The sequence below is a fragment of the Trichogramma pretiosum genome, unplaced genomic scaffold (assembly GCF_000599845.2).
Source record: "Trichogramma pretiosum strain Unisexual culture from Peru unplaced genomic scaffold, Tpre_2.0 scaffold83, whole genome shotgun sequence".
NCBI classification, from domain to species: Eukaryota; Metazoa; Arthropoda; class Insecta; order Hymenoptera; family Trichogrammatidae; genus Trichogramma; species Trichogramma pretiosum.
The window spans coordinates 332,337-403,746 of record NW_019641663.1 but is presented as its reverse complement, the minus strand read 5'-3'; the positions used below and the strand labels follow the sequence as shown (position 1 = coordinate 403,746).

At 39.5% G+C, this 71,410-nt stretch overlaps 8 protein-coding genes across 8 annotated transcripts; 2 read left to right on the top strand and 6 right to left on the bottom strand.

The window, feature by feature from the left end:
* Window positions 1-15,415: 15,415 nt before the first annotated feature.
* On the bottom strand, window positions 15,416-36,299 carry LOC106654850. The gene is made up of 6 exons (XM_014374927.2): window positions 36,018-36,299; window positions 19,648-19,853; window positions 18,817-18,952; window positions 18,590-18,723; window positions 18,262-18,493; window positions 15,416-16,415 (listed from the first exon to the last, which is right to left on the bottom strand). Exons 1-6 carry the CDS (start codon window positions 36,103-36,105, stop codon window positions 16,303-16,305), a joined length of 909 nt encoding a protein of 302 aa, XP_014230413.1. The 5' UTR covers window positions 36,106-36,299; the 3' UTR covers window positions 15,416-16,302.
* Window positions 22,969-25,525, bottom strand: LOC111693956 (ankyrin-1-like). The gene has a single exon (XM_023460230.1). It carries the CDS (start codon window positions 25,353-25,355, stop codon window positions 23,568-23,570), a length of 1,788 nt encoding a protein of 595 aa, XP_023315998.1. The 5' UTR covers window positions 25,356-25,525; the 3' UTR covers window positions 22,969-23,567.
* On the bottom strand, window positions 26,631-28,316 carry LOC111693957 (zinc finger protein 708-like). The gene has a single exon (XM_023460231.1). The coding sequence runs from the start codon at window positions 28,173-28,175 to the stop codon at window positions 27,270-27,272; it is 906 nt and encodes a 301-aa protein (XP_023315999.1). The 5' UTR covers window positions 28,176-28,316; the 3' UTR covers window positions 26,631-27,269.
* LOC106654852 (zinc finger protein 708-like) lies at window positions 28,807-30,488 on the bottom strand. The gene is made up of 2 exons (XM_023460232.1): window positions 29,849-30,488; window positions 28,807-29,766 (listed from the first exon to the last, which is right to left on the bottom strand). Exons 1-2 carry the CDS (start codon window positions 29,860-29,862, stop codon window positions 29,253-29,255), a joined length of 528 nt encoding a protein of 175 aa, XP_023316000.1. The 5' UTR covers window positions 29,863-30,488; the 3' UTR covers window positions 28,807-29,252.
* Window positions 36,300-39,599: 3,300 nt separating the features above from the next.
* LOC106654542 (ankyrin-1-like) lies at window positions 39,600-40,820 on the bottom strand. The gene has a single exon (XM_014374465.1). It carries the CDS (start codon window positions 40,818-40,820, stop codon window positions 39,600-39,602), a length of 1,221 nt encoding a protein of 406 aa, XP_014229951.1.
* Window positions 40,821-47,894: 7,074 nt separating this feature from the next.
* On the bottom strand, window positions 47,895-49,399 carry LOC106654851 (zinc finger protein 809-like). The gene is made up of 4 exons (XM_023460237.1): window positions 49,146-49,399; window positions 48,929-49,046; window positions 48,061-48,858; window positions 47,895-47,963 (listed from the first exon to the last, which is right to left on the bottom strand). Exons 1-4 carry the CDS (start codon window positions 49,169-49,171, stop codon window positions 47,895-47,897), a joined length of 1,011 nt encoding a protein of 336 aa, XP_023316005.1. The 5' UTR covers window positions 49,172-49,399.
* Window positions 49,400-60,272: 10,873 nt separating this feature from the next.
* LOC106654849 (zinc finger protein OZF-like) lies at window positions 60,273-62,376 on the top strand. The gene is made up of 3 exons (XM_014374926.2): window positions 60,273-60,583; window positions 60,656-60,752; window positions 60,831-62,376. Exons 1-3 carry the CDS (start codon window positions 60,549-60,551, stop codon window positions 62,004-62,006), a joined length of 1,308 nt encoding a protein of 435 aa, XP_014230412.2. The 5' UTR covers window positions 60,273-60,548; the 3' UTR covers window positions 62,007-62,376.
* Window positions 62,377-67,367: 4,991 nt separating this feature from the next.
* On the top strand, window positions 67,368-69,629 carry LOC106654724 (zinc finger protein 596-like). The gene is made up of 3 exons (XM_014374724.2): window positions 67,368-67,449; window positions 67,525-67,642; window positions 67,720-69,629. Exons 1-3 carry the CDS (start codon window positions 67,394-67,396, stop codon window positions 69,157-69,159), a joined length of 1,614 nt encoding a protein of 537 aa, XP_014230210.1. The 5' UTR covers window positions 67,368-67,393; the 3' UTR covers window positions 69,160-69,629.
* Window positions 69,630-71,410: the final 1,781 nt, after the last annotated feature.

Sequence of the window (71,410 nt, the reverse complement as noted above, 5' to 3'; positions counted from 1 at the left end):
CGATCGTAGCATTGACCCGTACTACTGAATTTCGCGGGCGCGCGAAACTATAATAATGCACATACTGCAGTCTGCACTGCCGCACGAGCTAATCGAATATTCAATCGACGCGAGCATATATCTCGCGCGTAATCACTGTATATCCGCGCGCGCGATTGATACGTATCGGCGCGAATGTAAATCGTCAAATTTTGATCGTCGCATCCGCGCGCGCGAACGCATCGTCAGCGCAATGAGGGGGCTATTTAAACTTCCACGAGATAAAAAAAAAAAAACAAGTTACAACCGTTTTGCTTCGTATTTTTTTCTCCTCTCCATGACCCGAGAAAAAAAGGGCAGTCGGCATAGAGAGAAATGTGTGTCAGTATGTGTATACTCCGCTGCACTTTTGAGGTTTAATATGTGTGCGTGTGTGAGTGTGTGTGTGTGTGTGTGTGTGTGCGTGTAGCCGTTAGCCTGAACCCAGGGACACGACAGCAAACTTCTCTCGTCGCTACATAAAGTAAGTATATAAGAAGCTTAAGGCTTTGTTGCTGCTGCACGCGGGCCATGATACGTATATAATAGTCGCAGACTTGCATTTTCTGTAAATGATTACGCTAATGCCTCGTGAAGAAAATATACATCTGTATGTGTGTCTCGAGATCCAGTAAAAATCCAACGATAATCTTTTCCCAATATTTTGAGCTATATACTTGCAGTGCCGGATTTCGTTATTATATATATTACATTTGAACCCGAGGCCGAGCGAGAGCGCGCAATATCATAAATATCATAAGTATAATCGTTCTTGTATAGTCGAGAGCTTCGAGGGAGAAAAAAAATCTCAATCGAGCGAGATATTTCCATTGCTCGATCGACGATCTGTTTTCTTTTTTTCTTTCTTTTATGCGCAAATGCCGAAAAAACCTTTGATTCTCTTGGCTCACGCGCAGATCGGCACAGCAGCAGTCGAGCTAAGGGCGTATACTCCCTCTTGGAAACGGTACTTTCGGTAAATGTGTATGTGCTCACGAGGAGTGGACCGTGGCTAAAAAAAAAAGAAGAAGAAACGAGAGAGAGAGAGAGAGAGAGAGAAAAGAAAAATAAAAGAAATAAGCGAATGCGCCAGTGATAGTAGCTGGTGCTGCAGCTGCTGATGCGCTGCTGCTTCAGCAGCTGGCTAGAGAGAAAGGAAAGGAGGTGGCGGCGGTGGTGAAAAGAGAGAAAGAGAGATGGGATGGAAGAGAGGGCGAAATTGCAGCGGCACAGAGACGCTTCGATCTATCGCTGAGCAAACGCTGGAATGAAATTAAAGGGGATAGATGTGATTAAAGGGTAAAGCTTTCGCCGCAAAAGCTCGGACGAGCGGGATATATCCGACGTGAATTAAAGGAAGGAAAAAAAGAAACAACAAAAACCATTGCAAGAAATCTTTACTTCAGCGATCTATGCGTTTCTGCCTAAGTGCGTGTGTGTGTTAGTGCATTCATTAAGCAATTTTTTTAAATGGGAATTTTCTACCTCATCGATATGTACGCGCGCGCGCCCGATGGGAAATATGAATTCGCGATGAGGTACAACTTTGCGCGGAAATGTTTACGCTTTTCATGGCTGTATTTACGTCGAGCGAGCGAGCAGAAAAATATTTTAAAATGAAAACGAACTGATGCCACTCGCCGTTGAGCACGGATCAAATAAGGAATTTAGGATGAGATGTTGTTTTCTTTTTAACCGATGCACTAGGAGCGCTTCCATCGTGAGTGAGACTGACGCCCACGAAAATACAGTGTACGTGTCCCAGAAAACAATATTGCTAAAAAAACTGGTTAATTTATTTCAAGTCCTGAACATTAAACAGTAGATGTCGCATGCGATTGATTAAGTTCCCGCGAGTGGCGCGAAAATTCCTATTATTTCTATATATACTTCCTGCTGAATGTGTCAACAAAAGAAATCGGATTCGTATCTATTGACGCTAGCGATCGTTACTCGTTCGTATTTGCCAGGCGCAATTTCGATTACTCATCTTTGCTACTTACTACTCGCATGTAGTAGAATTGCTTGGCCTTGACTTTAAGTCGAGTCATGTGTCGTGGCGTCGATCCCTTGGTTTCTGTACACATCCGACATGGTGGATACATTTTTCGATCTCGCTATTGGAGCTAAATACTGTATCCTCCATCTCAGATCTGTGAAGCTCCAGGAGATCGACGTGACCATACGAGACCCGCCTTCGAGCTAAATGTCCGCCAATTCTACTCTTCCGGTAAAAAGTAACAATAATTGGTATTTAAATTACCCCTGGTAAAACCGAACGAATGACAACTGAAGCGTCAATAGGTATTAACCCAATTTCTTTTTGTAATGTAACACTTCCATATCGATAACGACTTTTTTGCTCGGAAATCACAATCGCACTTGAAAAAAATGTGAAAGCAATCTCGTTTGTATCATGAAAAACGAGAGAATAAGCGAACACGAACGGTCGAAAATATTAAAAATTTAAAATCGACGAGAAAAACAAACTAGAACATCGACGATTGTCAAAACAGAGCAACAACGAGATACTTTACGTATTTAATTGAGGATACAAACTTATCCTTCGATCATGGACGATGCCCCAATCGTCCCTAATCTCTTCTTTTTGCCTCGGAACATGAGCTATCTATACACACACATACTCTTACTTACACGTTGGCAGCAGCCACGACTCGGGGGGAGGGGTGAGTATAGAAGAGGGCGCGCGGCGGCGAACGCGCGAGCCTGAAAAATGGCTTCGCGCAAAAGTCTTGACAGGCTTAAGTGGCAACATGTAATAACCTTTATATACACACTCTCGAGCTCCCTCGCGTACAAAGCGGGGGCCTGTCTCCGCGTAAGGTTAAAATGGAGAGCAAATCCGCCGGGCTACGTAACTCGAGTAGACTGACGCTAACTGGCTGTGTATGCACTTGCACACACACATACATACTTACTACACTTTTCAGCGCGAACAGCTCAAAAAACTTCTTTCCACTGCCATTCTTCCTTATCATAATCGCATTTGTGGATAATGGAGCGGGAATGACTTGTTATCGTCTCTCTCTCTTGTCATGAGCGCGCGGGAGAGGAAGCGGACAAAAAGTTTTTTCTTTAAATTATACAAGGTAAGACGCGCGCGCGCGCTTGGCGTGTGGGAGTGCCGAAAAATTACTTCTTCCGACTTCTTCTTCTTCTTCTCGCTCTCTTTCTTCCTGGCTGTGAATTGACAAAAATAGAAAGAAAAAGAAAATAATAATAATTTAGAAATAAACGTCATTTAAAAGAACGTTTTCTTCGTGTATACGTATAATAAAGTGTACAAAAAAATAACCGAAGCCAAACGAACCAACCGGACGACGATTTCTCCTCGTCGCGAACGACGTTATAAAGACGTCCTTTGAAGCTTTCCTTTCTCTCTCTCTCTCTTTTGCTTTTGTGCCAGTTCAGCAGCAGCAGCAGCAACAACAGAGATGAAACATCAGTGAAACATAGCAGTAGCTGCTGCAACGTTTATATTATAACATACAGCATCATCGTGTATACCTATATTTATGCATACGAACGAAATCATCATCTCTCGGTTAATTAATTAAAATCGCTGCTGCTGCTGCTGCTGCGCGTAGAAGTAGTAGTAGTACAACTCAAGCTGGCAAGATACATACGTTTATCGAGAAATTACACTGGAACGGCAAGCACGACTGACTGAATCTTTCTCCTCTCTCAGAGGGGCTGCTGCGGAGGAATGAGCTATACCTATACTACTACTGGGGAAGAAGAGAGGACTTGGAAGAGCGAATGTTTCTTCATGTAGAAAATAATTTTGTTTCACTTTTCAATTTATTAACTAGCTCACCTGCGCAAGCACCTCGAGTAGCAGCAGCAGCAGCACAAGGTCCGCAAGTAGTAGCAGCAGCAGCAGCAGCAGCAAGAGGGTCATGGAGGAGGGAGTCGGCGAAGAAACTTTTAAAATAACTTCTTAAGCGCACAAATATTCAAACAGTTAGCAAAGTTTCGGGTAGTTTACCCTGGAGAGAGAGGGAGGGAGTGAGAGAGAGAGAGAGAACCAGCTCGTTAACCTTCCGCGTATTTACAAAAGCTAGTTCAGACATGCTAACGAAGATTGTATCCTCCTTATGTGTAGAGAGAGAGAGAGAGAGACTTTGGCTGCAGAAGAATCGGGTGCACACACGACGTACATATATTTAAGGACCTCATCTTGAAGTTCGTGCGCGTAGAGATTAGTAAATAATTGAAAAGAAAAAGAAAAAAAAGAAAAAAAGAGAAAAAAAAGCTCGTCACGCAGCGTATAGTACAGAGGAGAATATATACACAATTTATACATAATCCCGAAACGATATGAGAAAACAGTTTGGCTTACGCTGGCTCGGCTATATAATACACGACGTCGATGTATAAGACAATAGCTGCGTGTTGTGTCCCGTATATATACTTGGCGCACGAAAAAAAAAAGACAGAGAGAGAGCATAAAGAAAAAGAGTCTATGGAAAAGTTGAGCAAGTGGAAGGAGTGTATACGTATATATAGAGACGAGTATATGTAGGAGTCGAGGAGAGAAAGAGAGAGAGAACGAAAGAGAATGGAAATCGATTGTCAACTCATTTCGCGATCCAGTGGGTTTTATCTTCATCCAATACAACCCCGAGCCGCCGCCGCCCGGGCGATGATTGACGCCGCAACGCGCGTGTACTGTGCGCCGCCGCTGCTGCACACTCCATCGGCTTTTCTATATAATACAAAACTCTCGGGCGCGCGACCGAGAGTGGCGCGGATATACGCTATTGAAAATATATATCATATATATATATAATACGCGCGCGCTATATATTATACGTTATATACCGCGGCAGCAGTGATTATTTTCCGATGGAATACGGCAGTTCTCGTGTGCGGATCACGTCGGGGCGGTTATTTTGTACTCCATGCAGTAGCAGCAGCAGTGGAGGAGGAACACAACACGATGATGAAACAAAGGACTACGACGACGACGACGACGTCTTTTGAGAAATCTGCTGCCGTTTCCTGCCTGCACCGCTGGCACTGCGCTGAGTGTCCGCAGTGCCTTCGACTATATATGTATATGCACGACGCGATGATAATTTTTGATGCGCCTCTCCGAGCACAAACGTCGCAGGATATTAAATTCATACTTTTTTTTTGCTTCTTTAAGCGAGAGTAGGACACGAAGAAGAAGAAGAAGAAGAGGGAAAAAAAATTCAGTAAGATATACCTAGACGAGGCAGTAGTAGCATGCCAAAACTGCGTATGATATACTTGAAAGTTTTGCCGGTGCCGCCCGCGCGCGCCGTGTAATTCAAAAAGTTTTTTGCGCGCTCTCCTGCGCGCGCCTCTCTAAACTCGCGAGCGAGCGAGCAAAGCGCGCGACAATAACAAGTTATCCCCGCTCCATTATCCGCGAGCGCGCGCGAGACGCGGTTATGATAAGGAAGAATGGCCCTAGCCTAGCTACGACTTTTGAGATGTCTTCGTAAGTATGTGGCAGAGCCAGTTAGCGTCACTGCGAGTTACATCGCTGTCTAAAAAGTGTGCCTGGATGGGGAGGGAGAGTGGGGGAAAAAACGCGATGCACCCGCGAAGACGCCGACTCGAGGCCGAGAGTACCATAGCATAATAAGATACGAGAAAAAGTCTCGCGGAGCGAAAGGATAGAGGATTATTATGCGATGCTCGTGACGCGCATTTACAAGTTTTTTAAATTATATGTAAGAGATATATACCTTTCGACTCGTATATAGGATTATGAATTTTTTAAAATAATAATATCGGCTCTTTTTCTCTATCTCTATATTTTCGCCCGAAAGTTATGTTTACGTACGCGCGGGCGGGAGAGGGCGATGCAATCGAACGGTACGTACACCGAGTTTTTTTCTCTCTCTCTCTCTCTCTTTCCGCACTCGAATGACTTGGATAAATATATACGTAGAGACGAGAGCCATATCTCGGAGTTCGGTAATTGAAATTAAAAAGTAAAATATTTTCCATACGTACACATCTAGCGATGTTTATTTATATATGTGCTTCGACGCAGCGAGAAATCAAAATTCTGCATCGGTATACGTATATAAAAGTTCGCTTCCACTGCAGCAGCTGCCTCTCGCTGGAGAGGGTTTATATATATACAGTGCGACGCGGCCGTGTGGCACACACACAGAGCTCTTACTTACTTTTGCAGTTAAGTTTCTTAAACTAACCCAAGAGACTGATTGAATAGCTCATTTTGCACAACACACGAGCTGCTGCTGCTGCTATATATATTCGCGTATACACGGCGTATACATACAGGACAAGCAAGTCCTCGTCGTCGTCGTCCTCGTCGTTGTCGTCCTCTTCTCTCGTTTGAAGCAAACAGATGATGAACGCGGTAGTTATAAACCAGAAACACACGTACACGTACTACACACTGAAATAGCGAAACTCGGCTTGCGCGCGTCGAAATGCTCCGAATCTAATTTAACCCAGAAGTTGTCGCTCGGCTGTGTAGAGATATATATACAGTGCTAAGACGTTGGCCCAAAAATGTGTACACGTGTGGATGCGCGTTATGTATACGCAATCTGGATTTCGATCCCGTTTTCGAGAGCTCTAATTAATTGTTTTTTTATTATTATTATTTTGTGTTGCGTGGGTTTGATAATATTATTAAGATTTACCTTTTTCATATTGTTAAATAAAACCGACAATTATTGAACGTTAAATCTGATATGAAAAATGACGTACCGATACTGCATTTTACTTCTTCTTCTTTTTTTTTCGATGGTCTTCGAATTTTATAATCAAATTTATGAATTTTGTTTGAAAATTAATGTCTTTTATTGACAATTTACTTCTTCGCGTTAATCGATCAAAAAATATCATGTGTATTCAATCATAATTGAATTGCCAGTCTCCACCGCCAGATGGCGAGTGACTGTATATCTGTAAATCTGCAAGTGGCAAAGTCAAAATAATTGTATAAGGTACGGTTTTGACAAAATTTACCTAAATCGATGAAATAGATCGAACACTAGATGGCGTGTACCTTTACCGACGAATACGCAAATGGCAAAATCAAAGTAATTGTATAAGTTGAAGCAAGGTTTAAAAAAAAGGCCGAAATCGTCTATTTTATCAAATTTCTATATTAAATAATCCTACGAAATGTCGCATTATCGAACGCGACGAACGAAATCCGTATGATACACGTAAACGTGTACGGTGCATCAAGTGCCAAGTGTTCAGCCACAAATCAACCTCCTGTAGCTACCTCTTCAGCGTTGCTATACATACCTACAGCGCGACGGGATGCAGCAGCAGCAGCAGCACTAGAAACTCGGCTTGGCATGCTAAACAATGGGCGAAAACCCAAGAGGGAGAGTGAGAGAATATATACACATTGTACTTGATGGCGGGATATCATTTCTATTTTCTCTGCTTCTGACGTTATCTTATTACTCCGAGGTTTGCCGTTCTGCTACTGTCGCGACCGCTTATCCTTCGAAAATATTCGAAGATGACGTACACAGGCGCTAGCAAAAAGTTTCACTAATATATATATATATATTATATAACACGAAAATTTTCCGAGTCTCTCTCCAGTATGCGTATACTACGTTGAGAAATATAAAGTATAAAATATTCGCGACGATGGTGTACGCGCGGAGCCCCGCGTTGTAGCCGTTGTGCGGCCGGTGCTGCTCTGCAGCCACGTTTATACGATCTCTGCAGAGAAGAGCTTGAATATGTATATAATATTCGGGCGGGGGGGTCTAGAGGCGTGCAGGGCGCACACGACTGTTTATTTCTCTCTGTGCTTGCCTGCCTGCCTGCCTGCCTGCGCGCATATATGACTCTCGCGTCGTGCGGCTTAAGTACCTAGCCCGGGCCATATTTCTCAGACACCGGTTGTTCCGAGCGAGTATCTGCATCTGTTGTTGGCCGCGCGCGCGGGTTGTTGAGAAACTTCTTTTTTTTTCGTCCAGCTGCTGACTGCTGCTGCGAGTCGACGAATGAAAAAAAAAATTGCACAGCGGAAAAAAAACTCCTCCCGAAATCTAATTTTACTTTTCAAGAAATTCGAATATCGACTTCTTTTAATGCGTGGCGCTCGCGAGTAGTGCTACATGCACAAGGGTCAGACTTTTTCTTCGCTTCGCGCGCGCGCGACCTTTCCAACCGGTACTCTCCACACCCTTCCTCCCTCGTGTGCATTTACCACCTGCCACGAGTGAGAGAGAGAGAGAGAGAGAGAAAAAAAACGACGAGAAGCTGTGAATGTGCTATTGATGTGAAAAGCCCGTTTTCTTCGGCTGTACTGAACCGTACGTACGCATGAAAGAAATATACAGCTCGCGAGCGAGTTTTTCCCTCACATATATGCTGCACGCAGCGCAACGCGTTTCATCTTAGCGCAAAAATGTAAAGAATATATACGCGTAGTCCGTGTGTTGGAGCGAGATTGACTGCTGGAAACATACATTGCATTTTCTTCGCTTCTCGAGCGCGTATATGGACGTGGGATCGATCGATCGAACGAAGCGCGAGAGAAGAGCCGAATAAAATGTACGATAATACATCTATGATTTCAGCGGGCAGAGTTGTGTATTATTGAAGGGCTGAGAGTCTGTGGTGTTTTAAAATTTTAGTATTTAAATTTTGAACAGCGTAAAGAGTAAAAGTACGAAAATAATGAGATCGAATTCGAGGGCGTGAGACACCGTGAACTCGAGCGATAAAAATTTCTTTTGTGGGGCCGTCCATCGTCGCTAGATGGCATACACCGCAAACTGTAGCTTCCATAAACGTATTAGTTGAGTGTATAGCTTTTAAAAAAAATTCGATGGCATCTGGAGTATTATTTCTTCCACCAGACATTCAAAAATGATTTAGAATAACGACTGTCTGCGGATTGACCAAACGCCGGCAAGTCCAAAGATTAATCTCATTCTTACAAAAATTTATATCTAATATGATTGAATTACCAGCGCCAAGTTTTGTATAGAAAGAAAAAATATTATTCAAAAACACTTTTCATGTAACTTTAGTTATACAGACTGTAATTATCGATACACTCAATCAATACGATCGTGTCTTTGGTACGAGATAAATATTCTTGCAAGCATAAATTTTTTCAATAAAATGAAAAAACGATTTAGATTCAAAGGAGCCTCTTTTATTTGTACATAAATAATAAATAATCTTTAAAGATATCATAAGCTTAAAAGTAACGATTTTCGATACGATTGAAAAAAAATAGCATCCTCTCAATCGTGCAAATAATATTGCTCTTTGATATTTTTCATTTAATCAAATAACACTCGGAAGACATATAAATACATAGAATTTTTAATACGCAGCGTATTATATTAACCATCGAATTTTTGCAGCAGCAGCAGTAGCAGCAGCAGCATCAACGCAACTGCACGAGGCCGTGAAAACACATAAAGCTCCGTCGGGGGGCTGCTGCTCGTCGACGCGGTAGAGCTCGCTCGAATCTAAATGAAATCAGCGTTGCGAAATAACGAGTTAGTTCGAACTAATTATCGTTATACACTCCACTCGGCAATGAGCTTTTGTGTTGAAAAAGCTCGACGTTATGAAAAAAAAAAAAGGAAAGAAAGAGAGAAAGAAAGAAAGGAGGGAGAGTAGAAAAAAAAGAACACAAAAAAAATACGCCTCCTCTCTTTCTCTCTGAAGCATTCGCCCCTCGCTCATTCATCGACGAATCGAGGTATACAGTATACACTCGAGGCTAGACACTCGCGAGGTAGGGAAATAAAAAGAGAGAGAGAGAGAGAGGAATTTAGAAGATTGTAAAGCCCGATGAATTATATGCATTCCGTGTAATTCCTTAACCGAGATGCGGTGCGCGGTACATCAAGAGTCGATATTGAGTTTTTTTTGTTCGGCAAGAAGCTTTCAGCTTATACATACCGCTATATTGTATGCAGCAAGATAAAAGAGAGTGAGAGAGAGATAGGGGGAGGGGATAGCGAAAAAAATGTCATATCTTTCGCCGAAATTGGTTTCCTGATAAAAAATTATTTCCAAATAAACGTAGATGGAAAGAAAGGAAATAGAAAAATTAAATATAGTTCGTTTTCCGGCGGAAAACAAAAAAAAAGCAGCAGCGGTAGAAGCAATAGCTACGACTAGCAGTAGAGAGCAGGCAGACAGGCAGGCAGCGGCAACACTTATATCTATACGTTATACATCCGCGAATAAAAGGTAGTGATCATTTTCTGGTCCCTTGAGCTGGAAAAAGCACTTCAGCCGTTTTGTTTTTCATCAAAATGAAAGAAAGAACGGAGGGGGGGGGAGAAAAAACGGCGAGCGAGGAGAAATTCGGGTAAATTTTGGAGCGACGCGATCGTCATCGATATATACGCGCCGTACCCTCGTGACTATACCTACAATCCGCCCAAGTATAAATTAAGTATCAACGATGAAATTTTTTTGAGCGTTTTTCTTCATTGAAACGAAAATTACATACGTGTACGAAAAACTCGGAATCACGCACAATCGCGATTAGCGTCGAGAAACGCGCGAGCGCACGAAAACTCGAGCTGAGACGTATAATAATAATAACATAACGTACAACGTGCACACCGTAGCTATGTAATCCACGGATTCTTGACGTTCATATATAATGACAGTTAATATACGCTGCAGCTGCAGTCCACGCGATAAAACTCAACGACCATCGAATTAGCGTCGTTCTTCATTTGCTGACTTTAGAAAAGAGCAAGAGAGAGAGAGAGAGAGGAGGTATTTCGCAAGCGCAATAGCTACTTTTCGCCGAAAGGCTTTCGTGACTTGGGTAGATTCCAGATTCTCTCTCCAGGCGCACTCCGCTCTCGAGTTATGAGGCTTTTTTGATACTTATCGAAGAGCAAATATCATTAAGCTATTATTACCTCGTATGCGACGTTGGAATTAAACTCAAGATTAATGCCGATGTAAAGTGAAGTCAGACATTGAAATGCGGGTAAACGGTACTGAGTTTTATTTAAGGTACTATTACACGAAATCTGCGTTGATAATTAATGCGTATGTACTGATTTGGTTTTTCTTGCATAAATTGTAGGAAAATGCAGTCATATATATAGTACGTTTGGTGCAAAGATTAATAAATAATATTCAATTCTATACTACAATTTAAACATTTTTTATTGAAAATGAATGATTTTATACTGATTTAGTTTTTGGGTTAGTTGTTCAATAACTGTATGAAATAATAATTAATGTCAGCATCTACCACTAGATGTCGAGTAACTTTATCTGTTAGTGAAACAGTCAAAATAATACGATAAATTGTGAATCGGGTTGAAATCATTTATAAAAAGAGGATTTAATTCTGCTTTGTAATTTATAAATTTTTATTGAAAAATGTTTTAATGTTTAAATGCTGACTTATTTTGTACATTACTTGCTCAAAACTTTGTAAAAATTTAATGACGCCGGTTTCCCCCAATAGATGGCGAGCAACTTTATCTGTAAATCTGCAAGTGGTAAAATCAAAATAATTGTATAAGTTGAAGTACGATTTTAGAAAAATCTTAATATCTCGCACATGTTTTTAAATCTAAAAAAACACATGGCTTCTACATCCGAGTCTTTACTTTCTATTTTGTACAAGACAGTACTTGTTACGACGCCACCGTTCATACGTTCGACAAGTCAGTACTCGTTGCGACGCCACAGAGTGAACAACTCAGTTAAAGATCGCTTCCGCTGCACCAAATGATTTTTAAAAGTAAAAAAGTATTTTTTGAATTAAAAGTGAGCGTGTGTTTTGTGTTAAGTCGGGCAATACGCCGCTGCACGAGGCTTCGAAATACCGCAACAGACGGGTCGCCGCGTTGCTGCTGATGAGAGGCGCGGATCCAAATGCAGCCAACGAGGAGGGATCGACTCCGCTGCATTTCCTTTGTCGGAGAAACGACGACGATGGCTTGGCGGAGACGTTGTTCGAGTTTTGCGACGAGCGACGGCTGAAGATTCGAGTCGACGCCCGGGACAAGTTGGGCAATGCACCGTTGCACTTGGCTCTGGCCGATCGTCATTATACGGTAGCCGAATTGCTGCTGAGAAGAAGCGTAGACATGAATTTAGCCAACAACCACGGGGAGACTCCTCTGCACCTTGTTGGCCGAAAAAAAGTCGACGTCGACTTTGCGAAACTATTCTTTGAGATCTGCGAGGAAAAACGTCAAACGTTGCGGATCGACGCTCGGGACAAGCTGGGACGTACGCCTCTCGAATGGGCCGTGGCGAACCTCTTGCCCAATACCTTCGACGTACTATTGGATAACGGCGCGGATCCGACCGGCTTCGTTTTCCCAACCAAGAGTCAATTCGACGCGAGCTTTGAGTGCAAGGGCGACGAAGATCACGATTCATTCCCGTCGCCGCTGGTTGAAAAAATGTTCAGGACTCGTTGGAGATTCAAACGAGCGGCCAACGCTCTGGCCGTCCTCGAGCGTCTCGAGAAAAGAGGAGGATACGAGCTGGACCGTAGCGACGCCCTGACGATCGTGAGATTCTTCGCCGAGCACGGATTATACCTCGAGAGTCGCTGCTCATGGTACCGAGACGAGAAGTTCGCGACGGAAGCGAAAAAGATAACGATCGATCCGAGCTGGTCGCTCTACGAGCTGATCGAGACGCCGATCGTGGAGGCGTCGAAACGGCTAGCTTACGAGGACTGCTTCAGACTAGCGCACGAAGATTTCAACTGGCCCGTTTCCATGGATCATTACGTGGCCGCTCACGATCATTTGCGCGCGAAATTGTTGAGAAAATTTTTACGGCGATGGACGCTGGATCCTTTCTGGAAGCTGATTCACTACCGGCTGCCGATTCTCTGCTGTGACATGATCGTGGACAATTTGAAGAACGAGGATTTGCATAATAATTGGCGGCTGAAGGACAAGGCTCGTGACGCCTTCGTTTGATTATCCTTCCAATATCATTGAAATAAATTAAAAAATAGCTGCTGTTGAATAAAATCATAATTATAAAAATGTGAGCTTTTGATTTATAAATTACTGTGGTAACAGTAATAACACTGTCTTTTTGGTAATGCTCCAATAGCTCTCTGGAGTATTTTCGTTAAACAATAAAAATAAATAAAAAAAAAATTAATTTGATAATTTGCCTGCATTTTAACTATCTACCAAAAACCATAAAGAATTTTGATATCGCTCTACATTTTTTAAATCAAAAATAATTGACACGCAGAAATAAACGAAGAAAATGTTTGAATGGCGGTGAATACACCGTTAAAAACATTTATTTTAAACCATTAGATCATAGACGTAAAAAAATAAACATTTTCTTCGTTTTTTTCCTGCGAGTCAATTATTTTTCTCGCTCCCGTCCGAATCCACGCAGGGTACGAAACAAAAAGTGAAACGTATCTCGCAGAAACGCGTTTCGTCTATGTGTGCACGCTTGTACACAGAACATCCGAATCAATGAACGCTATATATAACGGATCGAGAAAAAACAAAATATTTGTTTTTTCCGAACGCGATACGCTCTCGATGTAGAAAATTGCCAACAAAAAAAAGGTACAAAAATGTGCACGCCACGCGAGTTTCGCACGATATACCGCAATTAAAAAGAAAAATAAGAATAATGATAATTATCGTACGCAAAAAGGAACCTCCCCGCGTACGCCAGGCACGTAAAATCAAAGAATCGAGCGCGATGCAATATTCATGCGTAACTTTTAATCCATCATTCGAGCTTCGATTCGTACAATAGAAATCGTCGCGATTCGAGAATATTCCACTGCGTGGACACACGCATTATAACTGCGTATACGATATATATAATATGCGCACGCGAACCGCCACAATGGACGCGAGCAGCCTTTACGAACATTCTATAATATATCGGCTTTGAATCGAGAAATCTCGGTACGGTGGTGGCGGGTGGTTTTGCGGTGTAAATCGCGGAACGCAAACGAAATATCCCCATCGTATAAATACAGGTTGGAAAATGCGCCGCTCGAGAGCTTTTATAATACGACGTATAATACGCGCTGCTGCTTTCTGTTTAAAGCTCTCGTCACAAGTATATGAAAATTTTTCTTTTGATCTTTGCCGCGCGCACACAAGAGAGAGAGAGAGCTAGTGAGCTAATAATGATTGAAAAAGTCGTTGAAAATTGAAATTTATCCGACGTGCTGTTGCTGTCGTTGACTATATGATACATAAAAATATATAATAAAAAATATATGTACGGGGGAGAGCTTGTAAAACAACACGGTTTATGCGCGAGATATATAGCCGAGGTAGAGGTGGTGGCTTGGATGTCGTTACGCGGATAGTTTCGCTCGTCTTATTATACATAAAGTCGTTGTTGGCACTCCACGCCACACGGCTTGGCATTACTCGAATATAGACATCCTAGTTTGCTCGTACACACACACACACACCAAGAGCTCTTACTCGGCATATACATGTAACAGAATTCGTGTGACACGCGGCAATACCTTTTGGCTATCAATTTTATGTAAATATGCACTGCTGCTGCTGCTGCTGCTGTATGTACACCAGAGCATGTGCATATAATATTCGGGGGGAAATGACTTTTCTCCCGGGAGTTTATGTGGCGCAAGAAATGCCGGACGTTTCTGCTGACGCGTTTATCATTGCTCCGGAGTATTTATAAACTTTTTTACCGGCGCGTCCAACCCGGCGGGCGCGCGGGGGGGCGTTTATATTCGAATTTTATCACTGAAAAATTAAGGTATATTACCTTTTGTCGTAGAGAGAGAGACTGCGCGCAGAGTCCTTGGCAGTACCCCATCATCGACGAACAATGAGGCAATCTCGCGGCTGCTGCGGAGGAGGAGAAAACGTTATAACGAATAATGCATAATACCGCGAGCAGAAAAGCCCAAGGAGCGGCGCGGCTCTCTTTGAGCGCGAAAGCCGGAGAAGAAGTGTAAAAGCTTTTGAATGAAACTATATGTATAAGATCTTTTGCCCTCTCGAGGATGCAAATCGTCGCCGTCGCGATTGGATTTTATACACGTCCATAATACTCGTGCCGCTGCTGCTGCTGAGCTTTGAGTTGAGTAGCGCGCGGAGTGGCTGCTGCGGCAGGGCGCGAGACTTTTATTATCGGCTATTATCGAGGCGAGAATTTGCGTCCGATCGTGCGATCGCTCGTTATATAACGTATATATTATATACCAGCTGCTGTAAAAGAAAACAGAGGGAAAGAGGTAGAGCGGAATAAATTTTTACGCATGATGTATCTTCAACAAATTTTTTTTGTATTGTTTATATACCTCCGTATCGTCGATTTTAATAACAAAAATATATTTACAAATTCACATTTTCACGTATACGTAAATTATTTTTATCATTATCATTATTATTATTATTATTAATTATTATTCGTTCAATCGTTATATGCGTCACGAGGAGTACAGCGTTTTATTCAATTCTGCACGCCCGACGTACAATAATTCACATCCACACATCATGATGATTTCGCACTCGACGAAGCGAGAAAAAGGAAAGAAAATAACTCGTGATGAATTCGTGAAAAATAATTTACGCACATTTTTTATTGACTCGTTCGCGAGACGATTACGAAAAAATAAGAAACAAAAAACGTTCACATTATCTCGTGTAATTCGCAACATCAACATATAAATATTTATATATATATAGTAGATCGTCGGCTTATTACGTATCACACGATGTATTATCCTCCAGCGAAGTATATATATATCATATATCACGGATAACGTTGCAGTTTAGTTTGTGTTTATCTTTTTTATTTTATTTTTATCATTTTTTTTTCCCCCCGTATATCTTTATATATAATTAGCGACGCGCGAGTAGTCGAACTTTGAATTACTCTTTACTTATGATTCAACAATTATTAAACTATCTAATAACCTAAGCTCACTGTACAAATATATATATATCGCGTATCCGTATTCCGGAAGGAAATTCTCGACTCTCAACTTTTCGCCGCGTGTGGAAGCTCTCCGTAATCGACGTATTATAAATGTCGCATTAAGCTCTCGCTCACTCGCTATAGCGCTAACACACGTATACACATATAGACACACACACGTTGAGGCAGTATAGTTTTTGGACGATGTTAGAGGAGACGTGATTCGGAGCGAGCGAGCGAGACAGAGATCGAAACTCGATGTTTGCGCAGCATAATTTCCCAAGGAATCGTCGACGTCGGCTGGTGATGTGTATAGATATAGGATAGTCCTTCTTCGGCACATGTTCAGTTTCGTAATCACCTTGTCGGCGTCATTAGCGAAGAAGCCAAGACCAGCGCCGTGGCGGCAATAGCAGCTTCACGAGGCCACGGGGATGTCGCGATAACGATCGAACTGCTCCCACTGGATTCTGCGGACACATGTTCAAAAGACAAAAACCTTTTAATATATCGTGTCGTGCGTAAGCAATATCGATATTTGCATATAATTCTTACCGAATCGAGCAAAAAAATAAAGGATCGAGGAAAAATTTATAATTCCGAGGAAGAGAAGAAGCTTGGCTGACGGGGAGAAAAAAAGCTGTATAATGCAGGCGAAGAATTTCAAGCGCAGGGTGCAGCTCCCGTTAATATTCATATATACACGGTTATGGTGCTGGTGGTGGAGGATGGGAGGGACGATAAAATTTTACGATGCCTTCTGCGGTAGAAAGCTGATTAATGTGAATTAGCGCTATATCTCCGGGGGCTGCTGCGCCGCGTGTGCACTTAAGTGAGATATCTCTGACGAAATTAATGAAGATATATATTTTGAGAAACACGCCTAACCCGACGCCGCCGCAACGGTTTTGCGCACTCGCGCGCGCACGCGAACTTGAGCGAGAAGCGGAGTAAAAATAATAAAATAAAAAATAGCGAGGGAGAGAGAGTGAAGAAGAAGAAGGAGAAAAAAATTCAAGAAAACAGGTGCGAGCTCGTTACACACGTAGACGTTCCTACCATATACAGCGAATTGCCTGGGAGCTTATTTTTGAAAAAGACGCGAGACTGCTACACTATGGACGCGAGAAAGCGTATACGGAGTAAGTGAAACTCGGAGGGGGGTTAAGGATCATTAAATTTAGTTTCCATGTTGCACGTGGCCGGCGCCGATGTATACGTATTATTGCGTAAGTGTAGCGAGTGTTCGCCGCTGTGTATACGAGCCGAAACGCGCTTGCTTTTCAAGAAAAACGTAAATTTAATGCAGATTTAATGTGAAATCGGATATCAAAAAGCAAAGTGAACGATAACGAATTTTCTATTTTACAATTATATGAAATCTTTGTTAAGAGCCAATGTATGATACTGATTTATTCATTTACTTTTTATATTATCTGCACAAAAAGAATCGCAGAGATTTTTAGTCAAACTGCAACAATTTTATTTATTATTGAAGAGGAATTTTTAAAACTGATCTATTTTCTGTGTCAATTGCAAAAAAAGGCATGAAAACTCATTCTAAATTAAATCCAGAGTCCATCGCTAGATGGCGAGATACTTTTATTTGTAAATCTGCAAGTGGCAAAGTCGAAATAATTGTATAAATTGTATAAATTTAAAACTAAAACGATCAGAAAATTTTTCTCCATAGTATGTCTTATTGCTTTAATTGAAAAAAAATTTATAAAAACTCATTCAAAATTAAAGCCAACGTCCATCGGTAGATGCCGAGTATGGCTTTATCTGTAAATCTGCTAGTGTCAAAGACAAAACAATTGTATAAGTCTTAAACTAAAAAGATCGAATTCTAGATAAGACTCAATAATGAATCTAAGAAGATTTAATTCTTGGCAAGACTCATTATAAAAGACTTGTTTCCGTCAATTGTATTGCGTTTATTGTAAAAATACGCATGAAAACTCAATTATAATTTAAGTCAGTCTCTACCGCTAGATGGCGAGTGCCTTTATCTATAAAAAATCTGCAAGTGTCAAAGTCAATATAGTTCTATATAAGCTCTAAGCATAACTCACTCATTCATAATTATGGATGATTGATATTTTCAATTGTATATAGATCACGTAATACGGATTTCTCAGTAACGCGAATCAGTGTTCAGTCAAACTATACCGAGTAGCATGGCTTATATAAATACACGCAATACAACGAACTACGCGCGATTTTTTCCAGTAGTTCCAGTCGACCGTCGGTCGGACTTCCATCAATTTGCATACAGTCGTTATCGATTACGTGTATATGCGGCTCGACACTTACGATGACTGTGCGGCGAGGCGACGTAGGGCCCGTCCTGGCGCACGTCCAGCGACGTGGATACCTTGTAGACCGGCTGTATCTGGGCGAAGCAGCGCAGCCTTATGCGATAGTCCTCGAACAAGCCCTGAGTGTCGACGGTGAGCCAGGAGCGCGTCCGCTGGCGGCCGTCCTCGCCCGTGCCCGCGAGCAGCGTCTGCGTGCGGGTGTTGTACTTCATTCTCCGATTGTCCAGCTTGAATGTATAAAACACGTTGAGTCATCGAGATTCGGATGCATATTTATTTATTTATTTATTTTTTTTTTTTTTTGAATAAAATCGCACACTCACGAGCTTTCCATTGAGCGACCAGGTTATATTGGCAGCGGGTCGAGAAGCGCCGGACGTGCAGTTGGCCCGCAGAGTCTCGCCCTCGGCCAAGCGCTGCTTCTCCACCATAATCCTTGGCTCGGTATCCGGCACGTCTATTAAAACAAGAAGAAGAAGAACAAAATGGTAAACCACCACCGCGAACAAATGAGGAATTCATTCGTATATATATGTAACTCTGGGCTTACCAACGACGAACATGTCGGCCTCCTGGAGCTTGGTGTCGTAGCGCGGCTGATCCTCCGAGACCTCGCACTTGTATCGGCCCGTGTGCTTTCGCCGCACGTTGACCAGCGTCACGTCGTGCATGTTGGATCCGGACACCTTAATGCACACGTGTACACACACATGTTATAGAATTCCGCGCGGACAAAGAACAAGTAAAGAAAAAAATATATATACGTACATCGTAATTCGAGAGTAAAGGAGAGAGAGAGAGAGAGAGCGAAGAAAAGAGTCGTACCGGTACATCGAAGCGTGTGCGAGGTGCAAATTTTATTTTATTTCTCGTATTCGAATTGAAAAAGTTTGCGTGCCCGTTGAAAGGGACCGTGTGTGTGTGAGCGCGTTTGCGCGTAAGGAGACGACGCGAGAGTAGTGTCCGAGAGAAAGAAAGAAAGGAAGAAAGAAAGAAGTAGGAAAAAAAACGACTTAACCAGATACTCTCTCACTGCGACAAGTCCTTCGGCCCGGGACTCGAGTATAGTCCGCCGAATGAGTGACGGGTCTTTTCTTCTTCCTCTCTCTCTTGCGAGCACCGAGAAAGAAAGAGAGAGAGAGAGAATAAAAGGCGAAAAGAAGTATACAAAGACGTGTGCAAGGAAATAGCTCGATATACTTACAAGCTGAATAATCTACTCACGTCGACGGCTTGTACATTTCTCTCTCTCTGCTTCACTTCGCAAATGTAGCGCGTGTGTATTCGTATTATATACATCGAAAAGCTCCGGGTATTATTTCTGTTTTCTCTCCATTCGCGAATGAAAAGAAGCAAAATTTACGGAACATTTACGACTCACGTTGACTTGTATGCTGCGCACCGAGAACGTGTCGTGGGACGGCTCCTTCTTGGGCACGTAGCGATAGAACTCCTCGTCCTCGAAGTACCATTTTATCGCGTAGAGCTGGGCGTCCTCGAGGTCGTAGCTGCAGGTGAGCAGCACCGAGTCGCCGAGCCTCACCCGCTCCGGCGCGACGATCCTCAAATTTTTCAAGCTCGCCGTGCCTGCAACAAGTAATTCAACGAGTAGTTGAGTGCCTCTGTTCGGTGGGTCCTTTGATTTTTTTTTTTACTTTTTATTTTCATGCTTTAGTACGACAAAGAGAAAAGGGAGAGCCTAGCTAAACGCGAAAGGGGGGAAAATACCCTTTTGACTGATGCCGCGCTATTTGTTTCGAGAGCGCGCACAGTAAGAGTGTATACATACAAACAAACAAAAAATAAAAAGGTTAACCTTTTTTACGGTAAAAGAAAAAGACCCTCTCACGCGCGCAATCTTCGGCTGCTGCGTAGAATTAAAAATAAAAAAAAAAGAGAAGAGGAAGAAGAAAAGAAAAAAAACGGAAGAAGAGTAGGAGGAAGACTAAACGTTCGTTCCACCCCAACGAGAGCGAATGCTCTTGACTGGAGGCTGGCCAATAAAAAAGGACTTTTTAAAAAATTGTTCCGAAGCGTTACTGCTGCTGCTGCTGCTCCACTCGCGAAACTTCGTTCGCTATTTTTTTCGTCGGTGTTCTTCTTTTTTCTGATGCCCTATCTCTCGCTCTCTTCATTATCTTCTTGTTTTTTTTTATTTCTTATTCGCGAGTACTCGCAAGTCGCTGTTCTTTTTTTTTACACTTTTACCTCTTCCCCTATACCCCTCGTTGCTCTCCCCGTTCTTCCTTTTTATATTTGCCTGCTATGGCCTAGTATCTAAGCCTGTTTTGTGCTCTTTCCCCCCCGCTCATTATTTTCCTAACGTTTACGTGTATACCACGTGCCTCTCCTACTTTCTCTCGGTATTACACAACTTTAATGCAACGGTGGAATTCCGCTAGGGATTCCCTTTAAATTCTCGATACCGCTCTCCGCCTGCCACTGCCGCCTTATATGTAGAGTACACGCTCTGTGACAGAAAATTTCAACCGAGCTTTATATTGAACGCGTAAAGAAAGCGAAGCTGACATTTTATCGAAAACTGTATATATCCTCCTCGAACGAGCACAGTTGGAGTACGAGTATTAAATTGTTTTTTCTCGTCGATATAAGGAATTCAAAAATAGGAATATTCTATACGCGAGCGATTCGAGCGTTAAATGCTGCTGCTGCTGCGCGCGTTTAGGTATATAAGCACACAGCGGCGATATAATTCCAATTAATATGGTAAACATGGGTTTTAGGGAAAATCATGAGTTCCCATTAACACGTAACTCTCTCTGCCTCTCCGAGGGGAGCCTCGATATATCCATAATGCGGCGCGCTTTATTGTGTCTATATACTATAAGCGCGCCGTACGCGTATGCGTATAATTTGTGCGGTTGCGTATATACGAAGGCGAGGCACATACACGCGTGCGTTCATTATTATATAATAATAATAATAATAAAAGCTGATTTATGTCGGATGTTTAGCGTAGCTTGGCCGCGCATTTACACGTCGCGAATTGAATGTAGGAAATTATTATTTCGTCCGGCAGAAACATTTTCTCCTACTTGTAATTATTTATTTATTTATTTATTTATTTACTCGGTGTACGCGGGATAAAATCGACGTTATTTATAGCCAATACACGTGTTCCAATTTTCGCGCGAGCCAGATAAGAGAGAGAGAGCGAGCACGTGAATGAAGTAAGGAAAAAATACCGCGTCGACGGGATGATTATGACGCGAGCGTGCGGGCATCAATAATATCGATATGATGGCGGTAGAATGGAGAAAAAAAAGACGAATACAATGGGTACGTTCGGCTATTTAAATTCGAGACGAGAGCGAAAAATTCGAAGGAAATAAGTCTCTTTTGACCTACCCGACGCTCTGCGGACTCTCGAACTACGTTCCGTTAATTAAAACCAATTTTTTATAACCCCGAACTAACTGTGGGCCTTCTCTCGCCCTCCATCCAGCAAGTTCACGCGATGTGTGTTTTTTTTTTTTTTTTTTATATTTTTTGGTCGGTGGGCGAGAGAAAGAGGGAAAGAGCAATTTTTTTCTTCTCGTCGCGAGTGGAAAATGAAATTTGACTGTGAAGGATTTGGTCGGTAGCCTCGACCCGACGCGCGCGTGCACAGCGGCGAGTAATTACAGAATTAGAGAGACCTACTTTTTAACGCTACTCCGCGATTTTTTTATTTTATTTTTTTTTCTCTCTCTGCTCGTCCCTCGTACGTATAATACGCGCCCGAGAGGGAGAGAGAGAGCTTGACGGACGAATTTTACGCGCGTCAGAACGATTGTGTGCGTATATATACGTTTTTGAAAATTTCAAAGTAAAAAATTGCTTCGGTTTATTTAGACAATATATTTTTTTTTTTCAGGACGAAGGTGAGAGGACACTTTGCTCTCGAGTCGCACGGGGGTGGACATTTTGACAAATGAAAAATAAAACAAAAAACAAACAGTCCGAATATTACGATAAACTACGCGTCGAGGATTTACGTTTTGCTAGCCATTTCTTCGTGCGTTAAAAATGCAATTATATTCGTATATTCAACGTCGTCGCACGCTGCGCGAGAAATAGTACGAAACATTTTTATTCGGCGAAATAAAAAATTAGCGCTCGTCTTTTTATCTTGACGCTCGTAGCGTGAATTTCATACTGCGATCGTTTGTTTTGGAAGATTTTGAAACGAAGCAAAAGCCGCTTCAACAACAGTTCTGAAGGCTTCGCTGGAAATTTTTGATAAACTAAGGTAAGAGTACCCATGAGTTATCAGTACCCAATACTTGTCTAAGATTTTTTATGAAAAACTGACTTTTTTAGAGAAATCAATAAATTTAATATTCAGACTATAATGCAATAATTCATTGTTTTTTGTTTATTAGTTTTCAAATCGATCTTTAAAATTCATGCTATAACACAAATAATCGCTGGACATTCGCGCTTGAGTTTTCTGCTAGATTTCATGAATTATTTAATAGTAAATTTTTTTTTTACATTGAATTTATTCATTTATTCATTTTTCCATTTTTTCAAATTTATCTATTTAAATCGCGTTTCAAGTTAAAAAATAAAGTAGATGTAAAACGCAAATAAGATTTGCTTTTAATAAATGTCTTATTGTTAAAAAGTCAATATGTGATTTTTAATGCGTACTGTATGGGCAGTAAGAAATCTGAATATCATTGAAAGAAATTGAATATGGTGTTATGTCAAATGTTTATTACATCGAAGCAATATTTTTCATGTTTGAAGAAATCTATTACAATTGATAATCCTACATTTTTTGACTTTATAATTTATCGTACGACTGTACAAAGTGTACCTTTGGTCGAGTTCAGGTAAAACATTTTAAACATTATTAGCTTATTCAAATTACATTCTTACGATACAAAAGCCATTACTTAAAAACATTTTAGTTATAACTACGACTAAAATACATTTGAGTGTCTTGACAAAAAATGTGAATTTATATATGTTAATACGTAATTGTTTCGCTAGAGAGTTCTACTTATAAACAGTTATAAATAAAAATTATTTTTGCATTATTTTGTTTGTATTATTTTTCATAATACAAGTTATGAACATTTATAACTACATTTTAACTACTTCTTCATATTTTGAAATAAATATGTAAGTCAATACTTAAGGCAATGATAAGCAAAAAAACGTTGAAATTCAGTGTTATTTGAGCTGTTGAAGCCGAATAAGTCGGTTTTTTGAGATTTTAAAAGTTTTGAAAAGGCAAAACAAAGCTACAATATTTAATGTAAAAACAAATTGAAAAACTCATTTTAACACTCACAAAACGACATTTACACTATTGACAGGTTCATTTGTTAACAGTTCGGGACTTTGTCCCGAAGCCCCAAAGCAAATGTTGAATAAATCCTCGTCGTTCAACTTCTCGAGCACCATTTCGGAGCACAGTTCCGGTAATCGGCGCTGCGTTAAATTCATAAAAGGTTTCAATGACCAATTTTGGAAAAATCTTGCCAAGAGTCTTTCGCACAGTCGCACGTCACAGATCTGCCAAAGTCTCGTCAACAACAGTTCATCCCATCCGGATGAGCGCACGAATTCGGTATAATTTTCGTAAGTCAGTCGTTCCGCATAATCCTGCACGTACTGGGACCGAATCAAGCTGTAGAGCGACAATCGCCCTGTGAACATTATTTTTTTCGCTTTCTTCGCGAAAGCACTATCGCGGTCGTACCAATTTGGATCGACGTTATCCGCCGACTTCTCGAACATTTTAAATTTAGCAAAAACCTTCATGATTTTCATGGCATCGTCTTGTTCCAACTGATATCCCTTTAACTTCAGTATGTGAAGAGTTTCCAAAGTTCTAGATGCAAAAATTAATTTATGCATTGGCATTTGGAATTTTTTACCATCATAGCCTCTAACTATTTCTTTTAAGTGCGACTCTTCCGGAAAACAGAAGTTGGACAGATCGGCACAATGGTCCAGCAAAATTTTTACCACACTCGGTAGGAAGTTAGCCACGGCCCATTGAAGGGGTGTCCGTTCCGAGTTGTCCTTAGCGTCGATCTGCACCGTTTGTTGCCGATCGTCCATTATCTTGAAGAAAAGTTCCGCCGACTTATCATCCTTATATTCCTGCCTTTGACAGATAATGTGCAGAGGAGTCGATCCTTCTGCGTCGACCGAATTGGGATCGGCGCCGCTTTTTAGTAAAAATTCAATTGTGGTCGTCGAGGCATCGCTGTGCTGCAGTGCCCAGTGCAGCGGCGTCCGATCCGACTCGTCCTGTTTATCGATCCGTACTGGATTCTCCTTGGAGAACTTGTCGCAGAGCTCGACAAAAACTTCCGCCAAATTTGTGTACTTGTTCTTCTTGCAAATGAAGTGCAGAGGAGTTGATTTTTTTGGATGTTCCAAATTCGGATTGGCACCTTTTTTCAGCAGCTCTTCGACCACGCGCGTGTGGCCTTGCTGCAGTGCCAAACACAGCGGCGTCAGGGTGTAACTTTGACAATCGATATTGCGACCGGGCGCCTCGAGGAATTTCGAAACGATGTCGATTCTGCCATGATTACAGGCTATATGGAAATGCGTCATTCCCCGATCGTCGATGTAGGTGACGTCAAATCGGTTGTAAACTTCAAACAGATCCTCGACGACGTTATAATAACCGAATTCGTATGCTTGATGAATCGGCGTTGTGCCGCGCACCGATGTTACCTGGTCGTTTTCCAATTTGGGCTCGTTGTTGTAGCCAGCGTCGATAACAAAACGAATGAATCGTGCAGCTGCTTGACTTTCTTCCCAACTTAATCTTCGTTTCATCCTGTTTGGTATATAATCAAAAATGAGTAACTCTACTTCTCCATCTCCAAAAATTTTTCGAAGATCTGGAGGATTCCCCTCCCAAGCTTCAATTAATGAATCTAGTTTAACTAAGAATTCTAGTCTTTTAATTTCGTTCTTGAAATCAATTGTATTCTTCAGAAACATTAATTCATTCTCGAACTTGTAAAATTGATAAACTTCCTCCGAATCGTTTTCAAGCACGTCCTCATCCATGAATAGAAAGACACCATTTTCTCCGTCGGGCGCAGACATCGTTTTATCCACTCGTTACTAATGAATATATTAAATATTAACTTTAAATCACTCGCTGTGTTGTAATCTTACTGTGTTGTTCACCCTGCGGTGCTGTGATGTGTACTGCGAGTCGTAGAAATTATACAGTAACGATTTTCAACGATTCGGCTGTAGAAACCGTGTGTTTGAAAATTTCGCTGTGTGCTATAAACACGTACGCGCGGATAAATTGAGTACGTAGGCCGCTCTTCTAATGATCAATTTGCCGTATCTTGTAAACAAACGGTCCGATCTCTATGAAAATTTTCGAGAATTTTCTCGAAAATTTTGAGAAACTAATCGTATATACAATATTTAAAAATGACTAACATTATAGACTACGAAAATAAATGATTGAAAATAAGACGTTTTAATGAATGCCGTCGTTTTATTCATTCGAGAAAAGTTTGTAATAAGTCTTCGAAAATGCAAATTTTTACGTCATGACATTATTCAATATTGTCTAAAGAAGATGTGTATACATTTTTAAATCGATTCGCAACAAACGTTAACAATGAATGAGTTGAAATTTACTCACAGATAGGTAAAAGCCTTAGTCGCAAACGTAACATTCGTAATTTTTCAATTTTCGATAAAATAGTATGTAAAAATTCTACGTGATTTGTATCAAAGCGAAAAGAAATAAAAATGATAAAAGTGTGTAATTTGTACACGAGGCTATTAAAATTTCGTTTACGTTATTAAATCAAGAAATTCGATTTACGCCCTTGCTCGAGGCTATGAGACCTGCAGGTTAATGTATGCCGTGCCGAGATCGACGCAAGGTACTCGATACTGCAGCTCAAAAAATAATATAAAAGAGGACGAAGGAGTAATTTTTGTGATGCAAAATGTCGACAACGATGGACAGAGCGTCGCTAAGTAGAAAATTAAAAAATTACACACATTGTAATTGTCTGTTCGTTTATTGCTGTTATCTATGCAGTGAGTTTTATTCTAGAATTTCGCAAACTTTGTATAGACGAGATCAGGTTCGCGACGTTTTATAACAACAAATTCAAATACGATTTCATTGAAAAATATGTGAAATAATTAAATAATTTTGACGGGTACGTTGGCGAATCCGTTTACGGCATCGAAACAAGGGTGATAAAATTGAGGATTTTGTAATTTTATTTTCCATAAGTTCTACTTTTCATATAGTAGTATTTATTTACAAAATAAGATTCGTCATTACTTTTAAAAATAGAAATAATGTAACTCATCGTAAAAAAATAGGTTTATGTTGTTTGTTCTTAAAAAAAGTCTTATTAATCAACAAGGAAAATTTTACAAGCAGAAGAAAATAATTTCACATCCACGAACTACAAAAGTATACTTTTGTGTTATTTTAATCACAGTAGCCGAATACAGACGGCTTTTTCGTCATTATAAAGTATTTTAGTAAAAAGTAATAAGGGTTACAATATTCAGTGACAAATAAGTAAATGATTCGCGCAAATCAACCATTTGAATGCAGTAGACTACCCTGACGAGACAACCAAATAAAGTTACAATATTTAGCGTGAAAACAAATTAATAATTAACATAAATCTTCTCGTTATTTTTCTAAAATTATATTATGTGTTCAACAAATGAGTCGTGACTGAGTTGTATATCAATTTTCATACGGTTGTCCTTCGATGTATCTACCTCTCTTCAATCGGGTATAATCTTTCATCACCCTGCACTAGAGCCCAAGGACATGTGAAATTCTTCGGATAAGGATATTTTAATTTTTCAATTAACTATTTTTACATGATTTTGCAAATTAGTATTTTGCCAAAAACCTTTCCCATAATTTTCGCATATGCGTTATTTTAATTTCAGATGAACTACATTTGCCTCGTCAGATTGGTTCTTAGTCCAAAAGACCTGTCCCACTCTCCACATTTATAATCCTTGACTTTTTTTATGAATTGTAGATATGTGATTATCTAAGTTACTTTTTTGACCAAAAGACTTTCCACATTCCTCACACTTATGTTCTTTGAGTTTCAAATGAACTATATCTATGTGCCTCATCAGATTACTTTTCACTCCAAAAGATTTGCCACACTCTTCGCATTTTTGATCTTTTATTTTCAAATGAACTGTATCAATGTGCTTCATTAAAGTCTGTTTTTTTTCAAACGACTTGCCACACTCTCCGCATTTTCGATCTTTTATTTTCAAATGAACTATATCGATGTGACTCATTAGAGTAATTTTTCGGCCAAAAGACTTACCACACTCTTTGCATTTGTGATCTTTAATTTTTTCATGTACTGTGGCAATGTGTCGATTCAAGTCGCCCTTGCGACCAAAAGACTTTCCACATTCCTCACACATGTGTTCTTTGAGTTCCAGATGAACTGTATCAATGTGCTTCATAAGATCACTTTTATAACCAAAAGACTTTCCACACTCTCCGCATTTTTGATCTTTTATTTTCAAATGAACTGTATCAATGTGCTTCATTAGATAACTTTTATCACTAAAAAACTTTCCACACTCGTCACATTCATAATCTTTGATTTTCAAATGAACTGCATCTATGTGACTCGTCAGATGACCCTTATGTGCAAAAGATTTGCCACACTCTCCGCATTTTTGATCTTTTATTTTCAAATGAACTGTATCAATGTGCTTCATTAAAGTCTGCTTTTTTTCAAAAGACTTGCCACACTCTCCGCAATTGTGCTCTTTGATTTTTTTATGTACTACAAAAATGTGTCTACGTAAGTTACTTTTGTCACCAAAAGACATTCCACATTTCTCACACATGTGTTCTTTTATATGTTCTACCGAATCTGGCATTTTTACAAACTTATCACTTTTCAGTTGGACTATGTTCCCACTGAACTACTACTTTTCTACTGTTTTAATTTCAAGTCTTACCTTCTCAGTTTCTTATAGAGAACTTTAACATTCAACCGTTGAAATTTGTTTACTTCAGAACTAATGTGTCGAGTCATCACGCAAGAAATATTAATTATATGAGTTATTCAAAAATTTTGATAATAAACTATTTACGTTTTTTTTCAAGTTTATTAAGGGACACTGTTGGTCCATCGTGGGCCTTCCAATACACAAAAAAACTCCCAGGATTATTACTGATATTTTCAATTTAAAAACATATAAATTCAATGTAAAAATGTACTTATTTAAAAGCATTTAACAAATGTTTCAGAGAAGCTGTTAAAAATAAAATGTAAATTTACATAATGCATAAAAAATGTGAGTTAATATTTGTTAATACGTAATTGTTTCGCTAGAGAGTTCTACTTATAAATAGTTGTAAATAAAAATTATTTATTTTCATAATGCAATTTATAAACATTTACAACTACATTTTAACTTATTTTTCATATTTTGAAAAAAAAAATCTGTCAATACAGAAGGAAATCATGAGCAAAAAAAAACTTGCGCATTCAAGGACTGCAAAGGTAAAATTCAGTGTTATTTAAGTCGGTTTTTTGAGGTTTTAAGAGTTTTAAAAAAACGAAATAAAGTTACAATATTTAGCATGAAAACAAATTAATCATTAACATAAATCTTCTCGTTATTTTTCTAAAATTATATTATGTGCTCGACAAATGAGTCGTGACTAAGTTGTATATCAATTTTCATACGGTTGTCCTTCGATGTATCTACCTCTCTTCAATCGGGTATAATCTTTCATCACCCTGCACTAGAGCCCAAGAACATGTGAAATTCTTCGGATAAGGTTTTTTTAATTTTTCAATTAACTATTTTTACATGTTTTTGCAAATTAGTATTTTGCCTTTAACCTTTCCCATAATCTTCGCATATGCGTTATTTTAATTTCAGATGAACTACATTTGCCTCGTCAGATTGGTTCTTAATCCAAAAGACCTGTCACACTCTCCACATTTATAATCCTTGACTTTTTTTATGAATTGTAGATATGTGATTATCCAAGTGACTTTTTTGACCAAAAGACTTTCCACATTCCTCACACTTATGTTCTTTGAGTTTCAAATGAACTGTATCTATGTGCCTCATCAGATTACTTTTCACTCCAAAAGATTTGCCACACTCTTCGCACTTGTGTTCTTTAAATTTCAAATGAATGACATCTATGTGCTTCATCAGATTACTCTTTTCTCCAAACGACTTGCCACATTCCTCGCACATGTGTGCTTTGAGCTTCAAATGAACTATATCTATATGCTTCATCAGATCACTTTTCCCTCCAAAAGATTTGCCACACTCTTCGCACTTTCGATCTTTGATTTTTTCATGAACTGTGACAGTGTGCTTACTGAAGCTTTTCTCGTATCTAAAAGTTTTTTCACACGAATTGCAGGTGTAATTTTTAATTTTTTCATGGACATTTGTAATATGAACACTCAAATGTTGTTTTGTGTCAAAAGGCCGTCCACAACTTTCACACAAAAACTTTTTTAGCTTGAAATGAACTGCATCTACGTGATTGTTCAAATTGTGTTTAGTTGATAAAATCTTACCGCAATAATCGCATTTGTGACGTATTTTGCTATTTTGATTTCCGAATTTATGTTTTACCGAAGCTGGCATTGTAACAAACTTTTAACTGTTGACTTCTCGCTTGTATTATTTACCTAACGGTACTACTATGTCTTTACTATTCTAACTTCGAATCTTATATATATTCAGAACTTTTACGTTCAGCCGTTGAAATTTTGTTTACTTTGGAAACAATGTCATCACGTAAGAAAAATCAATTGTATTTATATGAGTTATTCAAAAATTTTGGTAATTAATTAATCACATTTTTTTATTTTAGTACTTTATGATTTGTTTTTCATTCAATTTGATTTAGCTCAATCTGCTAAGAATACTAATTATTTATTAAGGTACACTTTCGATCCACCTTCCAATAATCCATAAAAACTTCCAGGATTATCATTAATATCTTCAAGTTAATCATACATTTGTATATAAATTAAACATGTATATAAATTAAATGTTTAACACAGGTCTAAGCTCAGCAATATATAGAGAGCAGCTGTCAGAAATACAAATAGATCACGCACATTGCATCCAAAATTTAAGTTAATATATTGGTTAATACATCGTAATTTTTTTGTCAGAAAGTTCTAATTTTAAATAATAATACATAGAAATTATTTATTCAAATAAAACAATTCATCAAAATGTATAGAAATAAAATCAATAAACTACTTATTCATATTTTGAAAAAATATAAGTCAATACAAAAGGAAATATGAGCAATAGAAAAAAATGTGCCCATCCAAGGACTGAACTGTTAAAATCAATCAATCCATTCATCACATAAAATTATATTATGGGTTCGACAATTGAGTAGCGACTAAGTTGTATATCAATTTTCATTTGGTTTTTCTTCAATATACCTAACTCTCTTCATTCGTGTGTAATCTGTTATTACACTGCACTAAAGCCAAGAATAATGAAATTCTTCGGATAAGGATTTTTTCATTTTTCAATTAACTATTTTAACATGTTTTTGCAAATTAAATTTTCACTAAAAGCTACCCAAAAATCTTTACATATGTATTTTTTGAATTTCAATGAACTGCATTCATGTGTCTTACTAGATTACTCTGTTTTCTAAACGTCTTACCACATACCTCGCATTTTTAATCGTTGATTTTTTTATGAATTCTGGTAATGTGATGATTCAAGTTATATTTGCTACCAAAAGCTTTTGCACATTCTTCGCATTTGTGTTGCTTAAGTTTCAAATGAACTACATCGATGTGCTTCATAAGACCACTCTTTTGTCCAAACGACTTGCTACACTCGAAACATTTGTGTTCTTTAAGTTTCAAATGAACTGCATCGATATGACTCATCAGATGACTATTTTGTCCAAACGATTTGCCACACTCGAAGCATTTGTAGTCTGTGATTTTTTCGTGAACTGCAGCAATGTGCGTATGCAAGTAACTTTTTTTAACAAAAGACTTGTCACATCTCTCGCATATGCTTTCTTTGATTTTCAAATGAACTGCATCTATGTGCATCATAAGGTTACTCTTTTGTCCAAAAGACTTTTCACATTCTCCGCACTTGTGTTCTTTAAGTTTCAAATGAACGGCATCTATGTGCTTCATAAGACCACTCTTTCGTCCAAACGACTTGCCGCACTCTCCGCAATTGTGATCTTTGATTTTTTTGTGTACCACGTAGATGTGTTAGTTCAAGACACCTTTTGTACCAAAAACTTTTCCACATTCCTCACACATCTGTTCTCTGGTTTTTAAATGGACTTGATCTATGTGCATCATCAAATCCTTTTTTCGTCCCAAAGCTCTGCTGCACTCTTCACATTTGTGATCTTTGATTTTTACATGAACTGTGGCAATGTGTCTATTCAAGTCACATTTATAACTAAATGATTTTTCACACTCATCGCAAGTAAAATTTTTAATTTTCTGGTGGACATTAATAACGTGTTTGTTCAAATTGTGTTTCGTGACAAAAGACTGTCCACAATCGTCGCAAACAAATTTCTTCAGCTTGAAATGAACTACATCCACGTGATTGTCCAAATTACTTTTAGTTAGGCAAATCTTACCGCAATAATCGCATTTGTGACGTATTTTGCTATTTTGATTTCCGAACGTAAATTTTACCGAGGCTAACATTGTAACAAACTTTTGATTTTTCACTTCAAATCTGCTCAATTATACTATCAATTATGCTATCTACCGACTGGTAATACCAAGTCTCCGTCGGTGCTCTCATTTCAGATCTCATGTTTACTCTGGACTATGAGATTTTTCCGTTGAAATTCTGCTTACACGAAAATTAATTTATCGGTCCATAAAACTACCAAAATTAATTTGCATGTATTAGAACTACATTTTTTGCGCTCGATACTAACTAACGCAGCAGCAGCAGCAACGGCAGCTGCAAATTAAGTTGCACCTGTCGACTTGGCATGGAAATTGTACTATATAATCTACGTGTTACCGTGTCAGACAAGTGTTGGCACTGTATGTGCTTGTGTTTATATAAGCAACTCGAAAACGATACTGAAGCTCACACACACACATACACACACACACTTGCCAACCGTATCAGTTATATATGTATATATAAACGCATACGATGTACGCGATACGCGCGAAGATACCGTACGAAACTAACTGAATTACCTTGTAAATTTCAAGAGCACGAAACAACGCGGGCTAATTGAACGTTTATTTCGCGCATAAACAAGCTCGTTTTCGTATGCATAGCTGCTGCGCGTGTACTTATTCGCCGACAGTTTTCTAGACCCGCTGCATGAAATAACACGTATATATACTATATATATGTTTTATTTCGCGCGCAGCCGTTAAAACACGTGTAAGTGCACCAGTTGCGACATTCGTACGGAGAGAAGGGGGTTGAAAAAAATATAATATAGCTACATGCTGGCGTGCCGCGGCGTTACGCGACCTAAATTTGTGAAAATTTCATTCGATTCAAGCGTTATTACGTACGAAGCTTTTGTTGCTGTTAAAATGACACCGACGAAGTGTTTGTATCGCATTTCGAAGCTAATTTATACACGCGCTCGTGTCGTTTTGTTATTTATTCCTTTTTTTGTGTCCCACACCTCTTCGTTAAAATCCCGCGCCAGAGATTCGATATATTATAAACGCGAGAATTTCCGTGCCTGCGAAATTTTAGCGGCGCAGTACGAGTCTCTCGAGGCAGCAGCAGCAGCAGCGGCAATATAATCGAGGAAAATTTTCGAGCGCGACGGAAGGAAAATTGCACGGTTTGATGAATAGCGCAGCGATAGAAAGGGCATATGCGCGCGTACTAATATAATACAGTAGCAGTAGTATTATACGCCGGGGCAAAGGAGCTGGTGGATGAGTTACGCTTTAAAGGGCCCGTGCGCGCGCTTAGAAATTATTTCATCGAGAGACGATGACTTCGCCGGGGATAAAGCGAGAGACGTAGTAGAAAGACAATCTCTTGTATGAAGTATATTTTCCCACCCCCTTCGAGTCGAAATTGAGAATATAAGTGACCCATCCTCTTCTCGATCCCTTCAGTTTATATAAATAAGATTTTGTATCCGGAAGTTCCCTCGTTTCGGATCAATTAAGAAGCGTTTAATTTCTAAATTAAAATCAAGCTCGGGTTAAGTAGACTCGATAAAATATAAGACGAAACGAAAAAAAAATCGAATGAATCGTATTATATGGTGGGGTGAATCAAATATTCGAAGAATAGAGAGACGACGCCGAACGGTATACAATACGTACATAATAGAAATCTTCAATGGGATTTCGAGACTTTGAATGTGGTGAGACGTAGCACATAGCTACGCGGAACTCGCTCCACGTAATGATATAACGATCTCGTCAAGGTGCGGCTCGTGCGCAGATATTATGCAGATAAAAGCTCGGCGCGTATATACAGATGTAAGTATACGCTAAGGAGCTTAAATTGTGTTCGCTTCGATGGAGCGACGCGTCCGAAAGAAGAAAAAAAAAATCATCGTCGTCGTCGTCGTCGTCGTCGTCGAGCTCGAAGGTACTCTAACGAAGCGCGCGCGGCACGACGTTTATTCGTCGAGCAATTTTATTCTCCATGTGTTTTATACCTTCGGAAGAGAACGCGCACGCTACTAAGGCCAATTTGAAAGTGAAATAGAAACTGCCGCTGCTGCTGCTGCTGCGGTCCGCTCGGACGCGCGCGTACTTTTAACACGGAAAAAATTACTTCTCTCTCGCAAGATAAAGGCCGCGAGGGTAATTGAGTCACGGGGGCTTGGCTCGTCCGCACGTACACCTGGATACATAATGCAGCTTAATTTTTTCTGCGTCTCTCCGCGTGCGTACGTGTACTATACACGTGTGTGTGTGGGAGTGTGTCCGTATGTGTGCAAGAGAACCACACACAGCGCCGCAAATTACGAGTCAAATGAGAATAAGTGCATAATGGAGAAGACATTTTCTCTCTCGGGGAGGTGCGCGCGCGTGCGAACGAGCCAGTCGAAACTGTAATAAGATAGAAAATACCCGTACCGAGGGAAGGAGCGCGGCGAAAAAGTAAGTAGCGGAGAAAGGAAAGAAACGAAATATGTCGCGCAACTTGTAACGAAAGCGATTGTTCGATGAATGAAGAAACGCCTCGAGCCCGCGCGCGAATTTATAATTTCCCATTACGCAGTGGTGTACGCGTTAATTTTCTACAGTTCAGTTGCATTACTTTCCCTTTTTTCTTTGTTCCTCCTTTTCAGAAAAAAAAAACAGACAAAATTTCAACGATCGTTGACGCGCTTTTATCGAGCGTGGGAATAAAAATTTTCATTATTAATCTAGCGTACCCCCCCCCCCCCCCCCCNCCCCCCCCTCCACTTCACGAAAAACTCACGAGTGTTGTATGTGTGTATGTGTGTATGTGTGGTCGTTGGGCACAGTGTAGTGAGCGAGGGAAAAAATATTGCCAAGGAAAATTATTTTTCAAGAGCGTATTACGGCTCTGGCAGAGCACGCGAAAGCAAGAGTGAGAGAAAGAGAGAGAGAGCTATATATTTTGTGTGTTCGTGTGTGTGTGTGTGTGTTATTTTTTAAAGGTCATAAAGAAAGCTCACGCCCGGAATAATGCGCGCGCGCGCGCGCGCGACTCGCAAATGCTATGAAAAAGTTTTCATCATTTTAACCCCCTTCTTTTTTTTTTTATTTTTATTTTTTTATACACTCAACGAGGTGCTGCTACTGCCGGAGTGCCGCAGCGTTCGTAACGTATAATATAATAATCGCTATAGTGCCGCGCGCGGGAGTATATCGAGGATAAAAAAATCATTTACAAACGCACGCACCGAGCTGGTAATAAGAGCTGTTTTTTTTATCTCTCATATTAAAGAGACGGAAAGAGCCACTGGGAATTAATAAAGCTCCTCTCGAAATGAGTATATAAGGAGCGAAGCGGTGCCGGGGCTCGCGCGCGCGCGGTTCTTTATTATCGGTACACAATAGGCGCGTTCCGGCGAATTTCCGATAAAAATCAACCTTATATCGTACAGTCGGTCTGCGTATACGTGTGTGTGTGTGTACAACTCGCAAGATTTCCAGAATCACTTTATATTTGCATTAAAGATCAGGCGCGCGCGAGGCGCTGACATGGCGCGGGGGGATCGGGCAAACTTCCTCGGCGAGGACATATTTTATCCGATAAAGTTTTTCGTATGCCGCCTGGCAGCGAGAGAAGAGCAAAAAAAAAAAACTTGATCGAAATTCATTTCCATGAATAAAATGCACGTGTGTGTATGTGTGTGTGTGTGTGTAAATACAGGCTATGCATACATGTGCCCGCGTAAGCGGAGCATTGTGATCACGAAGTAAAATAAGTGAAACGACATAGTTCGAGTAAAGCAAAAAAAAAAAATGTCGAAGCAGACACGTCTGCACATCAATGAGAAAGGCGAGTTGAAGGAGGAAGGAGGAGGAGGACGACGACGACGTTTGACTACGAGAAAAGGCGCAGTCACGTCCCGCATAAGGAAAAGTCCGTTTAACATGCGAAATCCGACGATCGGATTACTTTTTTCCCTCCCTCTGGAACGAAGGCAGGAAACATACGTTTCTATGCTAATGTAGCCGGGTGGAACCCGCATCTGGCCTACTCTTTGATAGTTTGGGTAAAATTTCGTCTATGACTTACTGCTGACGAGGAGAACGAGGACGAGACAGCACGAGGACAACAGTCGAGCTGGGCCCGATGAACTGCCGCGACTCGACCGCGGCCACATCCTTGCGGCAAAAAGAAATTTTTCCGCACTTTTATCGTCTGCACTCGGAGCACCAACCGAGACCACTAGCCGAGCACATGATAATAAACAACAGCAGCAGCAACAACAACAACGAACTGTGGTACACTGACACCTCGAGGAATCGGCAGATAAGAGCTTTGAGCGTTTACGTACGGAGGATAGGCAAGCAGCTCTCGAAGCGACAGCCGAGTCGCGACTGACTGACTGACTGAAGCTTCTCTCGCATCAGGGGGGATGCTGCGGCGGCTGCTGCTGCTGCTTTGGCGTCGGCGATCGCGTAAGGGCGCAGACTCGAGACCGACCACCCACTCGAATCCCACCCACGCGCGATCCGCACTGAAATTGTGCACACGCGAGTCATCGGCCCGGCCACTGCTGCTGCTGCTTCCTTATTATGTGTATTTGTAGCGATCGTCATCTCATCAAGACGCTGCACACGTGCCGATGACTGCGGAGAGATGCATGACGATCAACCCGATTGACCCTTCGCGTGTCAGATTTAGCCGCCTACGCACGGGGGAAGTAGGATGTGTCGTTTGTTTCGCGAATCAATTCTGTTTACTGCGGATCTTTTATCCACGCACAAAATACACTGAGAAAAAAATTTTGTATTTCATATTTCACAAAATTAATGAAATGAATAAAAAAAATTAATAAAATTATGATTACTTCGATGAAATATTTGATTGGCAGACATACCAAGTATATATTTCACTAAATTGACGAAATGCTTTATTGTTAGGATTACTTGATCTATCAAGTTGATGAAACTAGTTTCATTCAAAATATTGTTACGAAATATTTTATCAAAACAAGAAAATATTTCATTGGTATATGTCAAGTAAATATTTCACTAAATTGACGAAATGCTTCATTGTTAGGATTACTTGATTCATTAAGTTGACGAACTTAGTTTCATTCAAAATATTGTTACGAAATATTTTATCAAAACAAGAAAATATTTCATTGGTATATGTCAAGTAAATATTTCACTAAATTGACGAAATGCTTCATTATTAGGATTACTTGATCTATCAAGTTGATGAAACTAGTTTCATTCAAAATTTTGTTATGAAATATTTTATCAAAACAACGAAATATTTCATTGGTATATGCCAAGTAAATATTTCACTAAATTGACAAAATGCTTCATTGTTGGGATTACTTGATTTATCAAGTTGATGAACCTAGTTTCATTCAAAATATTGTTACGAAATATTTTATCAAAACAAGAAAATATTTCATTGGTATATGTCAAGTAAATATTTCACTAAATTGACGAAATGCTTCATTGTTAGGATTACTTGATTCATCAAGTTGATGAACCTAGTTTCATTCAAAATATTGTTACTAAATATTTCATTGATTTAATAATCCGTAATAAAAAATGAGTCTAATGTTTTGCCGCTAGAGGGCATTCGGCAACTATTTTCTCGTTTCCGCAAGTGACGAAATATTTTTAGATTGGTATATAAGGAAGGTTCATCTTGTGTCATACGACACAATTTTAGTATGTGTTTACATGGTAATCTCATGCAGATAAACGCAAGACATGTATAAATTGTCTTAGTGACAAAGTATTTGTGGTCGCGGCAAGAGAAGGACTTTATTACATAATTGTCTGCACTTTTTTTATAAACACTTTTTGGAAAGATTTTTCCATCTGTTCACAAATGAACTTATATGCGTAAGGAGTCAGGAAGTCGAAATATTTTTTCAAATCTTCATTTTCTACACTAAGTAGTCTTGTGGAAACAGCACGTATTACTTTAAAATTCCTTTCATTTTCATGAAAGTTTAAATAATTTAGTAAGTTGATCACGGTCTCGTAGACAGTACCTTCCTTCTGAATAAACTTTTTGAGTTTTCCATTCAGACTTTCAACCCTATTATTCGTGAAATTATGCCAATTTTTCGTCATCATTATTGAATAATATTCTTTGGTCATTCAACTGCTGCTAATTTTTTGGTTAGTAGCAGCCGTTAATTTAGAGTTTATGAAAGGCTGCGTACGGTAACATGAATATGTGACAATCAATACGGCTATAGTCTCTCGTAATAGTCCTTTTAGAAGTGACACTTCTCTAGTCGCATTTGGTACGATAGGTAAAACTGTGAAAAGTGAGCATTGAACGTACGTAAGGTATATGCCCTTATTTTCGACCATGTCCCTATATTAGGTCAATAATTAATTAATATTAAAAAACTGAATTGTACGTAAGAAAATTTTTTTTAATAATTGGCTGAATGAATCGAAAATCTTCAACAGAAATACATTATTCAAAATCAAATATCAAGTTTCAATCCTACAAAAAAATTGATTTAAATTTGATCGAAATTAGGGACCAACTGATCGAAAATAGGGGCGTATACTTTACTCGCAATTCGGTATAATTTTATTTTTTAACAAAAATATTTGTATTTTTCGCGTATTTGACTAATTTTGGTTTCGATAAGATGCCGTAAGGCAATGAATATACATAATTTGCGAAACTCATTGTTTCAATTTATTTATTTGATTAATATTAAAAAAAATATATAACGTTAAAAGGCATTAGACACTGAAAAATACCACGAATATGCCCACCGCCATCATGAACTTGGGATTGAAGCAGCCGAGCAAATACTATATAGCTCTCTGTTCGTGAATGATTCATCGATGATGATTTCACAGCACTCGAGTGGCAGTCAGTAATTTATCAGCTCCATGAAAATTACCAGGGCCCAGTTGCGGAAAAATCGTCTTGACATTTTCTCACAGAGATGCATGTAACAAGCCTCGTCACTTTCGGAAAGCACGTAAAATAGTACCGAGTCGGTCTCGAAGAGTAGCACAGTTTCCGCCTCTTCGGGTCGCATTCGGATCAGATCATAGAGCGACAAATTGGGAACTATCATTTTCTCTCTGGTTTCGTTCACAACTCGCTCGTCGTCGTACCAACAATTTTCAAGATCCTGCGACGGCTCCTCGAACAATCTGTGCTTGACGAAGAATATCGATGACCGTCAGGGCGTCGCTTGAGTCCAGCTCGTATCCTGCGCTCTCGAGAATTTCGATCGTGAGCAGAGCGCTGGACGCTATTGCCATTTTACACCCGGAATAATAATCAATTTTCGGATCGAAGCCAGCGCCGTAGTAAGTGGGGTTCTCATCTAATATGGGAAAATCGAAGCGAGACATCTCGGCGCCACGATCCAAGAGCGCATTGACCAAGAGCGGCTTGATCCTCGCCACGGCCCATTGCAGCGGCGTCCGACCCAACCTGTGTCCCGAGCGTCGATCTGCACGAACTGACGATTGCCGTCGCAGATCTCGAAGAATAGTTCCGCTAATTTGTCATTGCGATGCTTGCAAATCAAGTGTAGAGCAGTCGATCCAAATGCATCCATTAAGTTTGGATCGGGCTCCGTTTCTCAGCAGTAACTCCGCCATTTTTTCGTTGAGGTGGCGCAGCGCCAAGTGTAGCGGCGTGTTACCGTAAGTTGTCCAGGGCATCGACTCGCACCCTAAATCGCTGCGCTCGCTCGTCGATCTCGAACAACGTCTCCGGGAATCCAAAACAAGTGGAACGGATGCAAATTTCATGCAGAGGTGTCAATCCTTTCTTGCTGGCTAGATTTGGATCGCGGCGCCTCTTCTCAGCAGCAGCTTGACCACTTGGTCGCGTCCGTATTTCAAGGCCTCGTATATAGCGCCGCGTGTGACCCCCGTTGTCGCGAGCATCGACGAGCACCGTCTGCCCGATCGCGTCGCAGATCTCGAAGAACGCTTTTACCGAATCTTCGTCGATCCTGCCAACGACGCGCAGAGCTGTTTCCCCACGCGCATCGGCCGAATTAGGATTCGCGCCGCGTCTCAGCAGCAATTCGGCCATTTCTCTATTGCGGTAACGCAGAGCCTTGCGCAATAGGTCTCGCTGTTGTACGTCGATTATCTTCGATGCGATCTCCGACAAGTTATCGTCGTGAAATTTCTTGAAAACGCGAACAGAAGTCGATTCATTTATCCATCGTTTGTAGAAATTGCTTATAAGCACAGTCGATTCAGAGCGTGGATCGGCGCATCTTCTCACTGCCACAGGAGTCAGTCCTTCTGCATTGACCAAAGTTGTCTTGGCCCTACTCCTCGCCAGCATTTCAGCGATCTTCCTGCGGCCAAAGATCGCAGCCAAGTGTAGCGGCGAATTGCCCGTTCCCGTCGCGACGATGTTGGGATCCTGGCCGAGTTCTAGGAATTTCTCGACGACGTCGGCACAACCGAACTGGACGGCCACGTGGAAATGCGTCGATCCAGTTTCGTCGATGTAATTCGTATCGCACTCGTACACTTGGAATAGCTCACGGACTACGGCAGCCAAGTCGAGGGAATGTTTAGCCGCGTGATGTATCGGTGTAGTTCGACGCAACTGTGGCTTGCCGTCTTCGTCGAATTGGGACACGTCCTTGTAGCCGCTGCGAACTACAAACTCGACGAATGCTCGATAAGGACTTCTGTCTTCCAAAATGTTTTTCACGCAATCCGATAGAAGACACTCGATTTCTTCGGGTCGAAAAATGTCCAGGAGATTTGCAGGTTGGCTCTCGCAATTGCTGATCGAAGCCTCGAGTCGACGAAGATATTCAAGTCTCTCGTTTTCGATACTCCAATCCTTAGGATGATCCACTTGTACGAGGTCACAGGCCGAACGAAACATTTTGCGCACTCACACACACGGTACACGATATTACGAAGTATTTTTTTTTTTTTATATTTTATAGTCACGAGTGCCCCACGTGTTTAGTCGGTCGATGCGATCTTCGTGTATATATAGCTGTTCACGTTGCGGCGTCGTAACTCGTACTACATACTTTTACTCCGTGACTTTCACTTTCTACTCGTTACCGAATGACACGACATGCACGAAACTACAGATGCGTTGCTACGGCTACTTTCACCTAAAACTTGGATTGGCTGTGACTGCGACTTGGTGACCACTTGGTGCGCTGCGCAACGACCTTAACAATTTCGAAATGACCCTTGTTCGTGAAACTTTCCACAAGGAAAATCGCTTTAGCCCTCGGTGACGAGTCTTTCCCAAAAATTTCTTTGGGATCTCTTGCAGATACACGATAATGAGGCTTCCTGTGCTTGGTTTGAACCCATGGGCCTTGAGACACATTTTAAAAGCGTTTTCAATTTTATTCAAAAATCTCTTCGATTTTTTATTTCGAGAGAGAAGCACTTGAACGAAAAATTGCAAAGAACGAAAAGTTTTGAAATTTCGAAAACAATCTGCCTAAATTTTTTTTAAAAAGTCCTAAAATCTATGAAAAACTAGCGGCCTCAGAACTCACTACTAAAGCTTGTAAATGACCGAAAATTATTTATGAAAAATTAAGTTAATTATCTCTTAAAATTCAATGAAAAAGAAAATCTCAAAAATTTGAAAAAATAAATCTAAAATACTATGATATTAGCTGTCTATATACCGGCATCAAAAGTGAAACTTCTCTATAATTAATTTTTTCCGCTGGGTTTCATTAATCATTTTCGTTTTCAGACGATTTCACATACAAAACACAAGATACTCATACAATTTTACCTGTAATTATGTAATATGTTGAGGGCGTAATTGAAGTTTTTTAAATAAATAAAAATACATTATATATTGCATAAAAAACTGTTAAAATATAGATTTTTAAAAATTTATTTTTACACAAGTCAGCATTTACACATAATATTACTTTTGCATTGAAGTTTAATATTGAACATTGTTCTAGTAAATTAACTACTAATTACAAGCAATTTTCAATTGCTTTGAAACATAATTATTCAACTCAATTACAAAGCTAAAAATATTTTCTCAAATCACTAGCTCTCTTTTCTTGTCTGATCCTCTCGCAAATAACGTGCACGGGCGTCCAGCCATCCGCGTCCTTTTGAAACGGCTCGGCGCCGTGCTTCAGCAGCAGTTGGACGATTTTCTTGTGGTCGTGCGCCACCGCCAAGTTTATCGGCGGATCGACCCAGCCCGCTTTCGTCTCTTCAGACGAGCAATCGGGATTCAGCCCGTGTTCGAGGAATTTCTTGACGACGTTTGCGTGGCCAAACTCGCAGGCCACATGGAAATGCGTGAGTCCTCTGTCGTCACTGTAATTCGCGTCGTAACTGGTGTAAATTTTGAAAAGATCTGCGACGGTATCGGGGTATCTTAGTCTAGCCGCGCAGTGCAGCGCAGTGGCGCGACGCAATATCGGCTTGCCGTCTTCATCTAGCTCGGGCCTGTCTTTGTAGCCGGCTTTGATAGCAAATTTAACGAGTTTGGTACAGTTGTAAATGTTATTACAGATACATTTGCTCTTCACGTTCTCCGCGAGAAGCCAATTCATTTCTTCGCTTCGAAATATGTCTCGGAGGTTAGGAAGTTGGCCCTTCCAACGATTGGCCAAAATTGCAAAACTTTTGAGTAACGCGTATCTGTCTTCCTCGATCTCCCAATTGGCCTTTTCTCGAATGGCTTTCAATTTTTTCAAGCAATTCTGATCGTTTTTGGCCATTATTCTGCACAATCGCACAACACACAGTCGTTGAAAATTTATACACTATTTTTTACTCTTTCTCAAGGGAATCACAGGCCGCGCTCGATGCGACTTTCTTTTGTTGCTGTTTACGTTGCCGCGTCCCAACGTGTACTGAGCGAACACAGAACGACTCGACGTTCGAAATGCGGCGCTGCTGCTGCCGTATAAGTGACGCACCACACAAAGACAAGATCAAGATGTGATGTTTTGAAACGCGTTGACCGCCGCTTGATGTTATTTTGCAGCCGAATATATTTTATGTTAAAATGCAACGACTTTCTTTATACTGTATTGCGATGGTGAATTTATATGTGAACTATTACTCGCGTATCGATGACTCGATTAATTAATGAACTCTTTGCATGTCAAATTTAAGCAGAATATAAAGACGTCAGATTTTCCATTGACTCCGCTTCTTGTAACTTTTATCGACACATAAGGTACTTACTTTTGCACTAATTTGTAGTCTATAAAAATTAGATAATATTTCAAAGCTTCATGATTGATTATTTTTAGGAATTCATTATTGAGGTAAATGAATTACACTTTGCAGTTCAATTTCAAATTTTATTTCAGTAATTTTATACTTGCTAATTACAAGAATTTGACATTTTTATTCTGATTATTAGTTCCCTCATAATAAATTTATTTCAATTCCAACTCTATAACCGTTTGAGAACTGTTTCAGGGGATGACTACAAAAAAAAATCATTACACACTTATTGTTTTTACACAGACGTAACGAAGCTCAAATTATCGTAATTGTGATTTATTAAATTTTTTCAGTAGCCATGCACATGTGGAACAAATCTTTGTTTGAAAGCTCCTGCATGATTTTTTCGCAGCAAAGAATCGGCAGCTGACAGTGAGTCAGTGTAAAAAAAAACTCCAGTCGCCAATGCTGCAAAAATTCTCTCGTCACTTTATTACATAGTTTCGTTATACAGGAATTGCGATGGATTTGGGGAATCTTCGCCTCGTTCAATTTCAACTGAACGGGGGTGTAAATGTATTTTAAAAAGGATCGCGACACGAGTAACGGATCATCGCTCATAATTATCCGTTTCAATGCGTCCGCTACCTCGTCGTCGCACCAAGATTTGCCAGTATCCGGCGTCTTCTCGAACAATCCGATCTCAGCGAAAACTTTCATGATCGTCAGGGCGTCTTCTCGCTGCAGTTCGTATCCTCTTTTTCCCAGAAACTCGACGACGATCAGAGCGTTAAACGTTCGTTTCAATTTTAAATAATCCTTTAGATTTTCGAGTCCCGAATCTTTAGAACCCCCCTTGAATTGTTCCTCGGTAGGAAAAACGAAGCTGGACAGATCTGCGCCACGACCCAAGAGCTTAAAAATCATATCCGGCGAGAGACTCGCCACGGCCAATCGCAGCGGTGTACTGCCCGAGTTGTCTTTTGCGTCGATTTTTATCGTCCGCTGCGTTTCATCGTTGATCTCGAAGAACGAGTTCACCGAGTCAACGTCGGAATTCATGCAAAGTAAGTGCAGAGGCGTCGATCCGTGTTTGTTCGCCAAATTTGGATCCGAGCCGCCTCTCAGCAGCAACCCTACCACCTCGCGTCGACGGTAACGCACAGCCAAGCATAACGGCGAGTCACCCGTTTTCGCCACGAGGCAATTGGGATCCTGGCCGAGTTCGAGGAACTTGTTGACGACGTCGTTGCAGCCGGCCTGGTAAGCCGCGTGAAAGTGCGTAAATCCATCTTCGTCGACGTAGTTCGCGTCGAATCTGTCGTATATCTTGAATAGATTGGCGACGGCGCCGAATAATTCGCGTCTAGCTGCGTGATGCAGCGCAGTGGTGCGACGCAGCACTGGCTTACCGTCTTGGTCGAGTTCGGGCTGATCTTTGTAGCCGTAAGTCCTGATCACGAATTTGACGAGTGGAATTCCTCGAGAAACGGGGCTCGGCCTTTCTAATTCGGCGATCACATCCAGAATGAGAAGCGTCTCGATTTCTCTGGGTCGAAAAATTTTTCGGGGTTTCGGAATAGGGTCCAAATTCCCATTCCAATTATTCCAATTATTCCAATTATTGATCGCATGAAACAGATCTTTGAGAAACAGCGTTGATCGTTCATCTTCGATATCCCAATTGACCTCTTGACGCATAGTTAACAAATTTTTTGCAAAACTTGAGCCCATCGTTGTTATTATTCCACTCACGAAAAACACCGCTTATAACATCACTTATAATTATTGTAACGTTAATATTATACTTTTACGAAAAATCGCCGAAAGCAATTTAAAGCGAGATCTCGACTCTGTTTATATATCACTACGTCAGCGACGTTGTAACGCATACTGAACGTACAGCATGCGGATCGACTGTAAGCAAGTAAGAGTCGCTCTGTTATCTTTCACATTCTCGAGACGAGTCGAGCGCATTGGCAATGATGTAAATATATACGTCGCGGCACAATACGAGAAGCGAGAGAAGCTCGATATTTTTTGTTTAATATAAAATTTCGTAGTGAATTCAGTATAACCTCAGACGAATACAAGGCAACAGTAATGAAAACAGTTCGAAAATAATTCATGTTTTTTCGTGACATTCATACTAAAGGGACATTTTGAGAGATGCAAGTTTGCATGTTACATTTAACAGCGTACAATACAGGGGAGTCTACTATAAATATGCCGAATTAGTTTCATCAATAAACCAATTTCACGTCCCGATGATCTCTTACTCGAGCTACTTATACACTTAGACGATTGTATCAGCTTTTACCCACAAACCATACACGTAATAACGTTCGTTTGCCGCCGAGCAGCTGATACGATCTTTACAAGCGGATTACGACTCTTTAATTATATCATCGTCACACGCTGCGCGGAGTGTGTTGACCTTATCGAGCGGCGCGAACATACGTTACATGCAAAATCATACCTATATACGTGTGGGATGAATTCTTCTCGCGAATCGCTGCATATGCGCATAGAGTCTCGATCCAATGTTTGGATTCTCCGGCGTCGATTCAACCCGACTATATAGGAAATTGAATTGTGTCGGGGATATGGAGTGTCGGCCGCCCCTTCCGTATAATAACAATGATGATAATAAGGTTGAACAGTTTGAAGCAAAGTAGATTTCCCCACCTACGCGCTATATACAGTCGCGTCAATTTACACCTATGAATTTCGTTTGGGCGAGACGATTTCGTCGTGAGCTGGGGTGAGAAAAGGGAAAGAGCATGTCTCAACTAGTGTCCAAAGGTCAATTTACCTTGGTAAATTTGAGGTCCCTCAAATTGTAACATTCACGCGCCCATGCGGCAGAGAGTATACGGAAGGAGAAAAAGAGACTGCCGAGGTAGCCGCTCTTACACAAAATTGAATTAACATCGTTCTTTTTTCCTTTTCCTTTTCTTGTGTTTCATGGGGTAACCCTTTTTTTTCATTCTTTCATCCGACCTATTCGAATCGATCGGTGCGAACGAGCCGTGCGAAAAATTAACAGGTTGGATAATGCACGACGATGCTCTCGTGCTTTCGAATCGAATGCTTAATTAGAGCACGGAAAGGCGGGGGCTCGGAGAAATATATTACGTATGTATGATATGTAAAGCGTTCCGACACCCTCGAACGCGCGTGTGTGTGTGTGTGCGTGCGTGAAATGCGAGAAAGAGAGCCCGGAGATCTAGCTCGTCCTCTTGTCTTTTTGTACGGTTGAATTTTATATGACCGGACTCCCCGTTGCAAAAAAAAAAAAAAAAATTACGTCTAAATTCGCGTTAACTTTTTTTTCTCTTTTGCCTTCTTCGCTCTATTTAACACGACGAGCAGTGCACGGAGAGAGAGAGACACGGGGGACGGAAAAAAGTGCCCTACGACAACGATACAAGATCTCGCTCGCTTCGGCGGAGCTTGGAGAGTTTCCAAAAAAGTCACCTCCCTCTAGACTATACGGGAGATGTGTCCGAAAAATTTGTCCGCGTCGTTATTATTAAATTTTCTAATTGCCGGGCCACGGTACGATCGTTTCGACGCGCGGCTGCTGCAGTCGTCCGAGAAAAATTGCTGAGTCATAAAGGACTCGAATTACGTGTCGACGTATAGTAATGATAAAAAAATGTCGCAACGAAAAAATGATGATATCAGGATTAGTGTAAAAGCCGATCGTCGCGTGCTTGGCTCATTTAGTTTCTGTAGCGCATCGAGTCGAGTTTACGGATGAAATGAAAATAATGTCGAGAAATTCTATACCGATCGTCGACACGATTCGGGGCTAAAATTAAGATTGACAGTTTTGTCGTTTGAGACCAGACCAGACACATGAAAAAATAAGTAAACAATTGAAATGCATGTATTTTTTTTTGTAGCAATTAAGCTTTTTTCGAAAACCAAACATTGCGTTTTTCTGTCAATAAAACGACTTATTCAGAGTTTGACATTGCCGAAATTTTTAGAAAATTTATTCTCAAGTTTCTTTTAGCTTTGAGATACTTGAAGAAAAATTATACACAAAACTTAGAAAAAAAACATTCAAATACTATGATTAATGATAAATGCTAACTTAATTAAACGCGAATTCAATTATTTTTTACTTGACAAACATCATTAACTTACCGAAAAAGTATTGTAAAATATAAAATTTAAGAATTCGTGTGAATTTATTCAGAACTTTTCGGACACCACTTTGGAATTTTGGATTGAAACAAGGTTTTCGAAAAATACAAAATGAATAAAAAACATCATGTCCAATGCGTGCTATGTAATTTATTATTTCATGTGCAAATGATTAATGCAATTTATTCTTGTAATTTATTTTACAAAATTACAGAGCATTCATATCAAAATTTTATCATTTCTACAATAGTTAGTAAGTAAGTACAATTTTAAGTAATTTTGTAGTTTATAAAATTGTAAAATTACATTTGAAAGGCTTAGCTAAGATTATGTACTGCTCTCGAGTGTTTTTTTAAGGCATGCTGATATCTAAATGATTTGTGACAAATGTCACATTCAAAGGCTTTGCTTCGATCATGGATTACGTTTATGTGTTTTTTAAGGGTATGTTTTTGCCCAAATGATTTGAGACAAATGTCACATTCGAAGGGTTTGATACGATTATGTATAACGTGCATCAACGTGACGTTTGAGGTCACTTTTTTTCCAAATGATCTTTGACAAATCACACATTCAGAGGCTCTGTTTGAATTATGTACGAAATTTATGTGATTTTTTAAGGTATGCTGGTATCCAAAAGATTTATAACAACTGTCGCATTCGAAAGGTTTGCTGCGATCATGTACTGAATTAACGTGTATTTTGATATTATTTTTGTTTGAAAACAATTTGCCGCAAATCTCACATTCAAAGGGTTTACTGCGAATATGTACTGTATTTACGTGAGTTGTGAGGTTTGTTTTTTGTCCAAATGATTTGTGACAAATCTTACATTCAAAGGGTTTACTACGATCATGTACATCGTTGACATGACGTTTAAGTTTACTCTGGCATTCAAATGCTTTGCGACAAATCTCGCACTCGAAGGGTTTGCTACCAATATGCACTGCACTGATGTGAATTCTAAGATTACCTTTTTTTCCAAATGATACGTGACAAATCTCACATTCAAAGGGTTTGTTACGATTATGTACTACATCAATGTGGTTTTTCAAGGTTTGCTGGTATCCAAACGATTTGTGACATATCTCACACTCGTAGGGTTTAATACGATTATGTACTACATCGATGTGGTTTTTCAAGGTTTTTTGGCGTCCAAACGATTTGTGGCAAATATTACATTCAAAGTAGTTATTTTTTCGCCTTTTTAGACGTTCTTTGTCTGTATAAGTTTCTTGACACTTTTTTGATACATCCGTTGATTTTTTTTCGATGGTTTTATCATCATTTTTCAATTTCTCACATTTGACAATTTGTGCCTGGGAGTAAACGTTGAATTGGCAATTTTGTTCATAATTAAACCCTTTTTCTATTAAAATTCTCAGACTTTTTTCATTCCCGTAATTGTTCGGTTTTTCGTTTTCGATTTTCACAGAAGATAGACAACTTGGATTCTCAGATTTGCAAATGTTCACGGATAGAGGCGGCAGTTCAAGTTTTTCATTTTTGCACTCAAAATCTATGAATATTTTTCCATCTGAATTTTTCTGCAACGCCATAACCTCATTCGCGTTATTCGCCTAAAGTTAAAATGTTGAGATAGTTATTGATGATAGAAAAACAGAACATTATTCTAATCATTTAACTTACTGTCAATTCGTAAAATGGTAATGTTTCAACGTTTTCGGTTTTGCAAGAGTCCACCAAATCGAAAACATAATCTTCACCATTGCTCGTCCATGCATCGCTCTCCGGCTCCTCCTTAACCCTGAAAAACAACCGATTTTATTTTAACAACCGAATTTATTTATAGATATATATTGTTCAAAAAAATGATCACGCTAGCATAGCACACCAAAATATTTACCTAATTACATCGATATTGCGTTCCATGACTCGCTTATAATCGCTGTAATTTTACAAGATGAACACCGAGAAAAAATTTGAGGTTAAACTGCCTCTGCAATAGCTACAGCACTGCACCTCGACTTAACCTTTATGCAATTTTACAGATATAATTTGTAAACACTTGCTCGACTCGTAAAGATTCACATTACGCTGCGTAACGAGTGATTTCTTCGATCGTACTTACATATTAGCCAGGCGATTGTTATTGTTCAATGACGAAACGTTCCTTCTCTACTGACGACCGCCTTGATAAACGCAGTTGTTGAGCACTGGTGCAGCTATATGTTCACTGTAGATTCTACAATAATGGGTTTCACAAAAAATACTTGTTTTATGCTTCAACAAAAAAATTATACCATTTTCATTTTATTTATCTGAATGTTATTGTAATCCCAAGGCCAATATAGGCATTGCCTCTACCTAGCTGTAATTTACGTTTTCTCGCTGATGCAGAATTAAACTTGAACCGGTGTACGTCCGACACAAGGGGGNCGATTACAAAGAGAGACGCTCTCGTATAAATACCGCATCGGAGCACTCGAACCGTCGACTCTTTGATGAGAATTAGCAAGTCAAAATCATGCGCGCGGCTCGATAGAGTATTAAGTACGTATATATCATCATACGCGTACGGTACCTCGCGTATAAATTCTCGTCGAATATATATATGTTTCCGCCGAGTAAAGGGCCGAATTGCTCTCCTCGACTGGCCTTTCTAATTTTAGGCAAGAGGACGGGCGTATAGGTGGGCGATCGTCGGGCGCTTTTCGTGCGGCCTTTGTGTCTGCGCGGGCACGAAAACGCGACGATGTATGTATCGATATCCGCGCGCTGTCCTTTACACGCGATCGAATCGAATTCGCATTCTGCGCTCGAAATTACTGCGTAAGATTGAGCTCGAGACGAAATTACGATGCGCGGAAAGAGGAGAGAATAGCCTGCAGAAGTGGAAACAGTCGAACTCGTATAGGATGCCAAGAGCCACGAGCTGCCAAGCTCTTGTATTTTTACTCATACATCATATCGTGCTTGTGCGGATGTACTTTGCATCTCTTTTTGCCCACAAAAAAAAAAACAAAACAAAAACAGCTCGCAGCAATGACGCTATATGGCAGGGATAGTGACGCGCCTCTCTCGCTAAATTCGGTTAGTGTTACAAAGCAATATATCGCGTATACTACGCATATATTCTCGTTTTATCGTAACTTCATTCTGCCTCGTGAAATTTTACGGATCGCTTCTTTTCAATAAATTTTACCTTCTGCGCTCGCGCATGATATTTCCGAGAGTATAAGAAGCAGGAGAAGAGAAAAAAAATTGTGTTTTTTTTCGCATGAAAGAGAGAGAGGCAAACTCGAAACGAAGTCGTATAACGTCTTATATGAGATCCTCGAGACAGTTAAAGCGAGGCCATTGACCCATACGATCGCGTATACGCGGCGCAGGGACTCTCTTTTTGGCCCGCGGCCAATATCATTCGTCGGATAGTCAAACTTAATATATACGTACACCCGTTTTCTTTACTCCTTCTTCCCTTTTTTTCTTTTTTTTTGCTCTCTTTTCGTGCTTAACTCGATTGTGTGCGGCGCGAGCGGACGCGGCAAGAAAAACGGGGAACTACGCGCGCGAATAAAGTGCACGCGATGTACGAAAAAAATTAAAAAAGTCGCGGGGGGCCGTTAATTTCTTATCGCCCCAACGCGATCGTCACCAAATATAGTTCGATATAACTTTGTCTCGCGCGCTCGCATTAACGGGGGCGAAAAAACTGGGCCACGTCGTCCGCGCACCTCCCGTTGACGAAGAGCTCGGCATAATTTGGCCGAACGATCGTGGAAAAGACAAAGAAACTCGTGCCACGCAAAGTGCGCGGAGACATAATAATTACTGAACTGGACGCCAGATGGCTCGAGACCGAATTTCATTGTAAACGCGCGATCGAAACATATGGGTTGGATAAATAAAATTGTCTACGATACTTACTTATCAGTTTGAAGCAGGCGATTCACTATGATAGGTTTAAGGTTGTTCTAATAAAAGAAACACTTATAGTTTAAGAACACTTTATTATATTATGCAAACTGTTAAAATAGGACAAAGGGGTCCGCGCAGCGCAAAGGCTCAAACAGAAGTGAGTGCGCGCCGGATACGGCATCAATATCAAGCTGTCGAAGATAGCCGCTAGGTGGGCAGAGGGCAGAGGCGACAGTCGCTCAAATCTAACACACTAGATGTTTTCAGTTGAAATTATGCTAGATTCTTTCACCGTTAAAGCTAGATCGCCACAGTAAATATCACGAATGCGACAACTCATGATCGCTGTTGTAAAAAGAATCTTAAATTTAATGCAGATTTCGTGTTAAATCAGGCGTTAAATTTGAAAAATTCGATACCGAATTTCATTCAAAGTACTTTTACACGAAATCTTCCTTAAAATTCAATGTATCTGAATTACGGATTTGATTTCAAACTCAAATTGAAAACTTTCGATCACAAAATTATTGTTTTCGAACTGATTTAGTCTTTGTTCCATTTGTATAAAATATTTACGAAAATTCAATCTCAATTAATGCCATCCTTCGCCGCTAGATGGCGAGCACATTTATCTGTAAGTCTGCAAGTGAAAAAGTCAAAATAATTGCATAAGTCAAAATTTCATAAGTCAAATTTACATATGTCTTCTTCGTAATATGGATCCCGTTGCTAGTGTTTAGAGCTTCTAATTATAAGCGTTGAGTATAATGTTATCGAACGTTTACATTTCAACTAGTGTAGAAAATTAAAAGCAATTACGAACCTACGTTGATATAAAAAAGAATAAAAATCAATGCGATCTCAATCAAATTTAACGAATTTAACATTTGATTTCAATGTAAAATTTATAACAAACGATATAAATTTGACTCGAATCGTATTAAATTTATTCATCTTCATACGTTACCATACAAGCAGGCCATTCATATTGAAAAAAATAGAATTTAACATTAAACAATTCAAGTAATTTTATATAACAAAATGCAAGTAATTCGATTTAAAAAGTTCAAGTAAATCAATTTACAATAGAAAAAAAAAGTAGCGCTGCAAGATGTGTAACTAAAGTCACATTTAAAGGTAAAAAATAAAAAAAATAAACAAATAAAATAAACCAAATAAAACGAAAAAGTACTTGACGTTGCACTTCTGGTGTCCGAGCATATTAAACAAAAATCACCAGAAGTGCAACGTCAAGTACTTTTTCGTTTTATTTGGTTTATTTTATTTGTTTATTTTTTTTATTTTTTACCTTTAAATGTGACTTTAGTTACACATCTTGCAGCGCTACTTTTTTTTTCTATTGTAAATTGATTTACTTGAACTTTTTAAATCGAATTACTCGCATTTTGTTTTGATTTAATTACTCGAATTTTAGATAAAATTACTTGAATTGTTTAATGTTAAATTCTATTTTTAATATTCATAAAGACGTTACACATCTTACAGCTGTTCTTATACAGCTGATTTTGTTTTAATAAAACTGATTCAATTTTAATAAAACTGATTTTTCGATTTATTCTGTAGTCAATACCTTCCGATTAATTGTGATTTCGTTTATTGAGTGTCGAGGCCGCTTGCGCGGCCTCAACTTACATTAAGTTCCGTTTCAAAACGAATTCAAGTTTAATTCAAATTTTCGATTTAGTTTTAATAATTTTGACCGATCAACACACGTAAAAACGCAACGCGCGAGCGAGAGACAGAGACGCAGAGATACACAACGCTACATTGTACGTTTCATAGAAATGAGCTCTGACTGTCGAGTACTGCTCGCCCGTGCTGTGCGTGTCGCAGCAGAAGCGAACTAGCAGTCACTCGACACTGCCTAGCGTAGACCAATCACAGCGCGAGAAGCAAACAGACGCTACTGAGACTAAAAACCTACGATTATCGCGCTCGCTCGCTCGCTCGTTTTTCACGGATTCACTAGCCTACCCAACGAGCCATAAGACGTTACACATCAAAAAGGTACGAATGAATTAGCCTCGCAGTATATTTACGCCTTATACACCTGTAAGAATTTGTTTTTTTTTTTACACTCAATCGTTATCGAGCTATTTCTTTACTCGAGGCGCCGCCTCGCAAGCGTCAATATACATTCGTTCCGTCGATACGTCCCGCAAAAAGTTTGTACATGTACAAGAAGACACAACGGAACGTGTTACGGTTCGTACATATATACAACACAATATACAGACGTCATAATACGACGCGCGCTCGCGGCAAAGGCTTTTATCCCCCTTTTACCGAAGAGAATATATTCGTTTCAGTTTGCTCTGCTTTCTCTTACTTATGTACTCTCCCTCTATCCTCTGTATATAACCCCCCTTCGCCCTGGTATATATGTAATCCAGTTCCACGTGCCGCGACGGCTCTTACCGTCTTGTCTATACCGCCGTCGGTTTTCCCGCGCGTACCCTCCACTTCGCGTTTTATTCCACTTTATATATACGCGTGTCTGTATAGATAGATATATATAAGAGAGAGAAAGAGACACGTCTGACGCATCGAGTCGTCGTCGTCGTCGGGAGTACATAGCGCATAAGACATTATTTGCTCGGATAAGTAAAATCCACAGTCAGTTAGTTTCGCTTCTACGATGTATATACCGTAACGAAACGGCGGAGCAGTCAAAATCAGGTTTTCGGGATGTGTACAAGGCCACGAGAATAGATATAGATTTTCGCTCGAACTGCGCGGATTTATCGCGATTATTACCAATTCCCTGTTACGGCAGTTTGAATTTATACAATAAATACGTGTACATATACTTGTATGTGTGTGTGTGTGTGTGTGTGTGTGTGTGTGTGAGCGACCATCAGACGCGCGGATACGAGCCGCCGCCGGCCGACCAATTGGTCACCGGCAAGGATGAATTGTGCATCGGTAGTGCAGAGAGAGAGAGAGAGAGAGAGAGAGAAAGATAGATAGATGGATAGATAGATAGAGAGCGGCTACTACTACTACTAGTACACTGCGTTGGTCACCCGTGGCGGCGAGCGAGCTCTTATAACTGTTTCCGCGGTGATTCATTGTCAATAACAGAAGTGCGCGCCCCGCGCACAGCAGCAGTAGCAGTACCGAAATTAATCGGTGTACAATAGCTGCAGTGCAGTAAGCGCATGCTAGAACGAGAGCCGAACCTTCTGCCCCCGCGCGCGTGCACGGCAACGATGTATTTAATAATATTCTACGCGAAATGTACGTTTTAAACGAGTTACGATATTCGCCTGCAGATTTAGAGAAAGACGAGTGGGAAAAATTTAAGCTTTTTACACCAGTGCGAAGCGTAGATCGTTAAGAGTTTTTGTAAATTTAAATTAATGTAAAAGTGCAGTAAGTTTGGTTTTCTATGCGTGGATCAGACGAGTATTAAAAATTATCTTCGATTGACCAGTTGTTATTAGTCAAGTAGGAATGAAGATTTCCTGATCCTCTTCGGAGATCTTTCATAAATGAATCAAATCTTACCGAAACGTATGCGAGTAGAAAGAATTTTTACATTTCCGTCGAGCCCTTCATTTCAATTGGAGATAAAAATTTTTTTAACCTAATTTGCGAGAATAAACTCCAATTGACGTCAAACTATGAGTTAACATGATGTCAATTAAATTTAATATGAAATTATTCGAATTCCATTCTCTTTAATTTTCAATAATTTTTATTTTGTTTTTTTTTTCTCATTATCAAATCATAAATTCTATATAATAAGATATACTGCTATGATTGCTGCCACCGTGCCAGTGTTTACTTATTATGTACAATTATTTGGACTTTAGCACTTGCAGATTTACGGACAGAAGGTGCTCGCCATCTGGCGGTGGATTCTGACTTTAACTTCAAGAAACACGTCGTTGAAATTTGTATCTTGCCTTTATATTTCCAAAATGATGACTTTAGGCGGAGCTGTGGCATAAAAATTCGTGAATTTTACTTATGGTACTCTTATACAACATTTTTGTTGAAAATTAAGTATTTAATACTGATCTAGTTTTTGCTCTATTTATTTGCATGCAAAATATTTATGAAAATTCAATCTCAAGTAAATCCAGCTTTCGCCACTAGATGGTGTGTGCCTATATATAGAAATCTGCAAGTGCCAATGTCAAAATAATTGTATAAGTCATATCCTGGATGTGGAACGTGTTACTTGGGTTACATTATAATTGTGTAAGTCATATCCTGGATGTGGAACGTGTTACGTACTTCGTATTTTTTTTTGTCCGTAATTAGCTAGCGTTCGATCATCGCTCTGGGTGCGGGCGATCTCCTGCCATTTTTTACTTCCTCTTTCGTTGAACAAAAAATAATAATTACAACGACGACAATAATAAACGAGAGCGACTAGTTAAGATCGCGAGACAGAGAGAGAGAGACATTAGCGGAGTGAAACGTCAACCCCTCACGAAGAATCTCCGGCCGGTATCGTACGTTTACCATAAACACGAGCTCTATACCGCGCGGAGGATAAGGACGCGGCCCGGAATCCGCCTCGCGTATCGCAGCCAGCGCGTTCCGAGGGATAAGAGACGAAGATTACAATCCCTCTCCCCGCTGTAGAATCTTACGGGGCGCCAACAAATCATCGTCGCGCCGCCGCAAGCGCGCAATACATGTGCTGCGCGCATTCATTCATTAGGCAGATTATAAACGAGATTTCCATCAGTAATTTCCTGGGCGAAGCGAACTGAGCAGCGAACGACCGCCGAGGGTTGAGCTGCGAAGCGAATGTGTGCATCATCGTGCAGCTGTGCGATGCGCGATGCGCGCTATATATATAATTTGCATATTACGGATAGACGGATATACTCTCGTGACTCGTGAAATAAAACATGCCGGTATACATTATGCATATTATCGTGCGTACGTATACACTAGTTGAAAAAAAAAACACTTGATATTTAATGCGGATTTGATGTGTTATTAAAGGTACTCTAAGGCTGATTTCTTTTTTTACACAAACTACGCACATAATCCATTAACAGTAAGTCAAACACATAATTTTCAAACAAAATAGATTCAATTCATTACTTAAATTTAAACAATATATTGATCAAAAATTAATAATTTAATTCTGATATGCGTTAATTTGTAAAAAATCGATGAAAGTTTGATCATAATTAAAGCTTATCTCCACCGCCAGATGGTGAGTGCCTTTATCTCTAATTCTGCAAGTGTTATAGTGAAAATAATAGTATAAATTTTATACAAAATATTGATTAAAAATGAATAATTTAATTCTGATATGCGTTAATTTGTAAAAAATCGATGAAAGTTTGATCATAATTAAAGCTTATCTCCACCGCCAGATGGCGAGTGCCTTTATCTCTAATTCTGCAAGTGTTATAGTGAAAATAATAGTATAAATTTTATTATTTTAGAGATTAGATATAAATTTTATTATATTAGAATTAGAGATAAAGGCACTCGCCATCTGGCGATGGAGATTAGCTTTAATTATCATCAAACTTTCATCGATTTTTTACAAATTAACGCATATCAGAATTAAATTATTAATTTTTAATCAATATATTGTTTAAATTTGAGTAATGAATTGAATCTATTTTGTTTGAAAATTATGTGTTTATGAGACGAACTGAATTACGTTCTTATACATAGTGAAAATAATTGTATAAAATTTATACTATTATAGTACTAGTGAAAATAATAGTATAAATTTTATACAATTATTTTCACTATGTATAAGAACGTAATTCAGTTCGTCTCATTACTTATACTTCGCTCGATGCATAAAGCGATTTTTAGGTTGATATGACACGAGTTGGCTTGTAATGTGTGCTTATTTTTTTGTTTAGTAGGGGGCTTCGATCGATGTGAATTCGCAAGCTCAATCTTCTTTAGCATTTTGTCGTAAATCCTATATAATATACGCCAATGGCGTGTAGTGCTAGGTACAGGCGATAATAGGGTAACAAAACGCGCCGCCAACTTACTATATGGCTGCAGTAGCTCGCTGTCAGTGCACTTCGATTGTCCATTGAATTTGATTTTTAAAAAGTACGATTTTTTGGCCAATTGAGTCATTGAGGCACTGATCGAGAAGAGAAAATAAACACAACCAATAAAATTTTAATAGATGAGGGAATAAAAAAAATTGAGTTGTCATAATTAAATCAGTTTAAAATGTCGATAAAAGTTAACGGTATTTGTGCAAATATTTTCATAGTGTTGTATTATCTGATCTATTTTTATTTAATTGCATTATTAATTGAGATAAGAAAAAGAGCCAGAAAAATTACAATGAAACGATATTTTATTTGCAAGCTGAAATTTTTAAAATATTCTGAGAATTCTCAAGATTTTTGTTCCAATAAAACCTCGTCAACGCGAACCACAAATGAAAATTTGAAAAAATTATATCAAATTTCATACCACTTAATTCATCGGTAATTTAATTATAATTTGGGTCTCCAATAATTTTAGCTGATATCAGTTGGTAATTTTTCTTTATCTTTATACATTTATACATGTAAGCAATACTGTAAGTTTAATTCACAGTTTATAATAATTTTCTTAAAAATCTAACGCTTGAAAAATATTATTTACATAACAAAATTATCTTAAGTACACACTGCACGCAATTGTTTTTTTCACTGAGTATACAGGCACAATCACATCGACATTCATTAATCACTTGGTTCACATATTTTAATTTGTGTATTATCTAAGCGCACACATCAATCTACACGATAGAGATCAAGTTCTTTTTTTCACGCATGAGAGCGACGATGTCTAGTCGGAGTGACGTGATGCGACGGAGAATGCGTCTTGGTTGGATGCACTGCGAGCTTGGTCTTGGTATTAGAAGGCTTAGATACTCCCGTTGGATGCACCGAATGTTTTGAACTCGCTTCACGATGCCCACTTGGTTTGGTATTGATGGTAGGAGGCTTACTATTTCCTTTGGAATGATCCTGTGGAAGCCTAGTAGGTGTAGTATGGTGTGGTGGTACGGTAGGCCTGGACGATCCTCCGACCTTTGATTTAGTAGATGGTCGCGGGGTAGTTATTTTAGAAGTTGGTCGTGGAGTAGTCGATTGCTGCTGATGATGTTTCGGTGTCGTATGCCTAGGTTTATGAGTGGTGGTCGTACGGGGTCGATGCCTGGGTTTTACATGATTATGGTTCCCCGCGAATTTAACGCTGCAGACGATCGTGATCACGATTATTAGAACGATGACTATGGACACAATCCATTGCAACCTGCGATCCATGGCGAATAGGCTGCGCGAAGCTCGCCACAGAGCATGCGACACCGACTAAAAATCGAGCGAATTTCGTAGATATTTTTATACGCGAACGAGCTCATTTTTTTATTATCAGCTGGCCAACTCTTCTGATGCTATCGAGTGGGCTGTGTACATGCGTGAAATTTTGCGAGATACAATCGTAGGGGACCTACATCGGCTTACACGAATCAGCTATGATTCTGTGTAGAATACGAAATACATGTAAATACGTGTATATTGTCCGAATGATTCGGTCTTTGGGTTATATCGAGATGACGAATCTCGCGTTACTTCAATATCTTATCAGCATGACGCAACGCGCTGATTTTCCCTTGTGTTTTTTACGATAAGTCATATGACGCGGTCTGTCGCGATTATTGTCAAGTGTCGAGTGCCAATAAGGTTTGTTTCGCGCAAGATAAATAGTATACTTACTTTGACTCTTTTGAGATGTAAATTCTTTAGCGATTGGTCACTGGTCAATCGTCTCGTCTTTTGGAATTTTGAGTATCGCAGAAAAATATGGATTGTATGCGGTTTCGTTTGAAATGCACGTATATGCCTTAAAACGTACATTATTTTTAATTCATAAAATATAAACCATTAATATTTGATTATATGATTAACTTTAAGCAATTTGATTGAAAAGCAATGTTTTAATGTTGGTTTGCGTTAATTGTTTTAAAAAACGTACGATAAATCAAATATATCTGTCTATACATCAGCTAGTGTTAAAATGAAATTAAATAGGTTTACTTTGTTGAGTTGCTTGCAAGACTGAAGAAATTTTTGAACCTCGAAGCGGGCTTTTGGAAATTAATACCGTTGTAGGTAGTAAATATGACGTTATTAGATTTATTTCTATAATTTAGATGCATGAAAAGGATGAAATTGACTTCAAGTTTTACATTTAAAAGGTGGAAAATTAATCTAACGCATATAAATCTGTTTCTTTCTTGTAAAATAATTAAAATCACTGTTATCTGCAGTAAATTAAGAACATTCTACATTACATTTAATGATTGATGTCGTACATAATACTTGAATTTAAATCAAGTCAAAATTGATCTTGATTTTTACTTCAAACTTAAATTAACGACGTAAATGAAAAAAAACTTCCACCACTCATACATCAACTTTAATGCAAATATTTTAACAGTGTACAATACATGCTTAAATCGCAATATATAGTCTATCGCAGAGCTTCCTCACGAAGAAAGCCAAAGAAAATAGCGTCGAATTATTGGCACATGAAAATATAACGACGCGCTCCTTATACGGGACGAGTGGATGGTGTGTATTGTGTGGCCAGCCCACAAAGCAGCGCATAACGAGCCTCGTCCTCAACCTCTCCTCGTCGTCATCTTCTGGCCATTCGCGAGATATGGTATATCACATACGCACACGGAGCACGTCTGCATAGCGGGCCTGACAAAGAGACACAGGTGCACCTACATATATATATATACGTGTATATAACGTACGTACGGCAAATTCTTGGCACACTATTGCTGCGGAACAAGAGTGAAATCAAGCCTAATGCGCGCGAGACGCGATTCTCCTTCTCTCTCTGTCTCGTATACGTCTCTTTGCGAGGATGCATTCAGCGGCTTTTGGCTCCTGCATGCACTGTGTGCCACTCAATGTGCAGCAGCAGCAGCACACCGCAGTCCGCAATTAACGTCTCAAGTTATATTCGGGAATCCCCGCACCGGTTGCCGCTGTCGTATATCGAAATGAGACCTACTTGCTGTGCCGGAAACAAAAGTTAGAAGCTGCTGGCATTGCTGCGAGTTTTCATCGTCATTAGAGGTCGCTTTTCTTTGGAGTAATTGTTTCGAAGGATTTGTCTTCCCAGTGTGTTATTTTTTAATTTAAAAATTTCGATCGCTCGCTATAATTTATTTCAATTTATTTGTAGAAATATTGACTATAGAATTGCTCGGCGATTTTGTTTGTTTACGTTGACTCGTCAACTCGTGACCATACGTAAATACTCTATAGAGCTTCGTTGTAAATTAAGTTTGCCATATTGTATCAGAATAATAAAAGCAGAGTCAGAGAGCACATTCAATAAAATGGAATCCAACGGTACCGTCCACTACGCAGCCAAGTAATTATTAACTGTCATATTTAAAAACTCAAATATTTTTGCATAATTTTTCTAAATTATCGATATTTTCAGAGTAAAGGAAGAGCCCGAGGATATGTCGCTTCACGAGGATGATGATTATCGAATGGATGACGATACTTTTGATACCAAAAGTTTTCAAGACGAATCGGTAAGTCAATCAAATGTATGTCAATATAATCTCGCAATCATTTGTTAAATCAAATGTGTGCTTTACCTTTTATTACAGACTCGTATGTTTAAAAGAAGCCAAGAAACTCACGAAATTCAATCGAACCCCGAGATTGAGATTGAGATTGAATGCGTGGATGTAAAACCGATTCTAAATTTATCAGTACCTAAACGGTTAGATAATTGGACGAAAAATCACTTGCTGGATATTCAAAATGGTAGTGATTTTGAAGCTAAATCCAAAATAAAAATAGAACCCGAGGATGCTGTGAAAGAAGAATTTTCATATGATGATATTGATAAAGATATAAGTAATGATTGCGAAATCAACGGACAAAATATAAAAATTGATCCTCAAGAATCAGCAAAAATCAGTGAAAAGTCTATAAAGTGTGACAAGTGTTTGAAGAAATTTCCCAACAAAAGAAGTCTTAAAATTCACATGAATTCAGTGCACAGTAATAATCTCTATCCATCTCAAGCGTGTGAAAAGACATTCGGACAAAAGAATATCTCGAATGTCCATACCGATTCGATGCATAATAAAATAACTCATGCATGTGAAATATGCGGAAATGTGTTCAAACGAAGATCTGATCTCATTAGACATATCGATGCGATACATCGTAAAATCACTTACCCATGTGATATTTGCGGAAAGACATACTCATACAAGAGTCATCTCAAAATCCACATCGATGCGCTGCATAATGGTGTCACATATTCGTGTGATATTTGCGGGAAGACATTCGCACTGAAGATCAATCTCAAAAAACACGTCGAAATGATACATCATAAAATCAAACATGCATGTGAAATATGCCAAAAGACATTCTCAGACAAGAGCAATCTCAAAAAACACATCGATTCGGTGCATAATGGTGTCACATATTCTTGTGATATTTGCGGGAAGATATACGCAGTAAAGATCAGTCTCAGAATCCACATCGACTCAGTGCATAATGGTATTTCTTACGGATGTGACAAATGCGAAAAGACTTTTACGCAGAAGGGTTATCTCAAAATCCATATCGATTCGGTGCATTATAAAATCAAGCATGCATGTGATATTTGTGGAAAGACATTCTCACAAAAGGTAAATCTCAAAACCCATACCAACTCGGTGCATAATAAAAATACTTGTGACAAATGCGGAAAAAAATTCGTAAAAAAAAGCAAACTTATTGCTCACATCGACACAGTACACAATCATGTCAAGCCTCACCAGTGTTAATAAGAGTTTCCACAGTATGAAATGAATATTCTTGAAATGTGTACCAATTCAATTATGAATCAACTTACCAATTCATGTAATAAGTGAAATGTATATTCAACAAAATTATCTTCAAATTTATGCATATATTTCATGTATGGTGAATTTGAAAAATGTTCAATAGTTAAAGGCAACTTTTATATTTAAACATTTATTTTATTATCTGTCCTTTTTTTGTATATATGAACATAACATAAAAAACCAATTGAGTTGAAGCGCTCAAGTGGTACACACTCATAATACATCTTCGATACATCAATAGTTAAAGCCGCAAACATTATAATGAAGGCAAAAAACTTGTAGTTACATGATGCAAATCGCAAAAAATAAAGCAAAATAATTATGTTGACAAATGAGTTTGATCATTTTACCAAAAATAGTTTCCCCCATTCATAAACTTATACAGAGAGCTCACAGAAGTATCTGAAAAATCAAAGCTATACGCTTTTCAACTCGATCTGCTTCTCTAGCGTAAAATACATTTTTATTCATGAAAATCAGACACACGACCATCTGTCTCATCGGTCCAAGGTACAATATTAAACCATCCGTTCTTAAACTTAGATTTTGCGCGACACCCACACACACATATACGCATACATGACATAATACAAAGTCAGAAGGTGAACGCCGCATGTATACCATAACATAGATATATAAGAAGCTGTACGGCGTGACAATATAGCCTCGTAATCTTTCCCGGCACGTACTCGCTTCAAATTCTCCTGATGGAATCTTTTGTACTTGCGCTCGCGCCGCGCGTAAGTTTTTCTTCTGTCCTGCGTCAGAGCTTTGCCCGAGTTTCCGCTTTTTTCTCCCCACTGCAAAACGCGTTGATCAACCTCCTCGATACAGCCGCGAGACGAACGAAATATTGAAAAATTTATCCAGCCACTCGCAGCTCGAATAATTCAACAATTTATTATTCGCTGTTCTTGGCGATATCGTCTCCGAGTAGAGATTTCCTTCGCGCGACTCAGTTCGATTGATTACAATAATTTTTTTTTGTCTTTTAATCAATAAGTCGCACGCGACTACATGATGGATCGGTCGCGGAAAGAGAAAGAAAACGTTCGGTTTTGTCTCGATCGTATAACCTTCGGGATATAAGTTTTGACGAAAAGCCGAAGCGAAAAGAAGAGGAAGAAAAGAAAAAAGTTACGAAAACTTTTCCTTCCTTCTCCGCGCGCTCGCGTGGCAGCGACTGCGTGCAGCGTTACGCGCAAACGGCAGCTGATCGATGCCCCTTTCTTAAAATGTCCGACATTTTCGCTACATTAGCTGCCACCCTCTCGCTCTCTCTCTTTCTCTGGAAGTGCAGCGGCAGAGGCTGAAGCGATTTTTCTCGCCTCCAAGCGCGTAGTACACAACCACCCGCCTACTATACGTGGTTTATTGAAATGATCGATTGGTTAATGGAACGCACGCGTTTTCATGGAAATAAAAAAGAAGTAAGTAAGGTTTTACGCGCGTATTTACAAAGTGAATCTCGAATCTAATGGGCGCTTATATATAGACGCGTCAGTCAAACGTCTCGAGCTGCTTTTTCCCATATATATGTAAGGACTGCGCCCAAATCGAAAAATCCCTTTGAATCTTATCGAGGTCCACTCTCGTGTAGTATATGTTTTCTGTCTTGCGCACCCTTACTAAAAATAGAGATCGGCATTAAGTCGTCTTTTTTTTCAATTTTTTCCTCGCGATCCGTGCCCCGCGTATATGCAAATTATTCGTACCTACAAACGCGGTGAAATAGAGGGTGGTAAAAAAAAAAAAAACAACAAAACACTCGACATGCCGCGCGCAAGATCTCATAAATTTTCCGCAGCACTCCTATGTACAGTAGCCGCCGAGAGAGGAAAGAAAAGCAGAAACAAAACGCAACAAAAAAATGCAACAACAACAACAACAGCAGCAGCAGCAACAACGACAACGAAGTAGCTTGTCATATGCGCGACTGCGGAAGAGTTGAAGAATGCGCGTATGCGTGTGTGTGTGTGTGTGCATGCGCATGACTGTATACTCGACTCTTAGAGAAAACCGCAACTTTTGGATAATAATTTTCCCCCGAAATTCCGCACCTATGCCACTGCCGCACGCGTTTAATTGTTTACGTTGTGTATACAATAGTCGGTACCGTCGTCGAGATAAAAATAAAGTGGAAAGTGCGCTTTTTGATTAATACATATTATAGGTGTGTATAAGCGATCGCGCGAAAGTCAAAATTGATGATCAGCCGCGGCGACACGATCGTGACAATTTCGCCTTGAGCCTTGCAACCCGAGCATCGTATATAGTTTCGTCCCTAATCGACATTGTTTTGACATTTTGCAGCTTTAACGTACAGCGCGTGACAGCTCGGAGACGCGCGAGGCGCTTAATGCGCATTACATAATACATGTAGAGCCTAGAGACAGAGCCGCGCGCGCTTCGGAGAAAATAATCCAACGATTAATTCAGAAACAGCGCGCGCGCGCTATCGATATAATTAATTGTGCAGTGCGAAGCTCTGCCTGCTAGAGAGCGTGTGTGTGTGTGTGTGTGTGTGTGCGAGAGGAAGGCGAAGTTTGCCCGCGCCGAGCCAAGCCCCGAGCACATAATGAAGAGGTGCGCGCGCGTGGGTGAGATTAATTTCTAAGTTAAATCCGCCACACACACACAGACGTTATATTCGATGTTGAAACTTTTGACATTAGCCGATCGGCGACGCTAACCGACGTAGATTATATAATGGCAGGGGACACCCCTGAAACGCGATCGATATTTCGAGTGTATTATTGTTTTATGCGCGCGGGGCTAAGCGTAATATTTATTATTATTTATTATAAATGAAATAGAATTACGTGTCGAGATAGAGAGAGAGAGAGAGACGAGAAAACAAAGAAACACTGCAGTAAAAGCTTTTATCCTTTGACTGTGCCCATGTGTGTGTGTATACGTCGAAAAAGCTCGAAAAAGCTACAAGCGCGCGTCCGTCGTCGCTGCATTAAGCCGAGGCCAGCCATATATACTGTCATATTCGAACGGAAAAGGAGAAAAAGGAGAATCGACTCGCGGAATACCGAGTGTATATCCATAAGTTTCCTCTCTCTCTCTCTCTCTTTCTTTTGATTCCTTTATTCGATTTAACCTTTTTTTTCTCTCACTCTTTCATCTTGGATTCTCGAGGATTCGATCGCGCGCGAACGCTGGGGGATCTCGTCCTGCGGAATATGCGTGTATGCTATGTATAAACTTTGTTACGCGCCGAAGCATATATACATTTTCTAGTTTGTTCGTCGTACAATGGGTCACGAATACGCAATTTTTTGCATTGTCGTTGCTGCAGCAGCTGCTGTATCGCGCGATCGAGACTGTGTACAGTGAGTACGATAATACGAATCGATAATCTTCGATACCTCGATTACTCGGATCCGCACGCGTGAAAAGTAATTCGCGTATAAGAACGATTGAAAAGCTGCCACTGCATTTGCGCAAGGCTTCGACGTTTTTTTAGTTTGGTAAAAAAAAATACCCTTACTTGACTCATTTAATTTTTTTCTAATACTTGTGTGTGAAAGCAATCGATCATCAATTTACTACATAAAGTGAGATTTTCAAGGTCATATTGAACTGAAAATGTATAAGTATAAATCTTCTGAAACTTGTCTTGAAATCGCGAGTTTCAAAATAAACTTTAAATATTTGAAAAAAAAAACTTTTTCTTCCATTTGCCACTGTTTACACCTTCAGGAATGATCTATGAAATAAGTATCACGAAGATAATCGCAGTCCTTGAGCACGCAGCTTTCATTCCGTCTGACTCGATTGCTTACGATCGCTCTCTCGACTTACAGTGGACATTTTTAACTACGCGCTTTTAATCGATGCGCTGCTAATTACTCAAACAGAATGAGTTATTTTTCTGGTTATACTAGTTTAAAATTCTTTTTGTTGGGCTGCACACTCGAGAATTTTGAAATCGTCGCTGTTTTCAAGCCCTCGAAGCTTTTTTTCGACGCTCATTGCTATAGTACTTTGAATAAATAATTGGTTTGTCATCTTAAAAATATCAAAATTAAAGCTCGGTTATGCAAACGAATCGAAGGTAAAACTCGTTCGTCCGCTTCATCGACAGAGGGATCGATTTTACAAAGCGCAAAAACTCTCGACACGCAATGTTGGCGTAACACGCATCTCGCGCTTACGTCGAGCCACGGCGCGGATATAAACAGCATATGTACGTCAGTCAAACTGGTACCTCATACACACAGAGATGTGCGCGAAACAATGCCCTACATATACCATACACGGCTCTAGATGACGCGTGCCGCAAGCTTCTCCGAGTCGAGCTTCTGGCACATCGTGTGCCTATATATACACGCATCTCGTCTCTTCTCTTCTCTCTCCATCTGTATTCCGCATTGTCACTCATATGCATACATAGTATACATCCCCTATTCATTCGGCGTCGCGGCGTTATTATCTCGGATTAATATTCTATTGACAATTTCTATTGAAGATTTCTTGGGCGATGTCAATGCTCCTGTACATATATGTATGCGCGCGTGGCATTAATGCCAGAGAGCGAGACACGCGCGTATAATATAATGGTGTGTGTGCGCGCGCCGGCAAGACAGCGTCGTCGCGCGACACCGCCGAGACAGAGGCTTCAACCGTGTAATTAGCTAAACGCGTACACGCGGAGAAAGGTATGTGTAGGCAGAGATACAACACCACCAGATATCCCCCCGTACCGAATGCCGTGTATATGTGTATTGTATACGATGTACATTATTATGCGCATCGAAATTCGAGAATTGCGTCGTGTGTAGCGCGACTCGACGCGAAACTATATATAACTCGATGAATACGTCACTCGAGTAACAGCTTATTACTCTCGCTTGACTTTTTTTTTTGAGTGTGGACAAGCTGTACTGGGCGGAACTTGCGTCCGAATATCTTTCTCGCGCAACTCGACCGATTTTGTTTTGGAGCACAATGATGTTAGGCATGCTCGCGATCTTCGGGGAAATGTATTCAAACGAAAAAGTGAACTCAAAACCCCACATCGATTCAGAACGTGTAACGCATTGCTGCCGAACCAAATTTGGCAGCTTGCAAGGTAGTGTTCAGCTTTCTTAAAAAATGCGACTTACGAGCATTGCGTGCCGCAATTAGAACACCGAGCTCGACTCAACGAATCCGTCTCATGAGGTAGATCGATAACGTAAATTGTCCAATGTTATGAAGTTAATGTTGCTTCGTTTACATGAGTGCCAATTTCCATGTCATGATTGGTAAATATTATTGAATTCGGTTTGAGCTTGTTCGACTCGTAACGTTAGTATTGAAAGAGTCAGTCGCAAATGAGATTTACCACAAGTAAGATGGAATCTGGTGATTTATTCAATCCTGATATTAGGTAATTTGTATTTTATAAGGATTAAACTACGAAAATCTTATTTCAAAATACTAAGTTTCATTACATCTTTTTCAGAGTGAAAGAAGAGGCTCGTGATGACCCTCTCAATGATGATGACGGTTATAAAATAATTGACACGACACTTGCAGTTCCTCAAAATGTTAAATACGAGAGGTCTTGGCATGAAAATTCAGTAAGTGTTGATAATTATATTCCACCATTATATTCCATCATTGATAAAACATTCCTAATAATTTTATTTGTTTTCAGACCCAAGGGCTTCAAGAATATGGTGAAAATCATGAGAATGAACTTGACGACATTCAAATCGAGTTGGAATGTACAGACATGAAGCCCAATTTATTGGCCGTAGCGAAAATTGAAGATTTCTCTCCAAATCACTGGCAAGATAACAATGATTACAAAACTGGAAGCAAAATTAAATTAGAAAATATCGGGACAGTGAAGAAAGAAATTTTAAGCGAAGAAGCCACTGTATTCAATTTCGGACGTGGACTCAACGAAAAAAATGAGAAAGAATGTGTTGGAAAGTCGAACTATAAGAAGAGTCTCAAATCACACGTGGGTATGGTTCGAAGTGGTGTCAAACATGCATGCGATATATGCCAAAAGACATTCTCAGAAAAGAGTAATCTGAAAAAACACATGGATTCGGTGCATCATAAAATAAGGCATGCATGCCATACATGCCAAAAGACATTCTCACACAAGAGTAATCTTAGAAATCACATCGATTCGGTGCATAATGGAATTTCACATACGTGCAATATATGCCCAAAGACATACTCGGACAAAAGAAGTCTCAAAAAACACATCGATTCGGTGCACAATCGAGTCCGACACGAATGCGATATTTGCGGAAAGATTTTTAAACTGAAGGAAAATCTCAAAAAACACGTCGATTCGCTACATAATGGTATCACATATTCGTGTGATATTTGCGGGAAGACATTCGCACTAAAGAGCAGTCTTAAAAAACACATCGAATCGGTACATAATGGCATTTCACATGCATGTGATATTTGCGAAAAGACATTCACACAAAAGGGTCATCTCAAAATCCACATCGATGCGGTGCATAATGGTATCACATATTCGTGTGATATTTGCGGGAAGACATTCGCACAGAAGAGTCATCTCAAAATCCACATCGATTCGGTGCATTATGTGGTCAGACATGCGTGTGGTATATGCCAAAAAAAATTCTCACACAAAGTTAGTCTCAAAAAACACATCGATTCGGTGCATAATGGCATTTCACATGCATGTGATATTTGCGAAAAGATATTCACACAGAAGAGTCATCTCAAAATCCATATCGATATGGTGCACCGTAAAATCACTCATCCATGTGATAAATGCCAAAAGACATTCTCAGGCAAGAATGGTCTCACCAAACACATCGATTCGGTGCACAATCGAGTCCGACACGAATGCGATATTTGCGGAAAGATTTTTAAACTGAAGGAATATCTCAAAAAACACATCGATTCGCTACATAATGGTGTTAGACTTGCATGTGATATATGTAAAAGGACATTCTCAACCAAAAGTAATCTCAAGAATCACATCGATTCGGTGCATAATGATGTCATCCATTCGTGCAAAACCTGCGGAAAGACATTCAGATGGAAAAGAAGTGTTAAAGCTCATATCGACATGGCGCATAACTCGCGCAATCAGATTTAATAAATATATATTATTCATGTTCAAATGAAATGAAAATTTTGATGTACGATTCAGTGTAATTGTTCGGAAGACTGAATTGAAAAAATTTCGATACCTTGTAGAAGGATTTTTGAAGAATACTGAATCGATTCTCTCCAAAGTTTTACCATAAAATATTAATAACTACATTTACAGCGTATAGGTATAGGATGTTTTTCGAAATTTTGATTTAAAATTTTTTTTAGAAAAACGTTGGAAAACATTTTTCCACCATTTTGTTACTTTTGCAATTATCAAAAATCATCCTATTAATGCTATAGTTACAGTCATTAAAGGTGAACAGTAAAAATTCGGAGAGTATAGGTTCAGTGGATTTCAAAATTTCTTCAACGGGCCATGCCTCTCTTATTTATTCAAACATTTTTTGATTAACCGTAGAATTCTTGCAAATTCATAGGTATGAATAAAATAAATGGTTTTATGTAGCTCAAGATTGTATTTATAAAGTGTAACATTTTCTTCAAGCCCGTAAAAAAATCTACGAAATTAACCGACTTTTTGCTTCACCGAGGGTATAGAACCCATAAAAATAATCAATAAGTTTAGTAAATTTTCTGAATAACCGATTCATTCTAAAGAAAAAAATTACATTTTACCTTTTAAAATTCTCGAATAAGTAAATATCTGAAGAAAATGATTTATAACCCATAGATTGCTCTCGACTTTTAGTTCTGTGCCAAACATTACAAAAAATTGCGTTTATAATCGTTTATGTTCTGAAAAAATGTACGTTACTGGTTCTGTAGTTCAAAAGGTTCGCTCTGAGTCTTGCACAAATTGATCGAATACACGACTCGAAAAGAAGAAAAAATTTAACACCCAAAGTTAACGAAACAGGAGCACAGAAATTGCTGTATCTCAGTGAAAAATCAACTTTCCAAAAATTGAAACAAAAAATGTTCGATTTAAAGTTGCCTATAATCCCTTAAATCACATTTAAAAGCTCTTTGCAATTTTAATTTTTTCCATTTTTATTTTTTAAATTCACGCACACCTCAATGACAATGTCTGAAATAAATACGCAAATGTTTTGTGATCTGAAACAAATTTCTCTCGTAATTGTCCCGTAACCAATTACTACATTTTGACCATCTTCCTCTGTTCCTCATCGTTTCCCATCGAACCCAAGTATATATACATAACGAAAATCGATCACAAACGAAACGTGTATAAATATTTCCGCTAACGTAAACATAAATTTCCACTAGAAAGAAAGTGCCTCGCGCAGCTCGGCGTATACAGTTTCAGCTTTTTCTCTCTCTATATATATCTAAAATATACGCGCGCGCGTCCGTCGTTTAAAAGCCTTTTTTTCCATCCTCTCCCGCCTTCTCTCTTTTCTCCGCTACTGTGCTACTACTGCGGCTACCACCGCCGCTACGCATACTGCTATGCTCGCCCAAGCCGTTCGCGGCTATTGTTGAAACTGCCGAGTGCACTTTGCACTGTTATTTCTATCCTTCACGGGCGCCGCGCCGCGCGCATGATCCTTGAACGCGCTTTCCACAGCACAGCTAGCGCTTGCTTATTTTTGTTTCGCGAGTATTTAATGGCTTTTTACGACCTATTATGAGAGAGAGAAGAAAAAAAGAGGTAAAGAAAAAGAAAAAGGCTATATACATCGTTAATTCAATATGTCAATTTTTTGCGGCGTTTTCCTTTTCCCCGTGTAACGTTTTTTGGTAAATAAGTTTAAAGCGACACGACGTATACCATAAAGCGAGATTGAAGTGCTCGGAAAACATCAAAGGAGGAGGAAGAAAAGCTAAATTATCGTCTTTGAAATAGATCGAGAAAGAGAGAGAGACTCAATATGCACTCGAAAGTGTGATTCGAGCTTGCTGACCAGCTATCAGAATGTAATGCACACTTCCGATCTCTCTGCGTTGTATATAATTTCAAAATGTGTAACTTTAATCACGTCATCGTATCATACATTAGTATTATCTCGTGAGATTTAATATTTGTGTCAAATCCCTAATATTCATATAAAAACTTTAAAGTTTAACAAAAACATTACCAATTAATGCAATTTTAAAGTTTTTTTTTGTCTTGACAACAATTTCTAACTATATAAAAACGCGAGATCATATATTTGTGAATTTTTAATTTTAACTCATCCTATTTTTGATTTTCAAATACTGATTACCGAAAGACCCATCGAGCTTTTTAAACCAAAAATCATCACTTGGCAAGCTGTACTTTCGAAAAA

What these genes read in the sequence shown, in the direction of transcription:
- LOC106654851 (XM_023460237.1), bottom strand. Translation starts at nt 49,171, where the DNA reads ATGGAACGCAATATCGATGTAATTAG. An exon ending in TACCATTTTACGAATTGACA is followed by an intron (nt 48,859 to 48,928) that starts GTAAGTTAAATG and finishes TTTTAACTTTAG; the next exon opens with GCGAATAACGCGAATGAGGT. An exon ending in AAACAAACCTCACAACTCAC is followed by an intron (nt 47,964 to 48,060) that starts GTAAATACAGTA and finishes ACGTTAATTCAG; the next exon opens with TACATGATCGCAGCAAACCT.
- LOC106654849 (XM_014374926.2), top strand. Translation starts at nt 60,549, where the DNA reads ATGGAATCCAACGGTACCGTCCACTACGCAGCCAA. An exon ending in ACCGTCCACTACGCAGCCAA is followed by an intron (nt 60,584 to 60,655) that starts GTAATTATTAAC and finishes CGATATTTTCAG; the next exon opens with AGTAAAGGAAGAGCCCGAGG. An exon ending in AAAGTTTTCAAGACGAATCG is followed by an intron (nt 60,753 to 60,830) that starts GTAAGTCAATCA and finishes CTTTTATTACAG; the next exon opens with ACTCGTATGTTTAAAAGAAG.
- LOC111693956 (XM_023460230.1), bottom strand. Translation starts at nt 25,355, where the DNA reads ATGTCTGCGCCCGACGGAGAAAATGGTGTCTTTCTATTCATGGATGAG.
- LOC111693957 (XM_023460231.1), bottom strand. Translation starts at nt 28,175, where the DNA reads ATGCCAGATTCGGTAGAACATATAAAAGAACACATGTGTGAGAAATGT.
- LOC106654542 (XM_014374465.1), bottom strand. Translation starts at nt 40,820, where the DNA reads ATGTTTCGTTCGGCCTGTGACCTCGTACAAGTGGATCATCCTAAGGAT.
- LOC106654724 (XM_014374724.2), top strand. Translation starts at nt 67,394, where the DNA reads ATGAGATTTACCACAAGTAAGATGGAATCTGGTGATTTATTCAATCCT. An exon ending in TTATTCAATCCTGATATTAG is followed by an intron (nt 67,450 to 67,524) that starts GTAATTTGTATT and finishes CATCTTTTTCAG; the next exon opens with AGTGAAAGAAGAGGCTCGTG. An exon ending in GGTCTTGGCATGAAAATTCA is followed by an intron (nt 67,643 to 67,719) that starts GTAAGTGTTGAT and finishes ATTTGTTTTCAG; the next exon opens with ACCCAAGGGCTTCAAGAATA.
- LOC106654850 (XM_014374927.2), bottom strand. Translation starts at nt 36,105, where the DNA reads ATGTGGCCGCGGTCGAGTCGCGGCAGTTCATCGGGCCCAGCTCGACTG. An exon ending in GGCCGACATGTTCGTCGTTG is followed by an intron (nt 18,724 to 18,816) that starts GTAAGCCCAGAG and finishes TTGTTTTAATAG; the next exon opens with ACGTGCCGGATACCGAGCCA. An exon ending in GGTCGCTCAATGGAAAGCTC is followed by an intron (nt 18,494 to 18,589) that starts GTGAGTGTGCGA and finishes TATACATTCAAG; the next exon opens with CTGGACAATCGGAGAATGAA.